General features: G+C 36.3%; 5 protein-coding genes across 10 annotated transcripts in view; 2 read left to right on the top strand and 3 right to left on the bottom strand.

The window, feature by feature from the left end:
* Positions 1 to 15,395: 15,395 nt before the first annotated feature.
* LOC117321550 (heat shock 70 kDa protein-like) lies at positions 15,396 to 34,568 on the bottom strand. Of its 2 annotated transcripts, XM_033875997.1 has the most exons (7): positions 34,289 to 34,568; positions 30,722 to 30,984; positions 27,795 to 27,940; positions 27,455 to 27,607; positions 19,901 to 20,459; positions 18,471 to 18,875; positions 15,396 to 16,373 (listed from the first exon to the last, which is right to left on the bottom strand). In XM_033875997.1, exons 2-7 carry the CDS (start codon positions 30,957 to 30,959, stop codon positions 15,853 to 15,855), a joined length of 2,022 nt encoding a protein of 673 aa, XP_033731888.1. In that variant the 5' UTR covers positions 30,960 to 30,984; positions 34,289 to 34,568; the 3' UTR covers positions 15,396 to 15,852. The 2 variants fall into 2 exon arrangements, with proteins under 2 accessions (XP_033731888.1, XP_033731890.1); XM_033875999.1 differs by lacking the exon at positions 34,289 to 34,568 and having other exon boundaries at positions 27,881 to 27,940; positions 30,722 to 30,776.
* A 554-nt stretch (positions 34,569 to 35,122) lies between these two features.
* LOC117321546 (heat shock cognate 71 kDa protein) lies at positions 35,123 to 47,541 on the top strand. Of its 2 annotated transcripts, XM_033875992.1 has the most exons (8): positions 35,123 to 35,260; positions 36,388 to 36,605; positions 36,958 to 37,163; positions 37,374 to 37,526; positions 37,900 to 38,455; positions 38,683 to 38,784; positions 43,955 to 44,254; positions 46,477 to 47,541. In XM_033875992.1, the coding sequence occupies exons 2-8, from the start codon at positions 36,392 to 36,394 to the stop codon at positions 46,917 to 46,919; spliced, it is 1,974 nt and encodes a 657-aa protein (XP_033731883.1). In that variant the 5' UTR covers positions 35,123 to 35,260; positions 36,388 to 36,391; the 3' UTR covers positions 46,920 to 47,541. The 2 variants fall into 2 exon arrangements, with proteins under 2 accessions (XP_033731883.1, XP_033731882.1); XM_033875991.1 differs by lacking the exons at positions 43,955 to 44,254; positions 46,477 to 47,541 and adding an exon at positions 41,309 to 42,373 and having other exon boundaries at positions 38,683 to 39,084.
* LOC117321547 lies at positions 39,461 to 40,975 on the bottom strand. 2 transcript variants are annotated; one of them, XM_033875994.1, is made up of 3 exons: positions 40,468 to 40,975; positions 40,181 to 40,290; positions 39,461 to 39,987 (listed from the first exon to the last, which is right to left on the bottom strand). In XM_033875994.1, exons 2-3 carry the CDS (start codon positions 40,259 to 40,261, stop codon positions 39,673 to 39,675), a joined length of 396 nt encoding a protein of 131 aa, XP_033731885.1. In that variant the 5' UTR covers positions 40,262 to 40,290; positions 40,468 to 40,975; the 3' UTR covers positions 39,461 to 39,672. The 2 variants fall into 2 exon arrangements, with proteins under 2 accessions (XP_033731885.1, XP_033731884.1); XM_033875993.1 differs by having other exon boundaries at positions 40,472 to 40,975.
* Positions 44,748 to 46,145, bottom strand: LOC117321549. Of its 2 annotated transcripts, none has more exons than XM_033875996.1 (3): positions 45,636 to 46,145; positions 45,349 to 45,458; positions 44,748 to 45,155 (listed from the first exon to the last, which is right to left on the bottom strand). In XM_033875996.1, exons 2-3 carry the CDS (start codon positions 45,427 to 45,429, stop codon positions 44,841 to 44,843), a joined length of 396 nt encoding a protein of 131 aa, XP_033731887.1. In that variant the 5' UTR covers positions 45,430 to 45,458; positions 45,636 to 46,145; the 3' UTR covers positions 44,748 to 44,840. The 2 variants fall into 2 exon arrangements, with proteins under 2 accessions (XP_033731887.1, XP_033731886.1); XM_033875995.1 differs by having other exon boundaries at positions 44,749 to 45,155; positions 45,640 to 46,145.
* A 7,898-nt stretch (positions 47,542 to 55,439) lies between the features above and the next one.
* Positions 55,440 to 72,089, top strand: part of LOC117321545 (zygotic DNA replication licensing factor mcm6-like) — a 22,732-nt gene continuing 6,082 nt past the window's right edge. The window contains exons 1-8 of one of the 2 annotated variants that reach the window (XM_033875990.1): positions 55,440 to 55,587; positions 58,181 to 58,324; positions 58,719 to 58,829; positions 64,970 to 65,132; positions 69,800 to 69,950; positions 70,449 to 70,594; positions 70,833 to 71,078; positions 71,838 to 71,993. In XM_033875990.1, the coding sequence (XP_033731881.1) occupies positions 55,496 to 55,587; positions 58,181 to 58,324; positions 58,719 to 58,829; positions 64,970 to 65,132; positions 69,800 to 69,950; positions 70,449 to 70,594; positions 70,833 to 71,078; positions 71,838 to 71,993 (1,209 nt within the window). In that variant the 5' untranslated portion in view covers positions 55,440 to 55,495. Of the gene's footprint in view, positions 55,588 to 58,180; positions 58,325 to 58,718; positions 58,830 to 64,969; positions 65,133 to 66,646; positions 66,798 to 68,760; positions 68,907 to 69,799; positions 69,951 to 70,448; positions 70,595 to 70,832; positions 71,079 to 71,837; positions 71,994 to 72,089 lie in introns of those variants that run through there. The other variant, XM_033875989.1, reaches the window with a different exon arrangement.

Genomic DNA, 72,089 nt, shown 5'->3' with positions numbered 1-72,089 from the left:
GCACAACACTGTTGCTAGCAGTTTGCAATATGAGATGTTTAGCTTCATTTGTACAGGCCTTTGCATAATGTATATGCCGAAATATATAATTCATAAGTATATCGCTTCAAACTTTTAAAGTGGACATAATAGAACAACGCTGTTTATGGTGGCACAGGTTCGGCCATGTGTTTTATCAAACATAATAAATCCAGGTTATGCCGTTCAGGGTAGACTAATTATTTAAAAATAAAAATAGTAAATATATAAATAATAAATAAATAAATAAATAAATAAATAAATAAATAAATAAATAAATAACAAATTAACAGTAAAGCAATTTCCCTTGGCTTTTTTTTCTGATAAATCAGTGAGCATTCAACTGCTTGGGTTATAAATATATAAAACTGTCTAATCACTCAAACACAAAAGACCATTTTATCACGTTACCAATCGAATCATGTCTTAATAATACTGAGCTGTGCGAACCGAGACTTTCTGATCGGAGGTATTTATACTCGCTGAACTGACCTAAAGGAGAATTGTTTTCTTGGTGATTATATCAATTGTAAATTGTTGCATATTTGTTTTTCTGATTTTAGTATATGCCTATGTGCATAGGGGGCATAAGGTGGGAGGTTTTGGTATAGAAGTAAACAAGTGAAGACTGACTTGTAAACGAATCTGTGATTTGATCTCTATTTGTTACTCGTAGACTACTGTTAAAATTTATGACAAGAAAAATAATAATGCCCTTGTCTGGTATAACCTGGCATCCCCCAAAAACAAAACCTACAGATAGGTGGACATTCGTGTTCAAATCCCTCAGGCAGCCAACTCCTACCACACACGCACGCACGCCCACTTTTTCATATCAGAATGGTTGTGAGTAGGAAGGCTGGCGACCGTGTGATAAGCCCTTCGACGAAATCAACCCCGTATGAAAACAAGAACATGTCGGCCAAGAGAGGGTCACAACTGTTCCCATGAGAATGCCAATAATCTAGAGTTTGCCACCAAACTGGAAATGTCAGCTAGAAATTAAATTACTGCCACGATTTCACAGTAATTTTTTCTTGGCCTCAGTTGTGTCATTCACGAATAACACTCCAGTGTAGGTCACACTCTTGTATATGTCACATTCCAGTATATGTCACACTCCAGTATAGGTCACAATCCAGTATATGTCACACTTTAGTATAGGTCACACTCCAGTATATGTCACACTCCAGTAATGGTCACACTCCAGTATATGTCACACTCCAGTATATGTCACACTTTAGTATAGGTGACAATCCAGTATAGGTCACACTCCAGTATATGTTACACTTTAGTATAGGTCACAATCCAGTATAGGTCACACTCCAGTATATGTCACACTTTAGTATAGGTCACAATCCAGTATAGGTCACACTCCAATAATGGTCACACTCCAGTATATGTCACACTCCAGTAATGGTCACACTCCAGTATAGGTCACACTCCAGTATAGGTCACACTCCGGTATATGTCACACTCCAGTAATGGTCACACTCCAGTATAGGTCACACTCCAGTATAGATCACACTCCAGTATAGGTCACACTCCAGTATAGGTCACACTCCAGTATAGATCACACTCCAGTATAGGTCACACTCCAGTACATGTCACACTCCAGTATATGTCACACTCCAGTACAGTGTATATGTCACATTCCAGTATATGTCACACTCCAGTATAGGTCACAATCCAGTATATGTCACACTCCAGTATAGGTCACACTCCAATAATGGTCACATTCCAGTATAGATCACACTCCAGTATAGGTCAAACTCCAGTACAGGTCACACTCCAGTATAGGTCACACTCCAGTATATGTCACACTCCAGTATAGGTCACACTCCAGTACAGGTCACACTCCAGTATAGGTCAAACTCCAGTACAGGTCACACTCCAGTATGTGTCACACACCAGTATATGTCACACTCCAGTATAGGTCACACTCCAGTAATGGTCACACTCCAGTATATATCACACTCCAGTATAGGTCACACTCCAGTATAGGTCACACTCCAGTAGATGTCACACTGCAGTATAGGTCACACTCCAGTATATGTCACACTCCAGTAATGGTCACACTCCAGTGTAGGTCACACTCCAGTATATGTCACACTCCAGTGTAGGCCACACTCTAGTATAGGTCACACTCCAGTATAGGTCACACTCCAGTATAGGTCACACTCCAGTATATGTCACACTGCAGTATAGGTCACACTCCGGTATATGTCACACTCCAGTAATGGTCACACTCCAGTGTAGGTCACACTCCAGTATATGTCACACCCCAGTATAGGTCACACTCTAGTATAGGTCACACTCCAGTATATGTCACACTCCAGTAATGGTCACACTCCAGTATATGTCACACTGCAGTATATGTCACATTCCAGTTATGGTCACACTCCAGTATATGTCACAATCCAGTAATGGTAACACTCCAGTGTAGGCCACACTCCAGTATAGGTCACAATCCAGTATAGGTCACACTCCAGTATATGTCACACTCCAGTAATGGTCACACTCCAGTATATGTCACACTCCAGTATATGTCACAATCCAGTATATGACACATTCCAGTAATGGTCACACTCCAGTATAGGTCATATTCCAGTAATGGTCACACTCCAGTATAGGTCACACTCCAGTATAGGTCACACTCCAGTACAGTGTATATGTCACACTCCAGTATAGGTCACACTCCAGTATATAACACACACCAGTATAGGTCACACTCCAGTATAGGTCACACTCCAGTATAGGTCACACTCCAGTATAGGTCACACTCCAGTACAGTGTATATGTCATACTCCAGTATAAGTCACACCCCAGTACAGGTCACACTCCAGTATATGTCACACTCCAGTATAGCTCACACTTCAGTATAGGTCACACTCCAGTTTAGGTCACACTCCAGTATATGTCACACACCAGTATAGGTCACACTCCAGTATAGGTCACACTCCAGTATAGGTCACACTCCAGTACAGTGTATATGTCACACTCCAGTATAGGTCACACTCCAGTATATAACACACACCAGTATAGGTCACACTCCAGTATAGGTCACACTCCAGTATAGGTCACACTCCAGTATAGGTCACACTCCAGTACAGTGTATATGTCATACTCCAGTATAAGTCACACCCCAGTACAGGTCACACTCCAGTATATGTCACACTCCAGTATAGCTCACACTTCAGTATAGGTCACACTCCAGTTTAGGTCACACTCCAGTATATGTCACACACCAGTATAGGTCACACTACAGTATAGGTCACACTCCAGTATAGGTCACACTCCAGTATAGGTCACACTCCAGTATAGGTCACACTCCAGTATATGTCACAATCCAGTATAGGTCACACTCCAGTATATGTCACACTCCAATAATGGTCACAATCCAGTATAGGTCACACTCCAGTACAGTGTATATGTCACACTCCAGTATATGTCACACTCCAGTATAGCTCACACTTCAGTATAAGTCACACTCCAGTACAGGTCACACTCCAGTATAGGTCACACTCCAGTATATGTCACACACCAGTATAGGTCACACTCCAGTATAGGTCACACTCCAGTACAGGTCACACTCCAGTATAGGTCAAACTCCAGTACAGGTCACACTCCAGTATAGGTCACACTCCAGTATCGGTCAAACTCCAGTAATGGTCACAATCCAGTATATGTCACACTCCAATAATGGTCACAATCCAGTATATGTCACACTCCAGTAATGGTCACATTCCAGTAATGGTCACAATCCAGTATAGGTCACACTCCAGTAATGGTCACATTCCAGTAATGGTCACAATCCAGTATATGACACACACCAGTATATGACACACTCCAGTATATGTCACACTCCAGTATATGTCACAATCAAGTAATGGTCACACTCCAGTACAGGTCACACTCCAGTATAGGTCACACTCCAGTATATGTCACACTCCAGTATAGGTCACACTCCAGTATAGGTCACACTCCAGTATATGTCACACTCCAGTATATGTCACACTCCAGTATATGTCGCACTCAGGTATATGTCACACTCAAGTAATGGTCACACTCCAGTATAAGTCACACTCCAGTATATGTCACACTCCAGTAAAGATCACCCTCCAGTAAAGGCCACACTTCAGTATAGGTCACACTCCAGTATATGTCACATTCCAGTAATGGTCACACTCCAGTATATGTCACAATCCAGTATAGGTCACACTCCAGTATAGGTCACACTCCAGTATATGTCACACTCCGGTATATGTCACACTCCAGTATAGGTCACACTCCGGTATAGGTCACACTTCAGTAATGGTCACACTCCAGTTTATGTCACACTCCAGTATATGTCACACTCCAGTATATGTCACACTCCAGTAATGGTCACATTCCAGTATAGGTCACACTCCAGTATATAACACACTCCAGTATAGGTCACACTCCAGTATATGTCACACTCCAGTATATGTCACACTCCAGTAATGGTCACATTCCAGTATAGGTCACACTCCAGTATATAACACACTCTAGTATATGTCACACTCCAGTATAGGTCACACTCCAGTATAGGTCACATTTCAGTATAGGTAACACTCCAGTACAGGTCACACTCCAGTATATGTCACACTCCAGTAATGGTCACACTCCAGTAATGGTCACACTCCAGTATATGTCACACTCCAGTAATGGTCACACTCCAGTATATGTCACACTCCAGTAATGGTCACACTCCAGTACATGTCACACTCCAGTAATGGTCACACTCCAGTATATGTCATATTCCAGTATAGATCACACACCAGTATATGTCACACTCCAGTATATGTCACAATCCAGTAATGGTCACACTCCAGTAATGGTCACACTCCAGTAATGGTCACACTCCAGTAATGGTCACACTCCAGTATAGGCCACACTCCAGTATAGGTCACAATCCAGTATATGTCACACTCCAGTATATGTCACACTCCAGTAATGGTCACACTCCAGTATATGTCACAATCCAGTATAGGTCACACTCCAGTATATGTCACACTCCAGTATATGTCACACTTTAGTATAGGTCACAATCCAGTATATGTCACACTCCAGTATAGGTCACAATCCAGTATATGTCACACTCCAGTATAGGTCACACTCCAGTATATGTCACACTCCAGTATATGTCACACTTTAGTATAGGTCACACTCCAGTATATGTCACACTTTAGTATAGGTCACACTCCAGTAATGGTCACACTCCAGTATATGTCACACTCCAGTATAGGTCACACTCAAGTATATGTCACAATCCAGTATATGTCACATTCCAGTATAGGTCACACTCCAGTATATAACACACTCCAGTATATGTCACACTCAAGTAATGGTCACACTCCAGTGTAGATCACACTCTATTATAGATCACACTCCAGTAATGGTCACACTCCAGTAAATGTCACACTGCAGTATAGGTCACACTCAAGTATAGGTCACACTCCAGCATAGGTCACAATCCAGAATAGGTCAAACTCCATTATAGGTCACACTGAAATATAGGTCACATGCCAGTATATGTCACATTCCAGTATAGGTCACATTCCAGTATATGTCACACTCCAGTATTTGTCACATTCCAGTATATGTTACACTCCAGTATAAGTCACACTCCAGTACAAGTCACATTCCAGTATATATCACACTCCAGTATATATCGCACTCCAGTATATGTCACACTCCAGTATATGTCACACTCCAGTATAGGTCACACACCAGTATATGTCACACTCCAGTATTTGTCACACTCCAGTTTATGTCACACTCCAGTACAGGTCACACTCCAGTAAGGTCACACTCAAGAATAGGTCACATATCAGTTTTTATCACACTCCAGTATAGGTCACACTCCAGTATATGTCACACTCCAGTATAGGTCACACTCAAGAATAGGTCACATTTCAGTTTTTATCACACTCCAGTATAGGTCACACTCCAGTGAGGTCACACTCAAGAATAGGTCACATATCAGTTTTTATCACACTCCAGTATAGGTCACACTCCAGTATAGGTCACACTCCAGTATAGGTCAAACTCCAGTATATGTCACAATCCAGTATGTGTCACACACCAGTATAGGTCACACTCCAGTATAGGTCAAACTCCAGTATAGGTCACACTGCAGTATATATCACACTCCAGTATGTGTCACACACCAGTACAAGTCACACTCCAGTATAGGTCACATTCCAGTATATGTCACACTCCAGTATAGGTCACATTCCAGTAATGGTCACACTCCAGTATAGATCACACTCCAGTATAGGTCAAACTCCAGTATATGTCACACACCAGTACAAGTCACACTCCAGTATAGGTCACACTCCAGTATATATCACACTCCAGTATGTGTCACACACCAGTACAAGTCACACTCCAGTATAGGTCACACTCCAGTATATGTCACAATCCAGTATATGTCACATTCCAGTATAGGTCACACTCCAGTATATAACACACTCCAGTATATGTCACACTCAAGTAATGGTCACACTCCAGTGTAGATCACACTCTATTATAGATCACACTCCAGTAATGGTCACACTCCAGTAAATGTCACACTGCAGTATAGGTCACACTCAAGTATAGGTCACACTCCAGCATAGGTCACAATCCAGAATAGGTCAAACTCCATTATAGGTCACACTGAAATATAGGTCACATGCCAGTATATGTCACATTCCAGTATGTGTCACACACCAGTATATGTCACACTCCAGTATTTGTCACACACCAGTATAGGTCACACACCAGTATAGGTCACACTCCAGTATAGGTCAAACTCCAGTATATGTCACACTCCAGTATAGGTCACATTCCAGTATATGTCACACTCCACTATGTGTCACACACCAGTATAGGTCACACACCGGTATAGGTCACACTCCAGTATAGGTCAAACTCCAGTATATGTCACACTCCAGTATGTGTCACACACCAGTACAAGTCACACTCCAGTATATGACACACTCCAGTATGTGTCACACACCAGTATATGTCACACACCGGTATAGGTCACACTCCAGTACAGGTCACACTCCAGTATAGGTCACACTCCAGTATATGTCACAATCCAGTATAGGTCACACTCCAGTATATGTCACACTCCAGTATAGGTCACACTCCAGTATAGGTCACACTCCAGTATATGTCACACTCCAGTATATGTCACACTTTAGTATAGGTCACAATCCAGTATATGTCACACTCCAGTATAGGTCACAATCCAGTATATGTCACACTCCAGTATAGGTCACACTCCAGTATATGTCACACTCCAGTATATGTCACACTTTAGTATAGGTCACACTCCAGTATATGTCACACTTTAGTATAGGTCACACTCCAGTATATGTCACACTCCAGTATATGTCACACTTTAGTATAGGTCACACTCCAGTATATGTCACACTCCAGTAATGGTCACATTCCAGTATAGGTCACACTCCAGTATATAACACACTCCAGTATATGTCACACTCAAGTAATGGTCACACTCCAGTGTAGGTCACACTCTATTATAGATCACACTCCAGTAATGGTCACACTCCAGTAAATGTCACACTGCAGTATAGGTCACACTCAAGTATAGGTCACACTCCAGCATAGGTCACAATCCAGAATAGGTCAAACTCCATTATAGGTCACACTGAAATATAGGTCACATGCCAGTATATGTCACATTCCAGTATAGGTCACATTCCAGTATATGTCACACTCCAGTATTTGTCACATTCCAGTATATGTTACACTCCAGTATAAGTCACACTCCAGTACAAGTCACATTCCAGTATATATCACACTCCAGTATATATCGCACTCCAGTATATGTCACACTCCAGTATATGTCACACTCCAGTATAGGTCACACACCAGTATATGTCACACTCCAGTATTTGTCACACTCCAGTATATGTCACAATCCAGTATAGGTCACACTCCAGTATAGGTCACACTCCAGTATATGTCACACTCCGGTATATGTCACACTCCAGTATAGGTCACACTCCGGTATTGGTCACACTTCAGTAATGGTCACACTCCAGTATATGTCACACTCCAGTATATGTCACACTCCAGTATATGTCACACTCCAGTAATGGTCACATTCCAGTATAGGTCACACTCCAGTATATAACACACTCCAGTATAGGTCACACTCCAGTATATGTCACACTCCAGTATATGTCACACTCCAGTAATGGTCACATTCCAGTATAGGTCACACTCCAGTATATAACACACTCTAGTATATGTCACACTCCAGTATAGGTCACACTCCAGTATAGGTCACATTTCAGTATAGGTAACACGCCAGTACAGGTCACACTCCAGTATATGTCACACTCCAGTAATGGTCACACTCCAGTATATGTCACACTCCAGTAATGGTCACACTCCAGTATAGGTCATATTCCAGTATAGATCACACACCAGTATATGTCACACTCCAGTATATGTCACAATCCAGTAATGGTCACACTCCAGTATAGGTCACACTCCAGTATAGGTCACACTCCAGTATATGTCACACTCCAGTATATGTCACACTCCAGTATAGGTCACACTCCAGTATAGGTCACACTCCAGTACAGGTCACACTCCAGTATATGTCACACTCCAGTAATGGTCACACTCGAGATTAGGTCACACTCCAGTATAATGGTCACAACTCCAGTATAGGGTCAACACTTCAGTATAGGTCACAATCGCCAGGATAGGTCAACACGCCAAGTATAGGGTCACAATCCAGTAGTATGTCAACACTCTCCAGTAAGGTCCACACTCCATATATGTCACACTCCAGTATAATGTCAAACCCGTTAGTATAGGTCACACTCCAGTATATGTCACACTTAGTATAGGTCCACACCCAGTATATTCACACTCCAGTATATGGTCACACTCCAGTAAGGTTCACACTTTCGTATAGGTCACACTCCAGTATAATTTCCACTCCAGTAAATGGTCCCACATTTAGTATAGGTCACACTCCAGTATATGTCAACTCCATATAGGTCACACTCCGAGTATATGTCACACTCCAGTATATGTCACACTCCAGTATATGTCACACTCAGTATAGTCACACTCAGTATAGTCAACTCCAGTATAGTCACACTCAATATGTCAACTCCAGTAGTCACACTCGTAAGTCACATCGTAGTCACATACCAGTATAGTCACATCCAGTAATGGTCACACTCCAGTATTGTCACATCCAGTAAGTCACCAGTAATCCATAAGATGTCACATTCAGTAATTCACACTCATATATGAATTACACTCCAGTTAGTCACATCAGTATAGTACATCAGTTATTATCATGCACACTCCAGTTTAAGTCACACTCCAGTACAGGTCACACTCCAGTAAGGTCACACTGCAGATAGTGTGTCACACTCCAGTAATGTCACCTCCAGTATGGGCACACAGTATAGGTCACACTCCAGTATATTCACATCCAGTGTCACACTCCAGTAAGTCACTCCGTAAGGTCACACTCAGATGTCACATTCAGTTATCACACTCCAGTATAGGTCACACTCCAGTATAGTCACATCCAGATAGTCAACTCCAGTATTGTCAATCCGTATTACACCCAGATAGGTCACACTCCAGTAATCAACTCCAGATAGGTCACATCAGATACACTCCAGTATGTACACCAGAAGTCACACTCCAGTATAGGTCAAACTCATATTCAAACTCCAGTATAGTCACACTCCAGTAATGTCAATCCAGTATAGGTCACCCAGTATGGCACACTCCATATATAACTCCAGTAGGTCACACCGTAAGTCACACTCCAGATGTCACATAGTTATCCATCCAGTAATGTCACCTCCAGTAAGTCACTCCAGATAGTACTCGTTAGGTCAATATAATCACTCGTATTGTCACCCAGTAGTCCTCAGTGGAAATAACGTTAACTCCTTATCCTCACACTCCAATGTAATATTTATCAGTGTTATATTGTATGTGTCACACTCCAGTAATGGTCACACTCCAGTATGTGTCACACTCCAGTATGTGTCACACTCCAGTAATGGTCACACTCCAGTATGTGTCACACTCCAGTATGTGTCACACTCCAGTATGTGTCACACTCCAGTAATGGTCACACTCCAGTATGTGTCACACTCCAGTATGTGTCACACTCCAGTAATGGTCACACTCCAGTATGTGTCACACTCCAGTATGTGTCACACTCCAGTAATGGTCACACTCCAGTATGTGTCACACTCCAGTATGTGTCACACTCCAGTAATGGTCACACTCCAGTATATGTCACACTTGAGATTAGGTCACACTCCAGTATATGTCACACTTGAGATTAGGTCACACTCCAGTATGTGTCACACTCCAGTAATGGTCACACTCCAGTATATGCTTCGCCTCGGGAAATAAACCTGGTCTCGGGACATCAGAAACTTGCTATATCCCTCAATCACATACTTTACCTGTATATTACTTCATCAGTGTGTGTTATATTGTGAATTACTCTCTCAGTGTGTGTTATATTGTGAATTACTCTCTCAGTGTGTTATATTGTGAATTACTCTCTCATTGTGTGTTATATTGTGAATTACTCTCATTGTGTGTTATATTGTGAATTACTCTCTCAATGTGTTATATTGTGAATTACTCTCTCAGTGTGTTATACTGTGAATTACTCTCTCAGTGTGTGTTATATTGTGAATTACTCTCTCAGTGTGTGCTATATTGTGAATTACTCTCATTGTGTGTTATATTGTGAATTACTCTCTCCGTGTGTTATATTGTGAATTACTCTCTCAGTGTGTTATATTGTGAATTACTCTCTCAGTGTGTGTTATATTGTGAATTACTCTCTCAGTGTGTGTTATATTGTGACTTACTCTCTCAGTGTGTGTTATATTGTGAATTACTCTCTCAGTGTGTGTTATATTGTGCATTACTCTCTCTGTGTGTGTTATATTGTGAATTACTCTCTCAGTGTGTGTTATGCTGTGAATTACTCTCTCAGTGTGTGTTATATTGTGAATTACTCTCTCAATGTGTGTTATATTGTGAATTACTCTCTCATTGTGTGTTATACTGTGAATTACTCTCTCAGTGTGTGTTATATTGTGAATTACTCTCTCAGTGTGTGTTATATTGTGACTTACTCTCTCAGTGTGTTATATTGTGAATTACTCTCTCAGTGTGTGTTATATTGTGACTTACTCTCTCAGTGTGTGTTATATTGTGAATTACTCTCTCAGTGTGTGTTATATTGTGCATAACTCTCTCTGTGTGTGTTATATTGTGAATTACTCTCTCAGTGTGTGTTATGCTGTGAATTACTCTCTCAGTGTGTGTTATATTGTGAATTACTTTCTCAGTGTGTGTTATATTGTGAATTACTCTCTCAGTGTGTGTTATATTGTGAATTGCTCTCTCAGTGTGTGCTATATTGTGAATTACTCTCTCAATGTGTGTTATATTGTGAATTACTCTCTCAGTGTGTGTTATATTGTGAATTACTCTCTCAGTGTGTTATATTGTGAATTATTCTCTCAGTGTGTGTTATATTGTAAATTACTCTCTCATAGTATGTTATATTGTGAATTACTCTCTCAGTGTGTTATATTGTGAATTACTCTCTCAGTGTGTTATATTGTGAATTATTCTCTCAGTGTGTGTTATATTGTGAATTATTCTTTCAGTGTGTGTTATATTGTGAATTACTTTCTCAGTGTGTGTTATATTGTGAATTACTCTCTCAGTGTGTGCTATATTGTGAATTACTTTCTCAGTGTGTGTTATATTGTGAATTACTCTCTCAGTGTGTGTTATATTGTGAATTACTCTCTCAGTGTGTTATATTGTGAATTATTCTCTCAGTGTGTGTTATATTGTGAATTACTTTCTCAGTGTGTTATATTGTGAATTACTCTCTCAGTGTGTTTTATATTGTGAATTACTCTCTCAGTGTGTGTTATATTGTGAATTATTCTCTCAGTGTGTGTTGTATTGTGAATTACTCTCTCAGTGTGTTAAATTGTGAATTAGTCTCTCATTGTGTGTTATATTGTGAATTACTCTCTCAGTGTGTGTTATATTGCGAATTACTTTCTCAGTGTGTGTTATATTGTGAATTACTCTCTCAGTGTGTTAAATTGTGAATTAGTCTCTCATTGTGTGTTATATTGTGAATTACTCTCTCAGTGTGTGTTATATTGTGAATTACTCTCTCAGTGTGTGTTATATTGTGCATTACTCTCTCTGTGTTTTATATTGTGAATTACTCTCTCAGTGTTTGTTATATTGTGAATTATTCTCTCAGTGTGTGTTATATTGTGAATTATTCTCTCAGTGTGTGTTATATTGTGAATTACTTTCTCAGTGTGTGTTATATTGTGAATTACTCTCTCAGTGTGTTTTATATTGTGAATTACTCTCTCAGTGTGTGTTATATTGTGAATTATTCTCTCAGTGTGTGTTGTATTGTGAATTACTCTCTCAGTGTGTTAAATTGTGAATTAGTCTCTCATTGTGTGTTATATTGTGAATTACTCTCTCAGTGTGTGTTATATTGCGAATTACTTTCTCAGTGTGTGTTATATTGTGAATTACTCTCTCAGTGTGTTAAATTGTGAATTAGTCTCTCATTGTGTGTTATATTGTGAATTACTCTCTCAGTGTGTGTTATATTGTGAATTACTCTCTCAGTGTGTGTTATATTGTGCATTACTCTCTCTGTGTTTTATATTGTGAATTACTCTCTCAGTGTTTGTTATATTGTGAATTATTCTCTCAGTGTGTGTTATATTGTGAATTATTCTCTCAGTGTTTTAATCTACTTTCCCATATTAATTAATAGTATTTCGTAGAAAATTACAGTGTGTATAACTGACATAACGTGACTTCAGTATAAGATATCATACTCAAATTATGTATTGGTTCAAGTTTGTGTATGGTCTGAATAAAAAACATGTTCATTTACTGATTGACAAACATATTACTTATTGACCTATGTTTAGCTTATATTAGTACAGGTTCAATTATAACATAATGTTGAATGGAGTCATTCAATTTCCTCGTGTTGCCTGCTATCAGCGTGTTCATAGCTTAATAACTAAATTATAATGTTTTCTAAAATTGTTTGCTTACCTTTATGTGTTTTGATTTTGATTTTATTTTAAAATATGCTTTAATGAAATATTGCAAACGTATTCGATATTTTTTTTAGTGTTTGACAGTCTTATTGTTTTCAATTTCCTTCTTCCTTTTTATTGCGGATTACCACCATGACTAAATACACGGCTGTAGCAGTACCATGGCTTTACGACTAAACACACGTGCACATCTATTTTGTGTGTAATTATCACATGAGTATTATAAGTGTTGTACTTAACTTTTTTTGTCGTGACTTAACTCCATACAGGATTTCCCGGTATGACTGTACCAACATATATAAGGATGTCTGGGTTTTCCCCCTTGCTAAGTGAAATCCTCCACTGCAAAATTACTAATAAACATCACGGTAGGATTTGTATTTATAGGACGCACTTACATTTACGAGACCCGACATCATTGACATCATGTATATAAGTGATGTGAATGTAAGTTTTATTCCAAACCATCAAAATGATGGGGTAACATACCATATAGTCCCCGTAATTCTGTCGGACACTTAGATACTGTAAAGTATAGTAACATACCATATAGTCCCCGTAATTCTGTCGGACACTTAGATACTGTAAAGTATAGTAACATACCATATAGTCCCCGTAATTCTGTTGGACACTACGACACTGTAAAGTACAGTAACATACCATATAGTCCCCGTAATTCTGTTGGACACTACGACACTGTAAAGTACAGTAACATACCATATAGTCCCCGTAATTTTGTTGGACACTAAGATACTGTAAAGTACAGTAACATACCATATAGTCCCCATAATTCTGTTGGACACTAAGATACTGTAAAGTACAGTAACATACCATATAGTCCCCGTAATTCTGTCGGACACTAAGATACTGTAAAGTACAGTAACATACCATATAGTCCCCATAATTCTGTTGGACACTACGACACTGTAAAGTACAGTAACATACCATATAGTCCCCGTAATTCTGTTGGACACTACGACACTGTAAAGTACAGTAACATACCATATAGTCCCCATAATTCCGTTGGACACTAAGATACTGTAAAGTACAGTAACATACCATATAGTCCCTGTAATTCTGTTGGACACTAAGATACTGTAAAGTACAGTAACATACCATATAGTCCCCGTAGCTCTGTCGGACACTAGGATACTGTAAAGTACAGTAACATACCATATAGTCCCCATAATTCTGTCGGACACTAAGATACTGTAAAGTACAGTAACATACCATATAGTCCCCATAATTCTGTCGGACACTAAGATACTGTAAAGTACAGTAACATACCATATAGTCCCCGTAATTCTGTCGGACACTAAGATACTGTAAAGTACAGTAACATACCATATAGTCCCCGTAATTCTGTCGGACACTTAGATACTGTAAAGTATAGTAACATACCATATAGTCCCCGTAATTCTGTTGGACACTAAGATACTGTAAAGTACAGTAACATACCATATAGTCCCCATAATTCTGTCGGACACTTAGATACTGTAAAGTATAGTAACATACCATATAGTCCCCATAATTCTGTCGGACACTAAGATACTGTAAAGTACAGTAACATACCATATAGTCCCCATAATTCTGTTGGACACTAAGATACTGTAAAGTACAGTAACATACCATATAGTCCCCGTAATTCTGTTGGACACTTAGATACTGTAAAGTACAGTAACATACCATATAGTCCCCGTAATTCTGTTGGACACTAAGATACTGTAACGTACAGTAACATACCATATAGTCCCCGTAATTCTGTTGGACACTAAGATACTGTAACGTACAGTAACATACCATATAGTCCCCGTAATTCTGTTGGACACTTAGATACTGTAAAGTACAGTAACATACCATATAGTCCCCGTAATTCTGTTGGACACTAAGATACTGTAACGTACAGTAACATACCATATAGTCCCCGTAATTCTGTTGGACACTAAGATACTGTAACGTACAGTAACATACCATATAGTCCCCATAATTCTGTGGACACTAAGATACTGTTACGTACAGTAACATACACGGGACTAGTATTCTCTCTAGTAGGTAATATAAACGTCTATAACATCAAAACAGAACAAGTATCTATATATTTGACTGCCATAGTGATTCTGAACCAAACAAATAAAGAAGCTGATATTATTATTTCGCCGTGGTAATTATATTGAGGTAAAAATCAACAACAATTGATAACTCAACCACTTGTAGTTTTATCTATATGATTTTAAAATTCTGACTACAACACATTCCTACAAGATTGATACCTACATGTACAAAGCATACCAATGCTATTTTAGTTTGGGGGAATACATTGTATGAGTTAATTCCGATATCAGTCCAACTATGATCTACACTAACGTATGACTGACAGATGACATGCTCACTGTACACTATATATTGATAAATTCCTATAGCACGAGTAGACTCCCACGCAATTTCAATAATTAACTACTGGACAGTATACAGGTACAACAATGATAGGTATATCTAGTCCCTATTTCATTTGATTTTATAATGTATATGTACTCGTTGCAACAGTAAAACCATGAATAGCCGGGAGTTTCCAATATGATTGATCAGTTTAGAAGACATCGTTCGGTCCGTATGTTGTGGCGATGATGATCAGAATGGAGACTAAGGATGACGTTTAATCCACCTCCTCTATTGGGAACTCCACGGCTGGAACAGGCCGAGTGGAGGGCACACTGACGACAGGTGTAGATGAGGCGTTTCCCCTCGTCCTCCCCTTGACCCTCCCCTTGCCCCACCCCTTGGCTAGCCCCTGGGATTTTGTAGCGCCATTATTAACAGTTCGACCACTGATAAAGTGTAACGGATGATTTCTACACTGCGTTACTATGTCACGGTTAAGGTTTCTATGGCTACAGATCTCATTCTCTAGTAGGGACAACTTTTCTTCATACATGCTTTGTTCGACAGATTCTTGATTTGCCATCCAGTCTCTCACTTCTCTACATTTTTTCGTTACTGTTTCTTTCACATCAATATTTATATCCGTTTCCCTCTCCTCCATAGCCGACTCCAAGTTGGTTATGAAGCTTAATAGAAGCAGTTTTGACGTTAGCACTAACATCTTCTTTTCATCACTTTCTCGTGTATCGTTTGCAGTTTCAATGATGTCCTCGAGCTCATCCATGTCGTAATAAGCTATAAATATAAAGCAATGCTTTATCAAACTATTAATTTGACCTTGTGAATATAGAATTTTCAAACTCTAAAGGAAAAACCATCCGACAATTTACAGTTTGATTTAACCAAACGGGCGGAGATAAACTACGTAAGAAATATGGTTTATAATAATGTACATATGTGGTATAAAATAATGTACATATGTGGTATAAAATAATGTACATATGTGGTATAAAATAATGTACATATGTGGCAAAAAAATGTAAAACTGTGGTATACAATAATGTAAGAATGTGGTTTAAAATAACGTAAGAATGTGGTTTAAAACAACTAAAAGAAAAAAAACGAATCCTTTTTCATCCATTACTTGACATTTACATGTTATAAATTAATTCAATGGTAGAGCTCCATGTGATAGATTTAATTATACGCAGAAAATATAGGGTGTAAGTCAAAGGGAGATGAATCTCCACAATATCAATCTTCTGTAATATTGCTGACTTTTCTCTTGTTCGTCACTATTTATATTAAAAATCACCTTCCTGTAACATATCATTGCAGTATCGTCAGCTTATACCAATAATTGTCTACTATATCATAACTTATTAGTAGTTCTATAGTTTAACTTACAATCCACTACTTCTTGAAATGCATCTATACTGTACCATTTGACACTGTTTTGTGTTCTATAATGAAAATTATCATATACTGTATATGTATTCTACAAATGTACCACCATATACTGTTTATGTATTCTACAAATGTACTACCATATACTGTATATGTATTCTACAAATGTACCACCATATACTGTATATGTATATGTCTTCTACCAATGTACCACCATATGCTGTATACATGTATGTATTCTACAAATGTACCACCATTAACTGTATATGTATTTTACAAATGTACCACCATATACTCTATATGTATTCTACAAATGTACCACCATATACTGTATATGTATTCTAAAAATGTACCACCATGTATTATACAAATGTACGACCATATACTGTATATATATTCTACAAATGTACCACCATATACTGTATATGTATTCTACAAATGTACCACCATATACTGTATATGTATTATATAGATATACCACCATATACTGTATATGTATTCTACAAATGTACCACCATGTATTATACAAATGTACGACCATTTACTGTATATGTATTCTACAAACGTACCACCATATACTGTATATGTATTCTACAAATGTACCACCATATACTGTATATGTATTCTACAAACGTATCACCATATACTGTATATGTATTCTACAAACATACCACCATATACTGTATATGTATTCTACAAATGTACCACCATATACTGTATTTGTATTCTACAAACGTACCACCATATACGGTATATATATTCTACAAATGTACCACCATATACTGTATATGTTTTCTATAAATGTACCACCATGTATTATACAAATGTACGACCATTTACTGTATATGTATTCTACAAACATACCACCATATACTGTATATGTATTCTACAAATGTACCAACATATACTGTATATGTATTCTACAAACGTACCACCATATACGGTATATATATTCTACAAATGTACCACCATATACTGTATATGTATTCTACAAATGTACCACCATATACTGTATATGCAAATGACTTCAAAACTGATAAAAATGTTGCGTTAAGTATTGTAACAATGATGTATGAAATTGTGTAAAAAGATGACTTTTAAAAACAAATAATGCAACAATGTGGTAAAAGATAATGTAACAATGTGATAAAAAACTAAAGCAACAACGTGATTTAAAACTAAAATAACAATGATGTATGAAAAAATGTAACAATAATGTCTAAAATTATGTTAAAAAAAAAAAGACATTAAAAACAAATAATACAACGATGTGGTATAAGATAATGTTAGAAAGTGGTATAAAACTAATGTTACAATGTTGTATGAAATAATGTAACAATGTGATATAAGATAACATAAACCTGGAATGTGTAACTTTACACAGAACTAAAGCTACATTAAATGCTTGATATTTTAAAATAGATACAAACAAAATAACCGAATAGCATGATAAAATTGAGGCCCAGATAACAATATGAAACTTACATTTGAAATTCGTCAAAGAAAACGACTGCGTCTTCCTGGAAAACCTGTTTACTGTCGTTATAGTAAGTACGCCATTTGCATCAATATCGAACGTAACGTCGATCCGTGCCCGACCTTGAGGCTCAGCCCAAATCCCAGTCATTTCAAACATACCGAGGTCGTTGTTATCAGTGGCGAAACATCGTTCGCCTTCAAACAACCGGAACAGCATTGTGACCTGGTTGTCATGATAAGTTGTAAATGTCATACATTTTTTACAAGGCACTGTTGCGTTTCGAGGTATCATAACCGTCATGACATTTTCTGCAGTTTCCAAACCTAATGACAAGGGTTCTACGTCAAGCAAGAGGAGGTCGGTCAACTGTCCAGGACAAACATTTCCTGCCAGCACCATCGCCTGCATAACTGTCCAAAGAAATAACACGATGATATATGACATGGGAATCAACTATCAAAGATACATGTAAAATAAAGCGTTTGAGTTTAGATGCATTCACACTTACACCCCTTACTATCGGATCAACTCATAAAACAAAGAAATCCGACTTAATAAAAAAACATTATTCAAACTCAAAAAAGATTAAACGAATGCAAAATATGAACAAAAATGTAGATTTGTGAGATGACTCCTTAAAAAGTACAAGGAGAATAAGACCGCGCACTACGGAAGAGTAAGCGTCTTCTGCTTCATCGACTACACCCGCCATAATAGTACAGGTCAAGTTCAAATCCGGGTTAAGTAACAATATTAAATTATTAGGGATATCAATAATCGCCAAACACGGCAGACTTCTTATCGCGTAAGGATAATATAATATTTACAAATAAAATCATGATATCAACCATAAATATTTCCCTTTGTCTTCATCAAGCTGTATTTCTAACCCTGTGTTGTTACTCTTCGTAGTAGATGACATCTGTCACGGAAATTGTAATAATGGGAACAAGCCTATATATATTGAATCAACTAGGACATGTAAACACCGTAGGTATGGGAAGTAGGGATGTTACTGTCTAGAAATGGAAAATATTCATTTTAAAATTTAAATCATCAGGCTGATGATACAGCTTATCTGTAAGATGCCTATGTTACTTATGCTGTTGTAAGTAAAATTCGAGATAAGCTGCTGATGTTGGAGTCGGGAGTGCCCTTGGATTGAAGTTCTACAGGGTTTATCCGGTCGACATGGTCAATAGTTTTTGTTATCTAAAGATAGCCCATCGTCAATATAATTATAGGTGAAATTGAAGGGCTTTTCAATGTATCTGTTACCTGTTCTGATAAGCTCTTCAATATAATGAGCTTCATATAAAATAAGAACAAATCAGTTCACAGGCAGCAAAACGCTGACCGGTAGCTTGGTCTATCTGGTTGAAAACTTTTGAAACTTGCAATTATTTTATTTTAAAGATGACTAACTGACACGTACCACAGCCAAATGAAACAACATCCTCTGGGTCAATGCTACTCGCTAACACACGTCCTTGGAATCTGTCGGTCATCATTTCCACTAACTTTGGTATTTTCGTTGAGCCTCCAACCATCACCACCACATAAATATCTTCTTCACTCAAGTGTGAATTCTTCAATGATCCATCGACCAGTTTAACAGCATTGTGGAAAAGGTCCATATTCAACTCTTCAAATTTTGGTTTTGTTACGCTGGTTTTGTAATCTTTGTCATTTTGCAAGTTTTCGATAAGTATGTTCGTATATGAAGACGACGAAAGACATTCTTTTGCCTTACAGCATGCAGTGCGCATGCGTTGCATGATTCTTGCATCATCCCGCAGGTTAGTCTTGTTTTTCTTGTCGTGTGCGTTGATAAGAAAATCTGCCAAACGTTCGTCAAATTTATTTCCGGAAACATCTGAATGCGCAGCTGTATGGACTACTTCGTATATTCCATCTTCAATGAGTAGAATAGTAAGATTGAAGGTACTTCCGCCCATGTCAATTACCAACGCGTGGATCTCTTTATCTGGAAACTGTATTTAAACAAGTGTTATGTCTTGAATCCGTACGTGATCACTCTTTATTACTTAAAATCTATTTATATAACTTGAGAGCAACATCCAGACAACTTTTGGGCTAAATGTAAGCATCGTGTTTATGAATGGTAACCATGTAATACTTTTTACATATAAATGTTAAAAACATGTCCGGGCCGTTAACATGTATAGTAAGGCTGTTACATCATATCCGGGTCGTTTACATTGAATGTATAGTAAGGCTGTTACATCATATCTGGGTCGTTTACATTGAATGTATAGTAAGGCTGTTACATCATATCTGGGTCGTTTACATTGAATGTATAGTAAGGCTGTTACATCATATCCGGGTTATTTACATTGCATGTATAGTAGGGCTGTTACATCATATCCGGGTCGTTTACATTGAATGTATAGTAAGGCTGTTACATCATACCCGGGTCGTTTACATTGAATGTATAGTAGGGATGTTACATCATACTCAGGTCGTTTACATTGAATGTATAGTAAGGCTGTTACATCATACCCAGGTCGTTTACATTGAATGTATATTAAGGATGTTACATCATATCCGGGTCGTTTACATTGAATGTATAGTAAGGCTGTTACATCATACCCAGGTCGTTTACATTGAATGTATAATAAGGCTGTTACATCATATCCGGGTCGTTTACATTGAATGTATAGTAAGGCTGTTACATCATACCCGGGTCGTTTACATTGAATGTATAGTAGGGATGTTACATCATACTCAGGTCGTTTACATTGAATGTATAGTAAGGCTGTTACATCATACCCAGGTCGTTTACATTGAATGTATATTAAGGATGTTACATCATATCCGGGTCGTTTACATTGAATGTATAGTAAGGCTGTTACATCATACCCAGGTCGTTTACATTGAATGTATAATAAGGCTGTTACATCATATCCGGGTCGTTTACATTGAATGTATAGTAAGGCTGTTACATCATATCTGGGTCGTTTACATTGAATGTATAGTAAGGCTGTTACATCATATCCGGGTTATTTACATTGCATGTATAGTAAGGATGTTACATCATATCCGGGTCGTTTACATTGAATGTATAGTAAGGATGTTACATCATACTCGGGTCGTTTACATTGAATGCATAGTAAGGCTGTTACATCATATCCGGGTCGTTTACATTGAATGTATAGTAAGGATGTTACATCATACTCAGGTCGTTTACATTAAATGTATAGTAAGGCTGTTACATCATATCCGGGTCGTTTACATTGAATGTATAGTAAGGCTGTTACATCATACTCAGGTCGTTTACATTAAACGTATAGTAAGGCTGTTACATCATACTCAGGACATGAGTAGTGTTCAGCCAGGTGTCTACACACATGAAAAATCTGGGAGAGGAAATTTGCTGGTTTTTATCTAAAATGTAGGGTCATTAACATTATAAACTGTTGAAAATGCTGTGTAAGTGCTGGATTAGCATCCTGTTCGGTATTATTCTGGAAAAATTCGGGAATTATCCGGGAAAATGAACTTTTGTTGTGATTTGAAAATCTTACTCTGAGGACTTGAACTCACCAATATGGCTGCACTGGACAATACAGGTATGTCTACATCCAAAGTTTTAGCAGAGTGTAGGGAAACATTATTTAGTGAAACTGATGTCAGTACTGAAACCACAACAATGAAAAACACGATCAATTCTATTTTTGAAATGTTTACTGAAGTGAAATCAAGACTGTCTAAAATTGAGGAAAATACCAGCACTCTCGAGGAGATTAACACAAAACTCAGCAACCTAACTGTGAGGGTAGAAAGATCAGAAACAGATATCAGTTGTATGAAAAATAAGATAAGGGACATGGAAAGTGACATACAGGGTAACAGTGATATCATGGATCGGGTAAAGGCTGCAAATGATACAGTCGGCAGAAACGTTACAAACATGAAGAAAAGCATTGACAAATTGGAAAAAAATGAAAATGAAGTCCTAGATGAAGTTGATGAATTGCACGAAATGATAGAGGAAATGAAAGATAGGGCTACTGATGCACAGTGCAGGAGCATGAAGTATAATCTGATATTTTCAGGTATTCCAGAGAAAATTTGGGACCAAAATCAGAGTCTAGATGATGATGAAATAACATTGAAAAATTTCATTGAAAGTAAACTCAAAATTGTAAACGCCCATGACATTGCTATGGCCAACGTCCATAGAATCGGCCAACGCGACAGGCGTACCGGTACACGGCCAAGATCAATCATAGCAAAGTTTATTTACTACAAGGATTTACTGAGAGTCAAGCGGAGTGCTAAAGAACTAAAAGGGTCACATTTTGGTATAAACGAACAGTTTCCAAAGAAAATTGAAGACAAAAGGAAAATTTTATATCCGGTAGCGAAAGAAGCTAGGAAAAACGGGAAAAAAACTGTGTTGAACAGAGATCAGCTGTACATAGATGGTGTACTATATAAGGGCCCGGATGTTCAGCCCATGGCCAGTCAGCATACGCCCACTCAACAACCGCGCTCGAAACGTAGACGGGTGATTTCAAATCAGCACGAATAGGGACGCGCCGGAGGGCAAAATATAGACACTAGTTTGGTTTCAAACGAGCCGATTAATACATATGGTGGTGGTGGAAAAAGTAACTATAATGCATGTACAATACAAATACTGTCGTTAAATGTTTGTGGCTTAGTGAGAAAAGCTCAATATCCTGAGTTTCGTGAATTTGTAAATAGTTTTGATATTTTATGTCTCTGTGAATCCAAAACTGATGATTTAGATGTCATTGATTTGCCATGTTTTAAAACTGTAATGAAAAATAGGGCAAAGTTTAAAAAAGTGAAGTCGGGTGGTATAGTTATAGCATATAAATATGACTTGGAAGATTATGTCTATGAAGTACAAAGTGATAGTCAATACGTAAGCTGGTTTAGGTTAGATGGCGCGAAGTTACAAAGTGATGATGATTTTTTATTTGGAATGGTTTATGTCCCACCCGAGAATTCTACATACTGTATTGGTGATCCATATTTGGAAATTGAAACTGAATACTTGAGGTTATCAGCTAATTACAAAAATGTGTGTTTGTTAGGAGATTTTAATGCAAGAACTGCGAGCTCTGTAGATTTTATTGATTACAATGAAATAGACGATAGAGATCAATTAACAACTGAAATCCTAAATGAAGCTACATACATGAATGTATTTGAAAATTCCGGTTTTGCTAAGAACAGAAAAAGTCAGGACTTACACAAAAATAATTTTGGGAATCGACTATTGGATTTTTGTAAATATAATGACATTTTTATCTGTAATGGTAGAGTTGGTCGTGATAGAGATATAGGTAAGTGCACCTGTAAAAGTTCTAGCGTTGTCGATTATGTCATATGTTCCTCTGAGCTCCTAAAACGCATACGTGACTTTGATGTTTTAGATTTTAGCCCTCTTATGTCAGATGCACATTGTCCCCTAACTCTTACTATAGGTGGTATGGCCAATACAGTTACCAATGATAACATTAATACACATGATACAACAGATTATACTGAACGTATTAAAAACTGGGAGACTGAGAAAATCCAACATTTTATTGAGAATATAAACGATGACAAAATTCAGAATATTATTGATACAATTAACCAATGCAGTAATACGAACGACCTAGATGTCAATACACTTATGGCAGACTGCAGTGATGTGCTTGTAAGTGCTGCTAAGTCAACTTTTGGTATATACAAATATAACCATACTAATATATGTAAAAAGCCAAAATCAAATTCTAAACCCTGGTTTGACGGTGAATGTAAGGCGGCCAGGAAGTTATTCCGACGCCATAAAGGTATGTACAGACGTCACAAAAATGATTATTTCTTCAATAAATATAAAGAATCAGAAAAATCTTACAAACATACAATGGATAAAAGTATTAATAAATTCAGAAGAGACCTCCGTCGTAAGTTGAAAGATATGAAAAGTAGTAATGCACGGGATTACTGGAAACTACTTAAAAGTTCTAATAGTACACATAAAAACAAAAAAGGTAACATATCGATTGACACGCTTTTTAATTTCTTTAAAACCTTAAATGTTGGAGTAGATGATAACATGTTTGATAATAATGATATTGATATGGGTCCTGTAAATAATGTATTAAATAGTAATATAACCAGAGAGGAGGTGGAACATGCTATTAAGCTACTGAAAAACAATAAGGCTTGCTCGGATGATCTCATCATTAATGAATATATTAAATATTCGTCCTCTAAAATGATTGATCTCTATGTTATATTATTTGATGTTATTTTTAGCACAGGGAAAATCCCTGAAAGCTGGCTTCGAGGCTCTATTGTACCTATTTATAAAAATAAGGGTTCTCCCTCAGACCCTAAAAATTATAGGCCGATTACTATTGTAAGTTGCATCGGCAAACTATTCACAAGTATTTTAAATGCAAGACTATTAAAGTATTCCGACGAAGTTAATCTAATATGTGAAAACCAAGCTGGATTTCGCAAGAAGTATTCAACTATAGATAATATTTTTGTGCTGTATTCCCTAATTAGTCTTACTAATATGATGAAAAAGAAGCTGTACTGTATTTTCATTGATTTTGAAAAGGCCTTTGACAAAGTTTGGAGAAATGGTCTGTGGAACAAAATGTTGTTAAATCATATAAATGGCAAAATGTATACAATTATTTACAATATGTATCAAGGTATTAAATCTAACATATCATTTAATGGTCAGAATTCTGCATTCTTCGCATGCAATAATGGATTGAGGCAAGGGGAAAACTTGTCTCCTTTTTTATTTAGTTTATATTTGAATGACCTTGAGGAGTTTATGACTAGAAATAATGTTACCGGTTTACAGTGCCTGACAAACCAACTTGAAGTTGATTTACATATGTATATTAAACTATTTATTTTGTTGTATGCTGACGATACAATCTTATTTTCTGACACCCCAGAAGACCTGCAAATGCAGCTAAATGTTTTTAGTGAATATTGTAAAATATGGAGACTGAAAGTTAACAGTGAGAAAACAAAATGTATGATATTCAGTAAAGGTCGTCTAAATAACAGATTACAATTCAAATTTGATACTGAAGACATAGAAATTGTCCAAAGTTTTTCATACCTGGGCACTGTTTTTTCACGCACAGGTTCTTTTAATGAAGCTAAAAATTACAATGTTAAAAAAGCAACAATTGCTATGTATGATGTTTTAAAGAAAGGAAGGTTATATAACTTATCTGTTCAGTGTATATATGATCTGTATGATAAAATTGTAAAACCTATATTGTTATACGGATGTGAGATTTGGGGTTTTACAAATCTACAAGTCATTGAGAGAGCGCACTTAAAGTTTTGTAAGTTATTATTAGGGGTCAAACGAAGTACACCAACGTCTATGGTTTATGGTGAACTTGGAGCTTATCCTTTGAATATCTCAGTTAAGACGAGAATGTTGACCTATTGGTCTCAATTGATTAATTCAAAAGAAAACAAACTAAATGTAATAACTTATAAACTGTTATGTCTAAACCAATACCGTAATAATAATGTTCCCTATATACGTTATATACAACAATTATTAGATGAATGTGGTATTAGCTATGTGTGGAATATCCAGTATATCCAGGAATTAGATACTTCTTGGATAAAGTCATATGTAAAACAAACACTCCATGATCAGTTTATACAGCAGTGGGAAAATGATGTATTTAATTCTTCTAAGTTTGGTTGTTACAGAATTTTTAAAAACAAATTTGGTTTTGAATGCTATCTAGACGTTCTTACAGATAAAGAAAGAAATACTTTTTGTAAGTTCAGAACTACAAATCATAGACTGATTATTGAAACTGGAAGGTGGAATAATATTGAACGCCACGAAAGAATATGTACTTTTTGTAATAGTCAACAAATAGGAGATGAATTCCATTATCTGCTAGAATGCCAGTCATTAGCTGCGCATAGAAAATTATATCTAAATAAATATTATTATACAAGGCCGAACATATTAAAATTTAGAGATCTTATGAACTCAAACCACGTAAATACATTGAAAAAACTCTGTAAATTCATTAGTATTATCTTTAGCAATGTGTCCTCCATAGCATGATGTTACACATCATGTTCATCTTGACTTGATCTTTTTTTTTTTTTTTTTTTTTTTTTTTTTTTTGATTTGAAATTATATAAAATGGTATCATGCGTAACGATATGGTTAAATATCAGATGTTTTGATAAACTAATTGATACAGTCTGCGTGTGCATACTTTATACACTGGCTGAACAACTGTATATAACTTTTGTATTGTGTAAATATGTTTTCTCTGTACTGTTATGTATGGTTAAAGAGAAATAAATTGAATTGAATTGAATTGAAGTAAGGCTGTTACATCATACTCAGGTCGTTTACATTAAATGTATAGTAAGGCTGTTACATCCTTCTCGGGTCGTTTACATTGAATGCATAGTAAGGATGTTACATCATATCCGGGTCGTTTACATTGAATGTATAGTAAGGATGTTACATCATATCCGGGTCGTTTACATTGAATGTATAGTAAGGATGTTACATCATATCCGGGTCGTTTACATTGAATGTATAGTAAGGCTGTTACATCATATCCGGGTCGTTTACATTGAATGTATAGTTACATCATATCCGGGTCGTTTACATTGAATGTATAGTAAGGATGTTACATCATATCCGGGTCGTTTACATTGAATGTATAGTAAGGATGTTACATAATACCCGGGTTGTTTACATTACGTTACATGTTGGTCGTAAAAGGCAATTAAAAGTGGGCCTACTTATGAATCGGGGATTTTTTATGTGTCTTCTATTAAGGGGTCATTGAAGACACGGAACACTTGTGATCTTAAATCCTTCCTTTCTTTCCTCATTGCTCTGTCTGCCCTTTGTTCTATTGGTGCAACTTCCAGGGGAGGGGTTACTCAAAATTGCCAATATAATATTTACCTTATTATCAAGTTCGTGAGCAATACACGCACTTGTTGCTTCATTAATGACCCTCAGTATGTTGAGACCCACATCACTACACGCATCTTTGACGGCCTGTCGACCAGCGTCAGACAAATCCACAGGAACGGCCACTACAGTGTCAACAGTGTCCTGTCACAGTAGAATATAATAATACCGTCAAAATGACAAGCCGAAAACAACCATAGTAATAACGGTATAAATACTACCAACATTTATATTTCCTTTCACGCTTTAGTTTTTTAAAGACTTAGCGCCTGTGCCATTTAGATCATCAAACATAATTTAATGGGGATGTATTCAAGGGGAAGTCACTCACTTTGCCAAATTTTTCATGGACAATGTCTGCCACTTTAACCAGTAGATGAGTGAGAATATCCTTTGGTGAGAAAGTCACATCTTTACCATTTTCCTCCACTTTAAGTCGTCTTTCTTCTGGATCTTCTTTCAAGAGGCCTATAATACCTGAACATATGAAATTATGTACACTTATACGTCAGCTAAACAGGACTTGGCACGAATTTCTAATCCACGGTCCACATATAACACATGTAATTATATAGACCGTGGGTTGAAAGTTCATGTCAAGTCCTTATATTTCTCTCAATTTGGAAATTTCCGTGACAAACATCATATATGAACACTTCTGTTTCGACGTCGATGTTTCTGTTGCTCTGTTCGCACTTTAATTCCTGGATATGATTCTATTGACACCTTAATTCCCGGTTATGACTCTATTGACACCTTAATTCCCGGTTATGACTCTATTGACACCTTAATTCCCGGTTATGACTCTATTGACACCTTAATTCCCGGGTATCGCTCTATTGACACCTTAATTCCCGGTTATGACTCTATTGACACCTTAATTCCCGGTTATGATTATATTGACACCTTAATTCCCGGGTATCGCTCTATTGACACCTTAATTCCCGGTTATGACTCTATTGACACCTTAATTCCCGGTTATGATTCTATTGACACCTTAATTCCCGGTTATGATTCTATTGACACCTTAATTCCCGGTTATGATTCTATTGACACCTTAATTCCCGGTTATGACTCTATTGACACCTTAATTCCCGGTTATGACTCTATTGACACCTTAATTCCCGGTTATGACTCTATTGACACCTTAATTCCCGGTTATGACTCTATTGACACCTTAATTCCCGGTTATGACTCTATTAGCACGTTTTAGTCCCGGTATCACTCTATTGGCATCTTGATTCCCCGGTATCACTTTTTGGCAACTTAATTTCAGTGTATGACTCTTTTGGATTCTTTATTCTCGTGTATTACTCTACTGACACCTTAACTCTCGTGTATTACTCTACTGACACCTTAACTCTCGTGTATTACTCTAATGACACATTTAGTCCCGGGTATTACTCTAATGACACCTTTATTTAAGAAATAATTAACGATGATTCGTGTATTGTTGCAGAATATACAACGAGGACGAGGATATTTTGCAATTAAATTAATAACGAAGGCCGCAGGCCTGAGTTATCAATTAAAATTGCAAAATATCCGAGTCCGAGTTGTATATCCTGCAACAATACACGAGTCAAAGTTGATTATTTCTATTCTACCATGTACTGTTTAATTTTGAGATCTACCTCTAAGTCTAATAGAAAAACGGCAAAGAAACCCCGTATTTCTTGAGTATTGCATTATTTGTTGATGAAATATACATTTCTTTACAGGCACTACAGTACGACGATCAAGAACATCTATCATATGGCATTGATTTTGAAATTTAAAAAAAAAAGGGATGAAAAAAACAAAAAAACGGCCTTCGTAGGATTCGAACTCGCGTCGTGATAAAAGTTACAGAAAGACTAACCCATTAGCCCACTCGGCTAAAGTAACAGTATTATTAACGGGTGAATATTAGATACATAAAATTGTAACAGCCGTGACTCACAAACGTGTATTATTGACACGAGCGTGTATAATTGGAAAATAATACATGGTTTTAAACCAATCAAAACTGGCGTTGCATAGCAAACATGGTAGAATCCCGGGTATTACTCTAATGACACCTTTATTCCCGGGTATTACTCTAATGACACCTTTTTTCCCGGGTGTGACTATAATGACACCTTTATTCCCGGTTGTGACTCTAATGACACCTTTATTCCCGGGTGTGACTCTAATGACACCTTTATTCCCGGGTGTGACTCTAATAACACCTGTATTTCCGGGTGTGACTATAATGACACCTTTATTCCCGGGTGTGACTATAATGGCAACTTTATTCCCGGGTATTACTCTAATGACACCTTTATTCCCGGGTGTGACTATAATGACACCTTTATTCCCGGGTATTACTATAATGACACCTTTATTCCCGGGTATTACTCTAATAACACCTTTATTCCCGGGTGTGACTCTAATGACACCTTTATTCCCTGGTGTGACTATAATGACACCTTTATTCCCGGGTGTGACTATAATGACACCTTTATTCCCGGGTATGACTAATGACACCTTTATTCCCGGGTATTACTATAATGACACCTTTATTCCCGGGTATTACTCTAATGACACCTTTATTCCCGGGTATTACTCTAATGACACCTTTATTCCCGGGTGTGACTATAATGACACCTTTATTCCCGGGTATTACTATAATGACACCTTTATTCCCGGGTATTACTCTAATGACACCTTTATTCCCGGGTATTACTCTAATGACACCTTTATTCCCGGGTGTGACTATAATGACACCTTTATTCCCAGGTGTGACTATAATGGCAACTTTATTCCCGGGTATTACTCTAATGACACTTTTATTCCCGGGTGTGACTATAATGACACCTTTATTCCCGGGTATTACTATAATGACACCTTTATTCCCGGGTATTGACTCTAATGACACCTTTATTCCCAGGTGTGACTATAATGACACCTTTATTCCCAGGTGTGACTCTAATGACACCTTTATTCCCGGTTGTGACTCTATATGTGTCTTAATTCCAAGGTATGATGCTAATTGTTTCTTAATTTCCCCTTATATTTCTTTATTTCATCAGCATTTAAATCGTCGTGCTCGATTCCTTATGAAACGAATTGTTGTCAAGGTTTTAGCTTATTCTCATAATAGCAACTGTAGTAACAGTAAAAACAAGTCGAAACAAGTATCCATATTTCGTGTTTGCGATTATCTACTAAATAAGAAACTTATGTTATCAGTTCAAACGGTACCTGAACTTACATCTTACTTGTGTTAAGTTATACCTGTAAAGACGTTGTGAGGATTTTTGGCCAGGATTCCAAGAGCTTCGTGCCCCACTAGCACCCCTGTGTCAGTAACCGCCACAGCAGATGGTATACATCTGTTACCCAACTCGTCCACCACAGTTTCTGGTTTTCCTGATTTAGATGACCATGTGCTTACTCTACAAGTTGTATCACCTATGTCCAGTCCGATAATTCGGGGGGAGGCTGGTTTTCGCCTCGGAGCTTTCTCTTGCATTTTGCGATACTTGAATTACAAATGTCTGAAACAATAAGATTATGTTAACAATACTCAAATGCATTTGTATTATAAACATTTCTCTATCTTAACATATTTACATCCTGTTGATATATCAGGAAAACTTACTTTCACTTAGCTTTACATAAGTTTATTCGTTAAAAAACATGAATGCTTCCTCTCTCCAAACCTTCACGTGTACCTCTCTCTTCTTCACACTAATAGATTTGTCAGTACTCTTCCTATAGTGTCCATGGTGTCGTGTATACAGTGATATCATCACAACACTGACAACCTTTGTTTGTGATTTGCTTTTAAACTGGTTATATCGTACCCACATGCGTATGCATGGTTGTCGAGGGGGAATGTTACTTTTTGTTATATATGTGTATATGGGGCTGTATGAAGCCTTTAATTAAGAAATTAGTTGAGATTATTAAGCATTTTATAAAAATCAAGGAAAAATGTGAGAGGACGATAAATTAATTCGAGAATCAGGTTAAATGGCATTAAATCAATATTAACGAAGACAAAAATTAGTTACAATACAAAAACCTGTCTCGTCTGAATTTCTTTTTTTTTTAATATTTTTTTTTTTATTTTCAAAGACATTTCATTTTGGATTACAAGGCAATAAACATCACATTCACACACTTCACATTCACACACATATATATTGAAGAAAACCAAACTGTCAATTAATGTGTTTTATTTCATTACTGTATTATGGAATAATAAATATATATGAAATTGTCAAAAGTCAACTGATCTATAATATTGAGTATAGTTAATTAATTAAACGGCATAATAGTCACTATATTGCTTAAGAACTTTTAAGTACATATAAGTTGTCCAAAATATTAATGCTATATATAAAGTTATATGTATATCCAAATTGCTATATAATATCAACAGTAACATGTAACATAAACACTGTACGTAATATTACATAATCAAGAAACATACACATCTCTTTCATATATACAGTTTTCCTTTTTTAAATTATAACTTTTTTATGTGTGTGCATATGTACATATCTCACAAACATACATACCTTTACAACCATTCACCATGCATACCAGGATAATACAGCAGACAAACATTGAAGAGATAAAAATTAACTGTATTAAATCTAAATAGTAAGACTAAATATTGTAGGAAACAGAGACACACACAACATAGAAAGAGAGAAAGAGAGAGAGAGAGAGAGAAAGGGTGTAGGTAGGAAAGAAAATGAAGTTAGAGGTCCCATAGCTAAAATATCCGAAATATATTCAAAATTCCTTGTATAATTTGAGTATTAAAACATTACATTTTCGAACAACAGGCAAAAGTCAGAGCATGCGATAGCATTAACAATAAAAAACATGTAAGATGGGCATACAGTATTAATAATATTATTTGTACTACTGTTACATTTCAACAATGGCTTTCCATTTCCTCCAGTTAATTTCAAATTTCCTTTTCATGTGTAACCCTGGTAAAATACTAGCCGCAATACACCGCTCGGCTAGAGAGATCTTCTCTTTAGCTCGATCGGTTGAGCGTAAGACTAGTGAGCCAGAGGTCCCGCATTCCATCCCTAGCGGAGGCAGTGATTTAAATTTAATTTATCATGCGCTCTGTTACACATGTATTAATTTTTGCTGCTGATGATATATTTCTGAACAATGAAGTGGTCTTTAATGACATTGATAAGAGCATTCAGACTCAAAAATTTATGTAGACATCTACTTTTATAGATGTAGTGTTTTATGATTACTAAAATTTCGTTATCAACCATATTTGCTTGAGGTGATAGTATACCAAAAAGAAAAGATTCTTTATTTATAAAAATAGGAATGAGGAAAATGTCACATAAAGTTTCAAATCGCTGTAGTAGTTCCTGCACTTCTGTGCATTCCCATAGACAATGGACAATAGTTTCTCTTTCCATGTTACAGAGTGTACATAAAGGACTAGGGTATATGTTTATTTTAAAAAGAAAAGTGTTAGTTACTAGAATATGATGTAATATTCTAACTTGAAACCATTGCAATTTAGAACTTTTCGTGATAGTAAATGGAAGTTTAAGTATTTTAACCCATTTTTCATGATTAAACTCAAAGTCAAATTCTTCATTCCATTTTCTTACCCCATTTGGTGTTGATGGTGCTGTAATGATGCAGTTATAAAAGTCTTTAAATCCCTTTTTACTCTTATAAAATATTTCTATGTTTGATGGTAAAAATGGTAAGACTGGTCTTTCTATCATAAACTCAAATCTTCTAAGAAAATGCTTTACAGCTGTGACTAGACCATGATATTGTAGAAAATTTGTATTTATTCTATAGTTTTGACGGAATTCATTAAGGGAATAAAAAGTCATATCACAAATATTTTTGACAAGGTCATTTATAGTATAAACAGTGGCTTTAAACCAGTGTGGATAGAAAACAAATTATTCCCTACTTGTATGTCATTATAATACCAAAGTGGTGTTTTTAATATAGAATCTTGGCGTATCACCCTCATATAATTTGAGTTATTCAATCTAACCCAACATTTGAAGATTTCCTTCCAAAATTTATTTTTACAATTAGAAACACATGTACTAATATATTCCTTGCCACAATTTTGTATTTTTTTTTATATCAACAGTCAAATTTAAAAGTACATTCCATGTCCCTGATGACTGAAAAACTCTCCTGACCCAACTTAGCTTAAGAGAATCAATAAATGCATGCAGATCAACCATTTTCAACCCTCCATCTACATAATCTTGAATTACAACATCCTTTTTTTATTTTATGAGGTTTACCACCCCACAAAAAGTTGAATAATATAGAATTCAGTTTAGTAATATATTTTTCAGGTGGACTTGGTAGGGTAATAAATAGATAATTAAATTGAGAGATTAGTAAGGATTTGATTATGTTAATTTTAACAAGAGGTGTTAAGTTCCTCCTACTCCATATATTGATTAGAGATTTAAGTTTCACCAACTTTTTGTCAAAATTCATTCTAGGGATTTCACTAAGATCCACAGAAAAGTCTATTCCTAAAAAAGTGAATTTGTCTTTTCCCCAAATCAGATTCAGTTCGGGTCTCGTCTGAATTTCGATGGCCTCCAATATCGATTGTATACGTATACACGTTGGAAAATATTGAAAGAGAAACGACTCGAGAACATTCACGATCTGAATAAATTAAGGACGATATATATGTTACTGCCTGAAGTAGGCCTATAATCTAGTGATAATTGTTATGGGTGTGTTTGCTGGCGATGCCAGTGTCATGAGTTCAACATTCGAAATGAAAATAGCTATTGTATACCTCATTTTCCTTACCTAATATTACAGACAGATATCCTCTATCTGCAGTGCACATGTGCCTATGATACCATTGTTTGTTTACATGTTGTCAAGTCACTGAATATTGTGGGAGTAGCTTCCCTTCAAACGTACACAGTACACATAATACAGACTACGGTGTCCGACTCATCGTCATGTGACACGGAAACGTTGTCAACAGGCAAAATTTCCAGAAAAATCGCGATTTCTTTGCGTTGGCGTTCGCGCTTTCTTGTTTTATAAATGTTGTATTTTCAAACTGAGTATTGTAAAGCATTCCGTGGACACTTTGTAAGTCTATTCTAAGACAATTAATATTCTTATCGCCATTGAAAATAATTTTAAATCTTTGCACAGATAATTATTTCTTACTAGACTCTACACAGCTGTACATATCTACTATATGAACGAAATTATATTTTGTGTGATACAGAGCATATATATGAGACAGTAACGCAGAAACAGAAAGTATATGATAGTAAATTTTACACATTTTTTGTGCTTTTGTCCATCTGCACTTTCGTGTACATTTTTGAAGTTGGAAACATTTTACATGATATAGCTAGTCTACTCGATCTACTTCCATGAAATGAAATTAACTGAATGCCGATGTAATATTAGAAACTGATTTGTACCATATATATTAGCTTGATCATTTTATCGATACAATATATATATTATATATATATAGGCCTAGAATTCTATATATTAGAGCCGTAAATCACACGCTTGTCTAGAATGTAATAATAATTAGCATATTAGTCACGTGTCTCTTTTCTCTGCTCTGATTGGTGGATATTACTCGTCTTCTGGAATTTTCTAGATTTGACGTCATATCCTCCGGTGTGCATTAAATACGGGTCGCATAACGCCGGGAACCAAGAACTAACCGGAGCGAGGGGTTTTAGCTGAGACAAGAACATTGAAATATCTGGCTCTAATATTCAAGTAAAACACTAAAAACAACAGGTAAGTTTATAGAACGGTTTGAGACGCATCTGTGTTCGATTAATGGGCCATTACTTTCGGGCGATTCTGTAAAATTTGTTGGAATAAATTGTAGGGAGGAGTCCTCGTGCAGACAATGGCCGGCATTTTTCGTCGTTCTAGCTAGCGTTATCGAAAAGTTAAATGGGGATGTTAATAATTTATACTTTTAATTCACGAGTAGTTTTTGGTTTACAAATCTGATTGGAAGTGTGCTTTGTCAAAGTGAAAGTCTGTAGGTAAGGTCTTGGTTTAAATACAATGTATGTTGCCACCAAACACGCACCACGTGCGCTAGTAGATCTAAGGTATTTGGCTAGACGCGGTACACAAAACTGTCTTTCCTTAGTTTCATTGTATTTAAAAAAGAAAGTTTTTACATCACCTGAGAAGAAACTGATCGAAGTAATAAATACTTACAGAATATATGCTTTCGTTTTCTATGGACTTTGAACATGTTGCTCGGCTTCTAGCAAATTCTATTAGCATCCGGGCTTGGTCATGTGGTTCAATTACGCATCGTAGAGGGTGGTCTATAAAAAGAAGCCCATACTTACACTTATATGTATTGTGTAATTCAAACATTGCTGATACTTTTGTTTATTTAAACATGATGCTTAGTTCTTTCAGTGAAACCCACAGATCGTGGACTTTAATGTAAATGAAAATCCATACTCCAACTGGCGAGTTTGCGTATTACAAGTTCGTGGTTTTCTACAACCTGTGTAGACCTGCAATATCTCGTGAAGAATTCATTGTTCAAACACCTTAATCAGGGTCCATGTTTTATTTTAAATCTGCCTCTGGTTGAACAATGTACAAATTGGTTGTGAATTCAAGTTTCTTAACCTAGTTTAAAATGGTGGTATAATACTGGTATTACCCAAAATGAAGGAAATATCACAAATGTCACGAATATATTTATATACGTTTTGCCTGTGCCCGTTCATTATCTTGTACCCCTATTTAAGCAAATCGCCTACCATGGTTTTTTTTAATGAACATTGATCACTGTGCTTATTCATAATACAATTTGAGGTTAAGTCTTTTTAAGATCCTGTTGGCATATTTATTTAACAATTTTTGTTTTATTTGGGTTTTTTTTCCAGCAATATGAGTAAGTCCGGTTCAGCACCATCTGTTGGGATCGATTTGGGAACAACCTATTCCTGTGTTGGAGTGTTCCAGCATGGAAAAGTGGAAATCATTGCCAATGACCAGGGAAACCGAACAACCCCAAGTTATGTAGCATTTACAGAAACAGAGCGTCTTGTAGGAGATGCCGCCAAGAACCAAGTGGCTATGAATCCAACCAACACAATCTTTGGTAATTTCCAATTAGAGCTCAGATTTTCTTTTGTTGACAAGAACAATTGATAGACCACGGGTTATTTGATTTTTGACTTATGTTTAAGCATCTTGTGTTAGTATTAAACATTGATCCCATAATTCGATTAATATAGAGTTGAACTTTTAGTGTTTTAGAATATTAAATGCTATAATTGAAAATATATACACTATATAGTTTTAAAAAGCTTTAAAGCTTTTTTACCGAGAGTTTTAGATTGGAATTCTATCACGGCATACATTATACAATTAAATGAAAATATGTTTGTTGCTGTGGGATGGAATGTGATGGTCTTTTTGATAGTGTTTTTATGTTACTTTATACTTTTCAGATGCCAAACGTCTCATCGGCAGAAAATTTGAAGACCAATGTGTGCAATCTGATATGAAGCATTGGCCTTTTGAAGTGGTCACTGATGGTGGTAAACCAAAAATGACAGTAGAGTACAAGAACGAAAAAAAGAGCTTCTTCCCTGAAGAAATATCCTCTATGGTTCTTAACAAAATGAAGGAAACCGCAGAAGCCTATCTTGGAAAGGTAACATTTCTAGCTTTGTGACATTGTAAGCTACCTGGATGAAAATGATTGAAACAATACATACTTTAGTACTTAAGTCGCACACTTTAACATTTTTTGAGCTGTAGTTGACATTTGTGTATTGCATTTTATTTTTTCATTTATTGCTTAAGGTTAAAGAAAAATATAGTTGCATAAGGCACTTATTGATTGATACATGTGTTATTTTAGACTGTGACAAATGCTGTAGTAACAGTCCCAGCCTACTTCAATGACTCGCAAAGACAGGCAACAAAAGACGCAGGAACAATTTCAGGACTGAATGTGCTCCGTATCATCAATGAGCCCACAGCAGCCGCAATTGCATATGGTCTCGACAAAAAGGTAACATTTCTATATGATCACCTATGTTATTATTGTTAATCTTGTCCTTAGCCATTGTCAACAACAGAACTTTCTGTTTCTTATTACATTACTGTCCACAATTGATGTGGATTGTTTTCAGTATTTGGAGAAAAGTTATGTTACTTGTACTTAAAATAACACAGGGATTGATTCTGTTTCGCAATAGGAATTAATGACATTTTAAAATTCATAAAGATGACCAGTCAATAGCATAATAAATAATTTTGTACAGTGAGTGATTTTTATCACTAGTATGGCTTTTTGTTATATGTTTCAAGTTTCATTTTCGATATTGTAAACTGAATTTTTATCCCACCATGAAATAAAAATGTGATATTTGTTTATTTTCCAGGTTGGAACAGAAAGAAATGTACTTATCTTTGATTTAGGTGGTGGTACTTTTGATGTATCCATTCTGACAATTGAAGACGGAATCTTTGAAGTGAAATCCACATCTGGGGACACCCACTTGGGTGGTGAGGACTTTGATAATCGTATGGTGAACCACTTTGTTCAGGAATTCAAGCGTAAACACAAGAAGGACATAACCGACAACAAAAGGTCCCTTCGGCGTCTGAGAACAGCATGTGAGCGAGCAAAGAGAACCTTGTCATCAAGTGCTCAGGCCAGCATCGAGATCGACTCCCTCTATGAAGGAGCCGATTTCTACACAAGTATCACAAGGGCCCGTTTTGAGGAGTTGAATGCAGATCTATTTAGAGGAACCTTGGAACCTGTAGAAAAATCTCTACGTGATGCCAAGCTAGACAAAGGTGCAATTCATGATATTGTACTGGTTGGTGGGTCCACTCGTATTCCAAAGATTCAGAAACTTCTTCAGGACTACTTCAATGGAAAAGAACTGAACAAATCCATTAATCCTGATGAGGCTGTTGCCTATGGTGCAGGTTTGTGTTTTATTTTTCTTCCGATGCATAATCCAGCTAAGAAAAGTTAAAATGTGTTGACCCTCATTTCAACTATTTTGACTGTTCCCAGTTGATAATTGTTTTTCTAAAAGACATTGATGTATATATATAAATGGTTTTACTACATGTTAAAATACATGATATTTGATCTGTCGGATAAATTGTTAAGAGTTTCTATTTTAAGTTCAATCTGTTATGTTTTTCAGCTGTACAGGCAGCTATCCTGTCTGGAGACAAGTCTGAGGAGGTCCAAGATCTACTGTTGTTGGATGTAGCTCCTTTGTCCTTGGGTATTGAGACCGCTGGAGGAGTGATGACCTCTCTCATCAAACGTAACACAACTGTTCCCACCAAGCAGACCCAAACATTCACCACCTACTCTGACAATCAGCCAGGTGTGTTGATCCAGGTTTACGAGGGAGAACGAGCAATGACCAAGGACAACAATCTGCTTGGAAAGTTTGAGCTGACTGGGATTCCACCAGCACCGAGAGGTGTTCCTCAAATTGAGGTCACATTTGACGTTGACGCCAATGGTATCTTGAATGTGTCTGCTGTTGACAAGAGTACAGGCAAGGAGAACAAAATCACCATCACCAATGACAAAGGTAAGATGAAAAAAAGTACTTGTATATAGTCTTGTATTGTTGAGGGCTGTTCCAGTGTTCGAAGGTACTTATTAGTGTTGGGGAATCAATAAGTCATAGTGGTGAAATGACTAATCATCGCTAAATAAATACAACACTTGCACTTATTTTATTTTTAACTTTACACCAATATAGATTTTTTTTTTTTAAATCAATAATAGGATTTGATACTGGTACTGTATGGTATTTGCAAGAAGAAATACATTAAAATCTGATGTAAAAAAAACTCCACAAAAACTTATTTTGTTCAATAAATTTTGATTAAGACATTGTTTTCATGTTAATGTTTGAATACAGTTCGAGTCATTATATCAGAAATCTTGAGTGGTTTGTTCTACAGCAGTGTCTGAAAGTAACTCTGAATTCTCCATAGACAATAGGTCTACAGAAAACTGAAATTCCATAGCCCAAGTAATTTTTCCATAGACCCATTTTTTACAACATGCTTTTTAGTAGCAGAGTGATAGTCGTTAAACTTATTGTGAAATAAGTGCAATGTCGTTAATGAAATAAAAAAATGAGAATCAATTGTAATTGTTAATAAGATTTTTATTTGCGATTGTTAATCAGTTCTTTTTTAAATTTTACTTCTTTGACCGTTTCGTGCTCAAGCTCAACCGCAGCCGCTTCCTTTAACACTTTGGTGAATGTGTCACCCATATTATCAAAGCCTGGCTCAAAATCCCCCTCAACATCTGAATCAACATCCTCTGAATCGGACTCCATCTGATGATCTATTTCAGCTTCTGCTTGTCCATCTCCTTCTATCACAGCTTCACCCTCTATTTCCTTTGAAGTTGATGCTGCCTTTAGTGCAGACCTCTCAAATTCTGGTCTCCTCATCCCTCCAGATGGTGTTTTCATCTGTTTAATGCAAACTTGCAGTGTTGGTTAAAATAATATTAATTAGTTAATAATAAGCCTTCTGAAGTTATCTTGAGAGGCTGATATGAACTAGTATGCTATAATGCACTATGCATAATTAATGTTATTGTTTTAAAGGACTTTGAAACACTTTCAATTGAAGTGACTTTAAACTAAAAGGTATTAAACTAACCAAAAACCTGTTAATGGCATCTTCTGGGTCAAATTGTTCAACAGAAGAAGTGAGCGACTTTACGATCATTACGTCAGTCATTGCCTCAATGGTAAGTCTGCACCTTTTGTCTAACAGATAAATGATAGGATAAATAATACATGAATCACAGAGTATGTAGACATTTCTCAAATTCTGACAAGAAACTCCAAATCATGGTTTAATATTCATTCATCAGATAATAATCAAATTAAAGCATAAAATATCTACAAGAAATAATCAAGTTCAAAATCAAATCACAACAGTACCTACATTTCATCACGTTGTCCTCGACCTCGTAACATAACCAGTCTCTTCCAACAGAACAAGCCAGTGGCATTGAAAAGTCCTTTCTCTGGTGTTGTCGTCATATGCCTTTCGTTTAGCATGTAACTGTGTCGCCGAGGAATAAGCAGAGGAATGTTTTCGCTTCGTATTTGGTTTAGCACCTTCATAATACTTTAACATGTGCGCCATGTTGTTTTGAATAACTGCGTCATGCAAACGCTTGCATCGTTCGGTGTCAAATCACTCAGACGCTTGAAGCAAATACACCCTGCTGACGCGCTTTTCTCGGAAGATTTACTTTTATTTTGAGCTCATTTATTACTGGATCATTAGTCAAAAGACAAGGAAAGATTTTGTTATGTGTCATGAGGAAAATTTAATATCAAGACTGAAAAATTGCATAGCCAATCGGTCCAACACAATGAATTTTTACATAGACCGATCAGATTTTCTGTGGCCTCGGGCCATCGGACCACCTTTACTTTCGAACACTGCTACAGTATTGTCTTTATTCATAAGCTATACTAAGTAATCCATGCAAAGGTTATTTTTCGCATTTAAATCAAACTATTACAGCTATAATGATTCATCACTCCAAAAAGTATCGGTATCGTAGCATTGTTTCGTTGGTATCTTAGACTTATTGTTTTGTTCTTACCGGTATCCAACCCTAGTCAATAATGAGGAAACAGATTGAATGAAATGACCACTTGTGTAATTGTAGTTTCCCAATGACAGCAACTTAAACAATTTTTGACTTAAATGAGATCGGCAAAGTCGAATTGAATAGTTTGAGTAAATGTTGTCTTCTTTACCATTCAGGTCGTTTGTCAAAGGATGAGATCGAAAGGATGGTGAATGATGCTGAGAAATACAAGGCAGAAGATGATGTACAACGTAACCGTGTTTCTTCCAAGAATGCCTTGGAGAGCTATGCCTTCCAGATGAAATCCACAGTTGAGGACGACAACCTCAAGAGCAAGATCAGTGAAGACGATAAGAAGACCATCGTTGACAAGTGTACAGAGGTTATCTCTTGGCTAGATGCCAACCAATTGGCCGAAAAGGAAGAGTTCGAGCACAAACAGAAGGAGTTAGAGGGTGTTTGTAATCCAATCATCACCAAGCTGTACCAAGGAGCTGGTGGAGCACCTGGAGGTATGCCCGGAGGTATGCCCGGAGGCATGCCAGGCGGTATGCCGGGTGGTGCTGATGGAGCATCCACTGGTGGAAGTGGTGGCCCAACCATCGAGGAAGTCGATTAAATACAGGACAAATTCTGGACCAAGATCAAGCTTACAAAATTCAAAACTAATTTATTTTTTGTTTCAATTACAAGCCATCATAATTAGAACACTGTTAAGATAGAGACTTGAAAATCTACCCAACTGATCATGGTAATACAAAAACTAGTCCAATGTGAAGATTCTGTGTCCATCAAAACAAAGACCAATGGAAAACATGCTTATTTTGATAAATGTTTGCTGCACATGCTTAATGCTTTGAAACAAACTGCAGTGTAGGAAGATGGACAAATAAGTTTTGAATGCTCAATTGCCAATTACATAACTGTTACAAAGAAATTTCAGTTCAGTTTAGTTTCATTTATTTCCATCGAGTTAACTCTTTATCTTATCACGAAAGGTTAAAATGTGGTTTTCTTTACCATTTGACCATTTCCATCATTCCATTGTATCGGATGTGATAACTGATCATATTAATGTCAAGCTTTGCAACAACCCCTAGTAATGTGCAAATGTGACAAGTCGCATACACAAATATATGCTTTTTCAAAAGATGAAAAGTATTCAACGTGCAAGAAGAAGAAAAAAAAGAGAAAAAAGAAATGTTAAAAAATTGAATAAAAGAGCCAGAGCAAAAAAAAAATTACTGCCTCTTGTCGTTCTTTCTAAATTGGCTATTATGAAGGGCAATAATAGTCTTGTATCTGAAATAATGCTAGCGCTAAAGGAACTTGCTTGTTTGTTGGTTTCTGTTTGACCAATTGCTCTCCTGACTTTAATCCAGTGCTTCTTAAAAATAAAAAAATTGTTTCTGGATAGCTTAATACTCTGAAAAGTAGATGTGCAATGCATGCTGAAATCGTCCTTGCAAGTCCAGGCTAGCTTGAGACAATACTACAGGTCCTTAATAGTACAGACTGAAGTTAAACCAAATTTTGTAATGAAATCTTCAGAAATTCTGGAGGACTGTCGAGGTCGCTGTTGCTTTAAAAAGCCCGAGAGATAGAAAAATGTTGGGGTTTTTATTGGCAGTCTTCTCGTTCAGGGGTTTTTATATCCCCACTTTAGTAAATTGTTTGTAAGGGGAGGGGGGTGAACGTTACTTAGCGAGTTTGTCCATCCTTAACAATTTTGTGTATACCATGAACCCCAGGCAATTCATATTCATGCCATAGCATCGTGTCATAAGTTTTACATTTATGATTTAGGTTGTCTTGGGTGAAAGTCGAAAGGTCAAAATTGATAGGTCTTGTTTGCACGTACCAGGTATCTCTTAAACCCCTGGAGGTCTGTTTCACCTGAACCAAGTCCCTGAAGAAAATGTATTTCTTGGGTTTGTAGCTATTTCCTGAGTAAATAACACACGCAATGGGTACTTTCTATATACGAGAATAAAAAGTAGGGTATTGTGGTTTTAAAAATCAAAAATATACACTCCTGGTGTAAATAGAAAGATGTAGGAATCAAGGTGTAAAAAGGCGGGAATTCCCCAGGTCGGGGTTCCCCTGTGCATTGCAAATACCAGGGTTACTGTCTTCCAAGTACAGATGTGCTCTTATATGCTATTAAACCTATCCAATAACATCATTTTTCTGGTAGGGAAATCTTCAAACTTTAATTTGATATAAATTTCACAACATTTGAACTTGAAACGAGCGATTGAGGGGATTGAGTCATTGGTAATAAATTACAGTGAAATAATAAGTTGTGCGAGACCTGGACAGATTTATATCATTTTCACAACATAGCGCAAATATCGTGTACCTAGGATGAATTTACTTCATATTCAGATCCTCGATGTCTACACCTCGCCCTGATTACAATATACAGTCAAACTTCGATGTTTCGAAGTTCAAGGGACTAACAGAAAAACTTCGAAACAGCGGGACTTCGAATTATTCATGGTTGGCAATAGATCGATGTTTTCTTGATAATGACCATATCTGTTAACGTTACATGTCCTCTAGTGTCTTCGTGTTGATCGTCGCCTGTCAGGCTCACATCGAAACGTTTAGTTAATTTATACCTCAAACACAACAAAATATAAAATTCTTTTCGTTTATTATACCTAAGCATTTTATTAATAAAACAAAATATGTATCGGTTACAAAACACTTATATCGCGTTTAACAGATAAAGCAAAAGAAGTACAATGCACACTTACGTAAGTCGTTAGGCTTTTCTGCTAAAGACACGTGCGTTTACGTTATTGAGACCGCTGGAGGAGTGATGACCTCTCTCATCAAACGTAACACAACTGTTCCCACCAAGCAGACCCAAACATTCACCACCTACTCTGACAATCAGCCAGGTGTGTTGATCCAGGTTTACGAGGGAGAACGAGCAATGACCAAGGACAACAATCTGCTTGGAAAGTTTGAGCTGACTGGGATTCCACCAGCACCGAGAGGTGTTCCTCAAATTGAGGTCACATTTGACGTTGACGCCAATGGTATCTTGAATGTGTCTGCTGTTGACAAGAGTACAGGCAAGGAGAACAAAATCACCATCACCAATGACAAAGGTAAGATGAAAAAAAGTACTTGTATATAGTCTTGTATTGTTGAGAGCTGTTCCAGTGTTCGAAGGTACTTATTAGTGTTGGGGAATCAATAAGTCATAGTGGTGAAATGACTAATCATCGCTAAATAAATACAACACTTGCACTTATTTTATTTTAACTTTACACCAATTTAGATTTTTTTTTTTTAAATCAATAATAGGATTTGATACTGGTACTGTATGGTATTTGCAAGAAGAAATACATTAAAATCTGATGTAAAAAAAACTCCACAAAAACTTATTTTGTTCAATAAATTTTGATTAAGACATTGTTTTCATGTTAATGTTTGAATACAGTTCGAGTCATTATATCAGAAATCTTGAGTGGTTTGTTCTACAGCAGTGTCTGAAAGTAACTCTGAATTCTCCATAGACAATAGGTCTACAGAAAACTGAAATTCCATAGCCCAAGTAATTTTTCCATAGACCCATTTTTACAACATGCTTTTTAGTAGCAGAGTGATAGTCGTTAAACTTATTGTGAAATAAGTGCAATGTCGTTAATGAAATAAAAAAATGAGAATCAATTGTAATTGTTAATAAGATTTTTATTTGCGATTGTTAATCAGTTCTTTTTTAAATTTTACTTCTTTGACCGTTTCGTGCTCAAGCTCAACCGCAGCCGCTTCCTTTAACACTTTGGTGAATGTGTCACCCATATTATCAAAGCCTGGCTCAAAATCCCCCTCAACATCTGAATCAACATCCTCTGAATCGGACTCCATCTGATGATCTATTTCAGCTTCTGCTTGTCCATCTCCTTCTATCACAGCTTCACCCTCTATTTCCTTTGAAGTTGATGCTGCCTTTAGTGCAGACCTCTCAAATTCTGGTCTCCTCATCCCTCCAGATGGTGTTTTCATCTGTTTAATGCAAACTTGCAGTGTTGGTTAAAATAATATTAATTAGTTAATAATAAGCCTTCTGAAGTTATCTTGAGAGGCTGATATGAACTAGTATGCTATAATGCACTATGCATAATTAATGTTATTGTTTTAAAGGACTTTGAAACACTTTCAATTGAAGTGACTTTAAACTAAAAGGTATTAAACTAACCAAAAACCTGTTAATGGCATCTTCTGGGTCAAATTGTTCAACAGAAGAAGTGAGCGACTTTACGATCATTACGTCAGTCATTGCCTCAATGGTAAGTCTGCACCTTTTGTCTAACAGATAAATGATAGGATAAATAATACATGAATCACAGAGTATGTAGACATTTCTCAAATTCTGACAAGAAACTCCAAATCATGGTTTAATATTCATTCATCAGATAATAATCAAATTAAAGCATAAAATATCTACAAGAAATAATCAAGTTCAAAATCAAATCACAACAGTACCTACATTTCATCACGTTGTCCTCGACCTCGTAACATAACCAGTCTCTTCCAACAGAACAAGCCAGTGGCATTGAAAAGTCCTTTCTCTGGTGTTGTCGTCATATGCCTTTCGTTTAGCATGTAACTGTGTCGCCGAGGAATAAGCAGAGGAATGTTTTCGCTTCGTATTTGGTTTAGCACCTTCATAATACTTTAACATGTGCGCCATGTTGTTTTGAATAACTGCGTCATGCAAACGCTTGCATCGTTCGGTGTCAAATCACTCAGACGCTTGAAGCAAATACACCCTGCTGACGCGCTTTTCTCGGAAGATTTACTTTTATTTTGAGCTCATTTATTACTGGATCATTAGTCAAAAGACAAGGAAAGATTTTGTTATGTGTCATGAGGAAAATTTAATATCAAGACTGAAAAATTGCATAGCCAATCGGTCCAACACAATGAATTTTTACATAGACCGATCAGATTTTCTGTGGCCTCGGGCCATCGGACCACCTTTACTTTCGAACACTGCTACAGTATTGTCTTTATTCATAAGCTATACTAAGTAATCCATGCAAAGGTTATTTTTCGCATTTAAATCAAACTATTACAGCTATAATGATTCATCACTCCAAAAAGTATCGGTATCGTAGCATTGTTTCGTTGGTATCTTAGACTTATTGTTTTGTTCTTACCGGTATCCAACCCTAGTCAATAATGAGGAAACAGATTGAATGAAATGACCACTTGTGTAATTGTAGTTTCCCAATGACAGCAACTTAAACAATTTTTGACTTAAATGAGATCGGCAAAGTCGAATTGAATAGTTTGAGTAAATGTTGTCTTCTTTACCATTCAGGTCGTTTGTCAAAGGATGAGATCGAAAGGATGGTGAATGATGCTGAGAAATACAAGGCAGAAGATGATGTACAACGTAACCGTGTTTCTTCCAAGAATGCCTTGGAGAGCTATGCCTTCCAGATGAAATCCACAGTTGAGGACGACAACCTCAAGAGCAAGATCAGTGAAGACGATAAGAAGACCATCGTTGACAAGTGTACAGAGGTTATCTCTTGGCTAGATGCCAACCAATTGGCCGAAAAGGAAGAGTTCGAGCACAAACAGAAGGAGTTAGAGGGTGTTTGTAATCCAATCATCACCAAGCTGTACCAAGGAGCTGGTGGAGCACCTGGAGGTATGCCCGGAGGTATGCCCGGAGGCATGCCAGGCGGTATGCCGGGTGGTGCTGATGGAGCATCCACTGGTGGAAGTGGTGGCCCAACCATCGAGGAAGTCGATTAAATACAGGACAAATTCTGGACCAAGATCAAGCTTACAAAATTCAAAACTAATTTATTTTTTGTTTCAATTACAAGCCATCATAATTAGAACACTGTTAAGATAGAGACTTGAAAATCTACCCAACTGATCATGGTAATACAAAAACTAGTCCAATGTGAAGATTCTGTGTCCATCAAAACAAAGACCAATGGAAAACATGCTTATTTTGATAAATGTTTGCTGCACATGCTTAATGCTTTGAAACAAACTGCAGTGTAGGAAGATGGACAAATAAGTTTTGAATGCTCAATTGCCAATTACATAACTGTTACAAAGAAATTTCAGTTCAGTTTAGTTTCATTTATTTCCATCGAGTTAACTCTTTATCTTATCACGAAAGGTTAAAATGTGGTTTTCTTTACCATTTGACCATTTCCATCATTCCATTGTATCGGATGTGATAACTGATCATATTAATGTCAAGCTTTGCAACAACCCCTAGTAATGTGCAAATGTGACAAGTCGCATACACAAATATATGCTTTTTCAAAAGATGAAAAGTATTCAACGTGCAAGAAGAAGAAAAAAAAGAGAAAAAAGAAATGTTAAAAAATTGAATAAAAGAGCCAGAGCAAAAAAAAAATTACTGCCTCTTGTCGTTCTTTCTAAATTGGCTATTATGAAGGGCAATAATAGTCTTGTATCTGAAATAATGCTAGCGCTAAAGGAACTTGCTTGTTTGTTGGTTTCTGTTTGACCAATTGCTCTCCTGACTTTAATCCAGTGCTTCTTAAAAATAAAAAAATTGTTTCTGGATAGCTTAATACTCTGAAAAGTAGATGTGCAATGCATGCTGAAATCGTCCTTGCAAGTCCAGGCTAGCTTGAGACAATACTACAGGTCCTTAATAGTACAGACTGAAGTTAAACCAAATTTTGTAATGAAATCTTCAGAAATTCTGGAGGACTGTCGAGGTCGCTGTTGCTTTAAAAAGCCCGAGAGATAGAAAAATGTTGGGGTTTTTATTGGCAGTCTTCTCGTTCAGGGGTTTTTATATCCCCACTTTAGTAAATTGTTTGTAAGGGGAGGGGGGTGAACGTTACTTAGCGAGTTTGTCCATCCTTAACAATTTTGTGTATACCATGAACCCCAGGCAATTCATATTCATGCCATAGCATCGTGTCATAAGTTTTACATTTATGATTTAGGTTGTCTTGGGTGAAAGTCGAAAGGTCAAAATTGATAGGTCTTGTTTGCACGTACCAGGTATCTCTTAAACCCCTGGAGGTCTGTTTCACCTGAACCAAGTCCCTGAAGAAAATGTATTTCTTGGGTTTGTAGCTATTTCCTGAGTAAATAACACACGCAATGGGTACTTTCTATATACGAGAATAAAAAGTAGGGTATTGTGGTTTTAAAAATCAAAAATATACACTCCTGGTGTAAATAGAAAGATGTAGGAATCAAGGTGTAAAAAGGCGGGAATTCCCCAGGTCGGGGTTCCCCTGTGCATTGCAAATACCAGGGTTACTGTCTTCCAAGTACAGATGTGCTCTTATATGCTATTAAACCTATCCAATAACATCATTTTTCTGGTAGGGAAATCTTCAAACTTTAATTTGATATAAATTTCACAACATTTGAACTTGAAACGAGCGATTGAGGGGATTGAGTCATTGGTAATAAATTACAGTGAAATAATAAGTTGTGCGAGACCTGGACAGATTTATATCATTTTCACAACATAGCGCAAATATCGTGTACCTAGGATGAATTTACTTCATATTCAGATCCTCGATGTCTACACCTCGCCCTGATTACAATATACAGTCAAACTTCGATGTTTCGAAGTTCAAGGGACTAACAGAAAAACTTCGAAACAGCGGGACTTCGAATTATTCATGGTTGGCAATAGATCGATGTTTTCTTGATAATGACCATATCTGTTAACGTTACATGTCCTCTAGTGTCTTCGTGTTGATCGTCGCCTGTCAGGCTCACATCGAAACGTTTAGTTAATTTATACCTCAAACACAACAAAATATAAAATTCTTTTCGTTTATTATACCTAAGCATTTTATTAATAAAACAAAATATGTATCGGTTACAAAACACTTATATCGCGTTTAACAGATAAAGCAAAAGAAGTACAATGCACACTTACGTAAGTCGTTAGGCTTTTCTGCTAAAGACACGTGCGTTTACGTTATGTGCATATAAAATACGGAATGCCGATCGGTTGGAAAATGCATGATTGAATGACAAATAATCGATATACTTGAATATTTATGTATAAGTTTGAAACGTGACACTTTGAATATGAGTGAAGCCATCGCTAATTGTTTGTGTTTAAAATTGGTCCGGTTGTTTTACAGTTCCGTAAAATTTACTCACCGACCGCTGATTTCAATGGCGGCGGAGATTATCAGAGACGACTAGAATCTACCGAAATGTTTTACCGGAGTGATTAAATGTCATGGCTTCTACATACACCTTTTATCTATCAATTTGGTCTGATTATTAATTAACCCCATGAACGGGAGTGACAACACACGCTATCGTTATCCCTATTGTCAGTCAGGGCATTTGGGGGAGAGGTGTGAAATCTTGCCGCAGGGGTCACGACAAACACCTGTCCAGTGGTCAGTACAGGTAAATTTTTTGTTCGAATCATGAGATGTCAATTACCTATAATATCATAGCTAACGGGTCATGAAAAAAGTTCGATACATCGAAAACTTCGATTTATAAAAATTCGAATCATACATAGTTTCGTTAGTAGTGTTATATAGTGAGAAAATTCGGGACCAAGCAAAAAGTTCGATACAGCGAGAAATTCGAATCAACGAAGTTCGAATCATCGAGGTTTGACTGTATATCATGAATGTACATCCACTTATTCGTAGCATATACGGCAGTAGTAATTACAGAAACATACTAATGCATGTTTCTGGTAATTATAAGTAATGTGTAGCACATGTAATCGGTTTAGAGACGCACAACAAATAGCCTCGGGTCAATAAAAAAATGATCTTCGTTCTCGCTACCCTATTTCTTAAATTGCTGAAGCTCGATTTTCATAATATATAGCTTCCCCTTGGTCCCTTCAGTTGTGCCCACAGAAAAAAATTACCGACACTTACCATAGGTGCTTAGCACGTTTATTGGTCTATAATCGGTCTTGGGCTTATAAACGTGCTAAGCACCTATGCACTAACGGTGGCAAGCTATCTTGGATTTTGACGACGGATATTTGTTGAGACGTAGTGGTGGTACTGGATACTGTATTTCTCAAACTTGATGTACATGTATAGGTCTCCCCAGATCCCTATAGTTGTACCCATTCAATTTTGAGAAATGAAGATGATCGTGAAACCAAAATGGCCGACAGGCATCCATCTTGAATTTGGACAGTTGAAATTTGTAACGTAATTGTTATTTCTTGTACTGGAAGGATTGTGCACTTCTCAAACTTGGATGTGTTGGCTCTCCTTGATCGCTAGTTGCGACCAACCAATTTTGGTTGTGATTGGGAAAACCAAATTGCCGACAGGCGGTCGTCTTTTTTTTTTACATCTCTATATCGCCATTTGAGACGTAATGGAATTAAGGAGATTTCTCAATCTCCATATATGTAGGTTCCCCTTCGTCCTTTTTGTGGCCATTCAATTTCGAATATGATGGGGTAAACAAAATGGCTGACAGGCAGCCATCTTTGATTTTGACAGTTGTGAGACCTTAATTGAAATAATTTTGCCCTCTACGACTTTTTTTTTTACAATATCAGCAAACCACTTTTGATTAAACTATTATTGAGCTTAGTCGTTCCAACCCAACTGGTCACTTTTATGGATGACCATGTATATATGTCAACGCCAGATCATCGATCGCTGATCACTCGTATACATGACCACCGGGGATGTTATTTTTGCCAAATTTTAGTAAGAGTTTTTATTAACATTTGATTTGATAATATTTTATATTTATAAACTAAAAACACGACCTTTCGTTTAGTTTACACAGAGACCAAATTTTAGTCTAGCCCCCCCCCCCCCAAAAAAAACCCGTCTCGAAATGTGATATATACACACTAGGGGAGGTGCAAATACATGTAGACTGTAACTAATTCCCAAGTCCCTGTGATGTGCAGGTCAAAAAGTCTTTCCGCACATTCTAATTTTGCTATAATTTTATCATCTAAACATTTTTTGCAAATAATTTTCTTGGATTTGTTAATGAGCTGATTTTAACGTAAGAGTTTTTATTAACATTTGATTTGATAATATTTTATATTTATAAACTAAAAACACGACCTTTCGTTTAGTTTACACAGAGACCTGATAAGCTCATATATGCTTATATATGAAAGCAGGGCAAGTGATTGAAAAAAGTTGAAAATACAAAGAAATTATAGCAGAAATAGGTTGTGCGGAAAGACTTTTTGTGACCCGAAATTGTAGTACAGTATTTGGATTTGAAAGAAGAATTATACTGACTCGTGTAAACTCGAGACTTGTATATATATCAAGTCTCTGTGTAAACTAAACCAGGGACGTATAATAAGTATAGTTTATAGTAAAGTCTATATATGTCCCTGACTAAACCAGAGACGTATATAACAGAGATTCGAAGGATAGGTAAATCTCGCAACATCACGCATGTCCCTTTTGTTATCTGGAGCGGAAGCTTTATGTCGCGAGATTTGGCTGTGCGCCTGCGCCTAACACTGAACCTAGTGTTAGATCAAGGCTCAGATCGTCCAGTGACACAGTGACGGACCGTAAATAATATCAATTACTACTGTTTTGTTCAGATAAATTTTACCTAAAATCGCCGGGTGTAACAAAACAAAAAAATCAAAGTTTTGACTGTCATAGTTTGAGACGTTAAAACAGTTTCCGGACAGATACTATTTTTACTATGACAAAGTTTAGAGGATTTTTTAGTGTCTTATCACAGATATGTACATAAATTAACCGAACGTAATATCTTTCTCCTTATATTTTTTTTCTATGCATATTATTCCTGGTTTTGATTTTTTGAAAAGTTTGACATTTTATGTTCCTTAATGATTATTTGAAAAAGGGACATATAAGATATGTATGTCCCTGCTTGATAATACTGCTGATAAAATAGCGTTTTATACCTCCTGAAATTGGCAACAGACAATTATACAACTATCAAATTATTAGGAACATGTGTGAATTTGCTTGTGTACTCATCACCGTTCGTCAACATGTCACCCGATCACAGCCAGGTAATTAGTTTTGAATTTAATCACAGGTAAGTTGCAAGGTTCCTTTGAACTGCAGCCAGAGAACTTTAGATGGTTCATTCTCACTTAGCCAACATGCTGAAATTTACCTGTATTACCTGGCCAACATGTCAAATTTTACACCTGAGTGAATTTCAGCTATAGTCTGTTCTTTCTTTCCATGAAAGAACTATGAAAATGACAAGTTGAATAAGACTTATATAATAAAGATTTAAGTGAATTTATGAAGGGTACTCATCATAATAAATCTTAGATGTTTGCGGTAAATACTTAAACTATACTCAATTTCTTTTAATCACAGTACTACCTGTACCGGCATTGAAGATACATGTATAAGCTGTAGGTAAAACCCAGAGACATATATATGTCTCTGCCCTGATATACAAGTCTCTGACTAAACGAAAGGTCGTGTTTTAAGTTTATAAATATAAACTATTTTAATTCTGGCCGCTTGTACCATTTTTAATAAAAAATGAATATATATACAGTACAGAAAAGCACACCACAAGTAATAGACATCTCCAGTTATAGACGTACGCGGACTACGTGCACGGAGACAGGCAGATTTCGGTGGTCGTATCAAAAGTGAAGAACACTTTCCTCGACGTCCACTTATTAATAGGGATTTGTTAGGATTAAAACGCATTCTGAATTTCAATGTAATATGTGATATTTGTATAGAAAAAAGTTTCACTAGTAGCAGCTTGTTTGCTTGTGTTTAATATCATATTAGCAGCCTATTGAAAATTCGATGTTCATTATCTACTCCGTATCGGCGTATGGACATCTAAAAACATCCCATACGGGTCATGTCAGGATGAACATTTCTTCACTAAGAAGACGAAATTGTGTTTGACAATGTCACACATATTAAGTTGTTTTGTAAACACTTGCAGATAACTGCATATGCCACTTGGAAAGACTTAACAAATTTGATTCATATTGTCTATGCAATTCATTTCGCCAGACCAAATAAGCCGGAGGACCCCCCCCCCCCCCCCCCCCCCCCCCCCCCCCCCCGAAAAAAAACCGATCTCCGCAACAGTCCCACGTGGTAAATAGTGGTGTAGCTAAGTTTGAAAAGATCGAACATTATGATTCTAAACAGATTAAGAATAAAATACACATTTTTTTTTTTATAAACTCCCGAGTCCTGATGTGAAATCGTCGGAGACTTGCATATGCGTAGGAGGTCTAGACAAAGACATATTTTGTCTCCGCGAAATAGAATTATAGTATTCATGTTGTGGCTTCGGTCTTATCCTTGTTATGCTGTTTTGTCATTATTGTTTGATGTTTCTCCTGCGACAATCGGGTGTGAACTAGATGAACTGTGTCCTATCATGCACAATACATACGTAAATGCTAACAGGTGGCCATCGGTAGCAGAGTGGAGAGATGCTCGGGGAATCTGGCAGAAAATTCCTGATGCAGTGGCTGCCATCGACATCACATCATATCTATAGACCCCAAAATGAACCACAACAAGTTTACTATAGTGGCCATAGACATCAACATTGCATGCACACTATAATCATCATAGACAATACAAATTAATACATTGCGATATGTACATAGTGGCTTTCTTGGACACCAAACCGATGCCCAAATATTTAATTCCTTACCAAACATTGCCCCTAATGAACTGCTTCCGTTTCCTAATGAATGTACTATACTTGGTGACAAGATTTTTCCCGAACCGATACCCTTTGATGACGAGTGTAGGACAAAAGCCCCCCCCCCCCCCCCCCCCCCCCCCCCCCTTGATGACGAGTGTAGGACAAAAGCCCCCCCCCCCCCCCCCGGACATTAGCCCCTAGGACAAAAGCCCCTCCGGACGAAAGCCCCCCTGGACCCTGGACATTAGCCCCCCCCCCCCTTCTTTATAAATTTAGCTGGTATACTTTATATAAATCTGTACTTTTGAAAAACAGAAACTGTTTATTTATATATTGTTATTTTATCTCTGAAATTTAGAGAATGATTGTGTGGAAAATGAAAGTCCTTGGTTCAATGTCAGTGTAGCATTATATGTCTGTGGTTAAACATCATAATTTATTTTTTTCAAACTTTATATTATCAAGTAAGCTGAAAATTTCAGGAAAGTTCTCCAGGATAAACAAATTGTTACTGATTACACATAGTTTCTGACCTCCTAATATATTACAAATATTGATAATCAAAGAAATGCCTACAAAAGCAATAAACATTTCATACCTATTTGCAGTGTCTCAAATTATAATATAATACTTGTACCTAACCAAACATGTTGCACTGTGTTGTAATAATTTTAATTTTAGGAATGATTTTTTGTCCGTACCTCTTTGATGACACCAGACCAGAAATAGCCCGGCAACCTGCACATCACCAACAATTATCCCGGAAATTTAATCAAATCCATAGTACCTATAGAGTAACAGTTGAACATGTAATACGTGAAGTAAAATTGTATAGAGCGATAGGGACACTTTGGCGCCATCCACGTTATAAAATTCGACAAACTGTAGACATCTGTGCAGCTATGGCATACAGACGAAAAAAACTGTTTTCGTAAAAGAAAACCCAAGCTTGGCACCAACGTTCTGTCGTAGATCCATATGGTTTAGTGCACGTGATAGTTACCGATTGATCAGACACTACAGTACAATTATGTTACCGTGCACGCTCCGAGTCTATATATGTCTCTGGTCTAAGTGACAATTTGCTGTTATTATACTGTCAACTTTATTGACATAATTCTCCTTATACATAGAAAATATAAAAGACATTTGTTACCAATATAACGTAAAGGAGGACAATTTATTTATTTATTTATTTTTTTAAACACTATCACTTCTTATTTCAGAAAATCATTATGTATCATAATATAGCCAAAGACTGTAGTATCCAGGCATACATGATAATTATTCGTATGTGTGTCTCGGATATACACATTTACTAATGTAATTTAGGAAAACCTCCTTTTATACTTTGTGTTAATTGACTTATATGTATTGTAATGTGGAAATATTCTATTCTGACAAACACCACGTGTTTGTTTACTTTTTATTTTGATACGACCCCCAGAAACTACCTAGTACGTCTCCGTCTCCGCGCACGTAGTCCGCGTACGTCTATAACTGGAGATGTCTATTTACCGCTGATTGTCCGTTAAAAGGCTAACAATAATGAACCTTTGTGAAACGAAAGAGAGCACAACATGTTCGGGCGACCTCATATCGCAATAGTGAATTAGAAATCTTCCGAACGAACAGTCACGTGACAAATCTGGCGGGAAAGAGCTCATTGTGTACACTGTAAACACGTTGCTGTATTTTTCGCCATGGATGTTGCCGAACAAGCTGTCAGGACTAACCAAGTGAAGGATCAAGTCGGCGAAAGATGCCAGAAACTATTTCAAGATTTTTTGGAAGAGTAAGCAATATAGTTTGATTACTTTGTTATTTAGTTCGAAAAAAATATGATGCACCATTCACCAACCACCATGAGCCAGCTGTACGTATACGTACCAGGCAAAGTTTTTACATTTTGAAGCATCAAGTTGGTTTTCATATACTACCTTACTATCAAGTGATAGTATTAGTTCGAAATCTAAAATTAACAAGCATGTTGCTACAATCGAAATACCGGAACGGCCAAATTTAACCCAACCGATACAGAAGGACTAGTAAACAGTGCTAACTAGAACGTGTGGAGCATTCGTAGAACGAATATTCATACCATGCCTAACTGCTCTTCGGCAGGGTATGAAGTCCCTCCTATTGCCGATAATGTAGCAAACCCCGATGTAATTCACATCGGGCAGTATACATTAGTTATTATAATGTTCTCGGATGAAAAACATGCCCTAAGTTGATGATTCTGGTATAGGCCTACGTATCTATTATCAATATTCAATCCACAAACCTGCACAAATACATCATTTCTTTGACAATAAATGATAAAATCCAAAACCAGCAAGACACGCACGGAGATATCAGTTCAAACATACCACCATCTTTGATACAAATGTAAGGTCAATTTTCTTATATAAGGAAATCAAAATAAATTGATTCTAATAAGATTTCTCGCAATATTTCGACAGATAAACAGATTCAGAGTTATATACCTCGGTGAACAAGGTCAAACATTCTGAAATTGAATAATGCACTTTCTTCATAACCCTTACAAAAAAAGTGAAAAAAACCTTGTTAAATGTCTCTGATAATGTTTTTTTTATCGTAGTAGCTTCATCCACATGGTCATGCATATCAACCTGAACCATATTTGAATTAGCATCCTCACAAGATCTAGAGTTCTCCGCAAAGTATGGCGGATACGGAAACTCCGAGTAGTCTATTGAAATGTGCAAATTAAAGATTTTCAGAAGTGACAGTAGGCTATTACATTGCCGTCCAGAGGTACATTATTGCAACTAAGGGACTCATTTCTATTGATGTATTGTGTCTGATGTTTTACCTTCATGTACTACTGTTTTGGTGCGTTGTAAAAGTCTGTGATCCATCCATGCATGTTTCCTGTTATGCCATAATATACACGTTTGTACTACAGGCATTTATGTAGGACTTTGTCGAAAGCTTTGGCGAGGTCCATGGTGATAATGTCTGTCTGTTTGTTATTGTTGTTATGTTGTGTGAGGTCGTGTGTAAATGTGCCGAGCTGAGTTTCACATGACCTGGATGATCTAAAGTCATGTTGAAGGTTGTATTATAGTATATTGTTGTTCTCCAGGAGTGTCATTGTGGCGCTAGTGATCATATGTTCCATGAGTTTACATGTGAATGAGTCTGTAGTTGGTGGGGTAGTATCTGTCGCTTTTTTGTACAAAAGGTTTATGTTGGCATGTTTTCAGTCTGTTGGCGGGGTACCTGATGTAAGTGATGTTATGTCTCGTAGTTCTATGAGTATTTTGCCGTGTATACGTCTTCCAGGCCCTGTTGCTTTGTGTGGGTTTATGTTGCTGAGGAGTTTTTCTACTCTTTGTTGTGTGATGTGAATTTCTGGCATGATGATATGGTATGAGGTGAAGGTCCTTTGTTTGGTATATATATTATATGGGTCAGTCTTGTTCAGTTGTGAAGGCAGATTTGAATTGTTGGTTTAACTATGTTTGCCTTACATGTTGTGTCTGTCATTAGTTGTCGGTCTTTAACCTGAATTAATGTGGATTTTAACTCTGGTTGCATTGATAACCAGATACAAGCACAGGGGTCGACATTAAGGCTTGTCCGCTTGTCCGGTACCAGACTAAATTGTTGTCGGACAAGTGAATGTATCAAAACACTTGTCCGATGGGACAAGTAACAAATGTTGTCTTCGTGTTGTTTATTTATATTCTAAAATCAACATTCACAAGACTTCACCTTATACATATGATAAAAAAGAAACGAAAATTCGGAACACTATGCAGATAACTAAACTTTCCATGTTTTTCGAAAATATTCAATCAGCCCCATTGGTGTCTTTGAATTGAATATGCATATTGGGGAATATGAATAAAAGAGTAGAGGGAAATTGTAAGTGAATATGAAGGACTAAAGTGGCGACAGATGCTGATACTATCAGGCTCGCTATTTATTGTAAGATTTAGCAAATATAGTATTTCAGATATTTATGCACTATTGCATTTCTACAATTATGTTCATGTTTTAGTCAGTTTATTTCTATTCTTATAAGACTAGTTTAGTTTCTGTAAATCGAAAATAGGCAGTCAGTAGCATTTTTTTTTCTTCATTATGTAACTTGGACAAAACACCAATAAATATCAGTAATATAGTTGTCATTGCACTGTTATCGTTTTAATGCATGACACACAATCATTGAAAAAACATCATTAAACTTAATTGAAAATGTTCAAGTGGGACAAGTGATAATTCCATTCGCACAAGTGAATATAAATGTTACTTGGACAAGTGCAGAAAAAAGTTGATGTTGACCCCTGTAAGCACCAGTGGTTGTCACAAATAGATGGGTGTTTTTACCTTAATAATATATTTTTTTTACAAAGATTTTCAGTGGACGGCGAACAGAAATACTTGTCGGAAGTGCAGGAATTAATTAGACCAGAAAGAAACACACTCACAGTCAGCTTCGAAGATGTCGAAAAGTTCAACCAACAGCTGTCTACTACAGTTCTGGAGGAATACTACAGGTTTGATATAGATTGTGTTCAAAACTAAGACTAATGCTTTCATTTGATATAATGTGCTGTAAACATCCAAGTGTTAAGTGCTACAGTGCTAACTCGATCCATTAACTGTAATATCCTCTGTAATGTAATCATAAAAATTCAGTTTTGATGAAATGATCATAATTTTCATATAATTTTGATTACGTATATATGATAAATTTATGAAAAGAACTCTACATTATTACCTAAAATGGTTTTGTCAATATGTATGTAAAATATTCTCCTTGTGCACAAATGTAAACATGAAATTGCAGTGATTAAGTAATTAGAGGTAGTTAAATTTTATTGAAATCATATTACAACAAAAAAGTCTTTATTCTGCAAATTTTATTGAAAATTATATCTTGTTTTTCAGAATATATCCATTTCTCTGTCGTGCCGTCCGAAATTATGCAAAAGATTGGGGTCAGATACCCCCTGCAAAGGAGTTCTATGTCAGTTTCACAGATGTCCCAACCAGACTGAAGTAAGTTTCAGGCAATGCTTTTATCATATTTTTACAGTAAGTCAAGCAGGCAAAGGAGTATTCTTAGGGTAGGGATCCACTGTTCTGGACAGAAAGCACAGTAAAACGACAATGGAATGCAGTAGAACAAAACAACTACTTTAAAACATGTTCCAAGCAACTGTGCCTTCTGGAATTAAGTGTTAACCCTTTACCACATGTAAGCGTCTCGGGACGCCTTTACTCCCTTGTCACATTTAAGCACTTTTGGGCGCCCCCGCACCATTCCCATGTAAGCGCTTCTGGACGGCTCGACACGACCTCGGTGCAAGCGACTACGCCATTTTGACTTATTTTTGCTGCTGCATATATTGCATGACTAACCAATCAACCAATGAAAAATCTGCATACGGTCACTATAAATAGTTTTTGTAACATTTTCCGGGAGATTTTCAAGTAACAAATCATTAAACGACCTGACAACCAAATTGATATTTACAATGAAAAATGGAAACTGACTATTATATTATAGGCATTAAGAATGTTCTTGTTGGAGTGTGTAATTTATAGATTTCTGTTACAAGCTATTTCATAGTCAGTTTTATTATCAGAAACATTATTTTACAGCAAAATGTCAATATTTTCTGTGAAATAATTGACAAAGGTAGTAGAATATTGTGTTCATTTCAACATTTGAGGAACTACAATCAAAAGCATGATTTTTGAAGTTATATTAAAAGTTTTTACTTTGAATAGAATTCCACCATTTTAAAGTTGGACTTGCTCTGAAAAAAGTCTTTTGCAACAGCATTAACGAGTGCATATTGTTTTAAAATTGACTTGAAAAACAATTATCAGTCACAACATAATATTGAAAAAGTGCCAAAAACATTGTCTACATTGAAGTAGAGTGCTGTTATCTATTTGTGGCAAAGTGTTAATAGCAGAATGTTAACAGGGTCATCATATCCATCCATCATTTCTGAGCAGAACCTTTATGTTTAGTACTGTAGTTAGCTATGGAATATATCTAGAGGATATTGAATGGTTTCCTGTTGAAAAAAAAAATCACGAGAATGACAGAATATCAATATTTTAATGAACTCGTGTGAAGCATGAGTGAAAGATATCAAAATATTCTGTCATGCGAGTGAAATATATGTTTTATTCAATGGGAAACCATTCCATTTTTGACACAAACGTAAGTTTGAGTCTATGTCAGCGCTTTTGAGGTGTAGCTGACAAAATCTACGATGCCCTCTGGCGGATACTGCCTTGGCCAATCTAAACGTTGCTTTACAGTAACTCCGTAATGTTATGCAGTAAATATTTGTTTAACTTCACGATAAAAAATGACATACAGTGAAGTTCAGCTATTAAAAAAAATCACCTTTTGTTTTGTTGTATTTAAAAAGCTGACAGGACAATGTGTTTTTTTTTGGCATTTTCGTTCGCTCTGACACAACTTCCACTGCCACTTCACAATCATATTCTATCGCAAAAAAAAAAATAGTCCCGTGACTTACGGAGTCAAATGCAACACTGCAGTTTCGTTAGATATATGACAAAACAACAGAACCTCACAAATAGATAGTTTTCAAAGTATTTAATTTAAGTATGTTCTGTCGATGATACGTAAGAATATTTTTCCGCGTTGAACGCATTAGATTTCACGCGGAATGATACAATCGACTTTTCGCTGGCGCCATATTGCTGCTTACCTGTGACCCGGAAGAAAAATCTACTAACATCACGCTGAATTTTCATCATCGACATCTATGTGTTTTTTTTCTTTGGTGGCATGTTACTGAATGGGTTATAATATTGATAAAGTTTCGTCGGAATATCGTTGTTATTTTGTACATTGAAAAATCACTCATCCAGCATCCGATTTTGTCCGCCATCTTTCAGTAATGTAAACAATAATAAAAGAAAGAGTAGGTGATCAAACCCAACTTTGAATGTCATTTTCTCACTGAAATATTAACTTGCATGTGATTGATGTAGTCTGCAGATGGTTAGATTATATAGATGTTTTTTTACGAAAGAAAAAAAGTTGTCTATTCATCATGACAATATCACAACAACGGCAGTCGAGTACCATACGCATGTTTGCAAATAAAAAGTTAAATAAATTCTCACTGAATAGGGTTTCGAAATGTCAAATGGACTTGTGAATATTAATATTGACTTCGGATCTATTGATTATATCCTACGTAATGCACATGAAGTTTTTCGTTTACAGAACGCGTACCGCATTAACGTGGCTGTCTGCATGCAGATGTAGACGTCACTGAAAATTTCATCTCCAATTATAGCGACTGATTCTTTTTTTCTAATATTCGTGATGGTTTAAAAAAAAAAATAGAAAATGATCTATCATCATCATTTGAAATATGACATAACAGTCGAAGCATATTATAAAAAAGAAAGGGGTCTACAATGTACATCTACATAGACCTTTATTATGTTTGGTGGAGTTTTGAACGCTTCAGGGACGGTTAAAGGGCAGTAACTCTTTAGAAAACACCATTTTTCATGGAAATGTACTGATTGCTAAATTTAACCAGAGATATTTAAAGGCAGTGGAAATGTTATATTCCTACATCTGCGGTTTTTTCTGTCTTAAATCATTTCAGCTTCTGAATTAAATTAACCTTTAAACTAATGCACAGTAAATTATTGATAAATCAATGCAAATAATTTATTATCACTTAGATTTATTATTATTATTTAATCTTTTTTTCTTTACAACACTAGTACATATTATTTGAGAAGAACAGCAAAAATTACTAAGTTCATTATTCTTCTAAACAACAAAAATTTGTAAAACTTTTTTGTGTTGTGCATATATCCTATTGTGAAATAACTTGGCATGACTAAAGATAATAGTATTGTCTTGATGACTGTTACATACTATATCATAGGTTGAGTTAAATAATTATTTTCTTCTTGTCAATTATGGTAAATGGTGAAAACACATTTTTTTCATTTAAATTGTTAAGTCGGTTTAATGTTCAAATTCAGATTAATTTAATTAAAGCAACTATTAATAATGTATATATGTGTTAACTTTTCTGACAAAGTCTTCAAGTAACCTGATTATATTTGACAGAGAATCAAAATAAGTAATTTTGTTGTTAAGAATAGTGGGCTTAGCCATTTACAACTGTTTAGATTCTACTTAATAAGGTTTGATTTTTAACATTTTGGCAAATTTATCTTATCAATATCCAATTTAGTTTTAAAGATAAGCAGTACTTCCATTTTTATGAAAATAAAAATTACTTCAGTGTTCTAATAATTTAAACACATGAACAATTGAAAGAAATACATTTGTATGAAAAGCATTCATAATGGACTTTGAAGAATGCTACTACATGTACAGTTCATCCAGTTTGGGCATTCGAACTACATTTTCATCTGACAGATGCTGCAGATTAAAAAAAAACTCTGATTTTGAAATCGATGATATCAATACATATAGCTACATTCACATCTCACTAACATTAATTAACATGATATATATACCATACATACATATATATATGTATCATGCAGTTACAGTTATGTATATGGTACATATACTATTGCGGAGAATATTTGATGCAATGTACATAAGTGAAAAACAAAATTCCACTTCAAATTGATTTGAACTGTACATGTGAATGAATGTGTTTTTGTTGTATAGATGATTTGTAGCTACACAGTATGGAGTGTAAACATATAACGTAGAGTGCTATATGAAAATCATGTTCACTCTTAAGAAACTGTCTCAAGTCTGAGCTGATATGAGCATGTAATTCTAAGTTTTGAATATAGTGCTTAGTTTAATGTGCCCGTCGTGATGGTATACCCTGCCCTGTCTACATCCGCATTCTACGCTTCCAGAGTCTGTTTATCAGACCCAGGTGTTTTTAACCCACCATCATCAGATGGTGGGCTATTCAAATCGCCCTGCGTCAGTGGTCCGTCCGTCCCTCCATCCGTAAACAATTCTTGTTATCGCTATTTCTCAAAGTACTGAAGGGATCTTCTAAAATTTCATAGGTTTCTCTTGGTTTCTAGTTATGCATATTGCATTTTGAGACCAATCGGAAAACAATATGGCCGACAGGCAGCCATCTTAGGTTTTGACAATTGAAGTTTGTTATTGCTATTTCTCAGAAAGCACTGAATTGATCTTTCTCAAATTTCATATGTAGGTTCCTCTTGGTGCTAACATTAGTTATGCATATTGCATTTTGAGACGAATCGGAAAACAATAAGGCCGATAGGCAGCCATCTTTGATTTTGTCAATTGAAGTTTGTTATCACTATTTCTCAGAAAGTGTTGACGGGATCTTTTTCAAATTTCATAAGTAGGTTCCCCTCGGTGCCTAGTTATGCATATTGCGTTTTGAGACTAATCGGAAAACAACATGGCCGACAGGCAGCCATCTTGGATTTGGACAATTGAAGTTTGTTATCGCAATTTCTCAAAAAGTGCTGAAGGGATCTTTCTAAAATTTGATATGTAGGTTTCCCTTGGTGGGTGGTTATGCATAATGCATTTTGAGACCAATCGGAAAACAATATGGCCGACAGGCAGCCATCTTAGGTTTTGACAATTGAAGTTTGTTATTGCTATTTCTCAGAAAGCACTGAATTGATCTTTCTCAAATTTCATATGTAGGTTCCTCTTGGTGCTTACATTAATTATGCATATTGCATTTTGAGACCAATCGGAAAACAATATGGCCGACAGGCAGCCATCTTGGATTTGGACAATTGAAGTTTGTTATCACTATTTCTCAGAAAGTGCTGAAGGGATCTTTCTCAAATTTTATATGTAGGTTCCCCTCGGTGCCTAGTTATGGATATTGCATTTTGAGACTAATCGGAAAACAACATGGCCGACAGGCAGCCATATTGTATTTTGACAATTGAAGTTTGTTATCGCTATTTTACAGAAGGCACTGAAGGGATAGAACAATCTGCCACAAAATATCATTCAAAACCTTGACATAACATCATTCAAACCAGGGCTCGCACACACGATAAAATCCTAAAACAATCACACAAATGTTTTTAACCTGAGCTCTCTCTTATCTAAAAGCTGGTAGCTAGATGGGGCGCTACATCAAATGTATAAATATTTTTTCAAATGCTAATGATAATGATAATTTGTGAAGCGCTTATAGGCATGGGATCCTCAAAAGTTTGAAAAGAAAGGCCTCATTAATTTTACAGGTAATCTAGGACCTTCATATTACATCTACAACTACGTATACATTAACCCATTGAAGATGTCAAATAAGATTACCCGAGTACCTATTCTGAAAATTAGCTGCCAAGACGCACTTGCAATCAAAAGTAGATATGAATTTCTTTTCTTGCCAATATTTTGTCCTAGTCCTAATCAGGTATTGGTGATGTTCCATACAAAGTTGACCATGTCCCCACTAAACAAAAGCAGTTAAAATAATTTGTTTTCGTTTGTGTCTTCAGTACTTTCAGTACTTTGATCTTTTTATTGCATTTCATTTACTTAAAAACATTGAAAAATTTATAGTGTCAAAAAGTACGGTAATCAATAACATGATTCATGACTGCGCCATTTTGAAAGGACTGATCAACACAATTAAAGGGTGTTCTGCTATTATCGGATAATCTGTGCTTGAAAAGCTAATGTCAAGTATTTTTGTCAAAAGCTAGCTGAATATTTCAGAAATACAGCAAAATAACCCATTTAACTATCGTCAATTCGATTGGAAAAATCAGCAAGTTTCAATGAGGTGAATACAAAGGTTCGCTCCGATTGGGCAAAAAACGAAAACAATTATATTTTCACTGCAAAACTTATTTTTTCATTGCAAAATCTTATATTTTCACTGCTCATCGCTGCAGTGAAAATATAAGTTTTATTTGTTTGATAAATTTCTATATTTCACTGGCAAAATTGCAATAAACTGGTTTATTGAATTTTACGAATTATCATTAACAGTTTTGGGGCTGTCAATTAAAAAATGAATCGGCTATCTAGGTTCCTTGATTCGATTTGTTGGGATCAGCGAGAATTCCCAAGTCAAATCTATTACAGTTGGCTAAATTATCAGGCAATGCATGTGTTTATTGCTCGATAAAAAGGTATACTGACTGAAAATTTTGCACTTTTTTAGGGTCCGTGAGATGACTACAGCGAAAGTTGGTACATTGCTAAGAATTATTGGTCAAGTTGTGCGGACACATCCTGTCCATCCCGAGCTGGTCAGTGGTACATTCATGTGTCTGGATTGTAGAACAGTGATTAAGGATGTGGAGCAACAGTTTAAGTATACACAGGTAATTAATACACAAACTATCAGTGTTTTCCCTGTAATTGTTATTACGCATGTTCCCAGGGACTCTTCAGCTGTAAAAATTGGGAGTCCCATTTTGAAATGCAGGCATTCCATGCATGACATTTTGTAATTAAATCATTGTAAAGCCGTTCCAGCATCCAAGTTGGTCATCAGGTATAACAATGTTGCCTTAAGTAATAAAATACAAACACAGTAAAATATTAGAGTCAATTTAAATCCACAGTTATTTCTTCGATGTATGGCAGATTTTAGAAACAAAATGCATCCCAAGGATGCACAGATATTTAGTTTACAAGTCCTTTGTGTTTTTTCTGTGTCTAATTATAAGATGCAGGCTACCTGCATCGGGGAAAACCCTGAACTATTCTTTGTAGAGTTTTGTATACTCTCTGAAATATTGTCAATTTGGCACAGAGTGCTGAAGTGTTATAACCTGCATGTGGCAAAGGGTTTTCGAAACTGACTAAATTTGGTGCTTCAACTACATTTTCTGGTAAAGAGTTCCAACTGTCTACAATTCTTTGAGTGAACGAATACTTTCTCATGTCCAACCTGCTTCGTGTTTTATCAATGCTGAGTGAATGTCCCCGGGTCCTTCTCTCTTTCTTAATTGGCAGAAGTCCGTGTGATGCTGTTGTCTCATAGCCTCCTCTATATAGTAACAATTAACATTTCTGACTTCTCCAAAATCTCTGAACCAAATTCAATGAAATTTGGTTGGAAGCTTCCATGGCCAAACGTCCACCAGAATTGTGGTTAGTATGGTCCCCACCCCTAGGGGCCTGACAGGCAGAGCCAAAAGGGGTCAAATTGACTGAAATTTCAAAAATCTTCTTCGCAACTCCCAAGATATATAATATTTGCCCCTCGGGAGGGAGTAAACTTGACTATAGTTTATATAGGGAAATCACATTTTTGACTAACATTTGTTAGATTTCTATTGGAATTCATTCCAACTTTGTTAACATTATCAGCATGGGATGATAGCTTAATGGTATGCACATGTTGGCCCTGGCTTAATGGTATGCATATGTTGACCCTGACCTGACAGACCCCCTGGGCTGATGGGCGGGGCCAATTAGAGTCTAATTAACTAAAATATTTCAAAACTCTGGTGACGATAAGGCCCATAGGCCTCTTGTTACAGTAGTGACCAGTGGACGTGCTCACAGCGTATGAATTGAACAGTACATACTCCTCTCAGCTGTGTAGTGACCAGTGCTCCTCACAGCATGGTTATTTATTTTAAGTGTAGTCTTTTGAGCATTTTACTTAAACAACAGAATTCGAATGGTCTTTTGTGATTTTAACTTAAAGATAAAAAATACCCCAGCTCCCTTCGAGTTTAGAAAATATCTGGAAAATTGAAAAAAAGTGCTTGGAAAATGCTTAACATTTAGTTATTAAAAGTCCATATGAATCATTAATCACTTAAGTCACTAAGAAACCTTGTTTAAAATTTTCTAAACAGGTTGAGAATAAATCAACGAATGTTTGTAGATTTAGTACATGTGTGTTATTGTGTTGATCAGTGTGGAAGTTATACTTCGAGCGGAGGCTGTGGAGACTGCTCAGGCAGGAGATAAGTGTGACTTCACAGGTACTCTGATAGTTGTACCAGATGTGGGCACCATTTCCACACCAGGTGAGTAATGATCATACTATCAATATTTACATTCTAAGTTTAATAATTCTGACATCTTGTTACTGCATGACAAAATTTGTGCGAAATTTGATAGTGAATTAGTGATAAATTTGTGAGTTGTGTAATCTTGCTGGCTTTGAGATTATATTATGAAGATAAATAAAGAGCCCATTTGAAGTTGGCAGATTAGCTCACTAAATAACCCTTTTATCACATAACATGTCATGTTATCTATTAAGGAGGAAGCACAAAGTAAGTGAAGTACAGTCAAATCTATATTAAGTGACAACTTAAGCTAAGTTGAAAGCCAGTCCCTTAATTAATGGAGAGTGGTCTCTTAATAGAGATGGTATCTTAGATCTTGATGGATGATCATATTAAAGCTATTTATTCATTTTATAAAATGGCAATAATATAAAAAAAAAATTAATTTTTGTGTGATTCTTTTAGTATATAGCAAAACACTTTAATACAATTTTTATTGGTTAATCTAATTACTTTCCAAATCCTGTATACCATTTATTAGGTCACCTGAGACAAAGTCTCAAGTGACTTATTCTAATCGCCTTTTGTCCGTCGTCGTCCGTCCGTAAACAATTGGGGCCAAAAAGGGTCAAATTGATTTAAATTTCAGAAATCTTCTTTTCTACTCTCAGATATGGCAGAATCAAATACTCTTCATAGATGGAAGGGTCTTAAGGTGCTTTACCAAAATTGTGAACTTCATGACCCTGGGGTCTCAAGTTTGCCCCTGGGGAGGGGGTAAACTTTACTATAGTTTATATAGGGAAATCACATTTTTGACTATTATTTGTTGAATTTTTATTGGAATTCATTCATTCATTCAGCCAAAAGGGGTCAAATTGACTGAAATTTCAAAAATCTTCTTCGCAACTCCCAAGATATATAATATTTGCTCCTCTATCATTTGTTAGATTTCTATTGGAATTCATTCCAACTTTGTTAACATTAACAGCTTGGGATGACAGTTTGATGGTATGTACATGTTGGCCCTGACTGACCCCCAGGGGCTGATGGGCGGGGCCAAAAAGGGTCAAATTAACTGAAAATTTAAAAATCTTCTTCTTACAACCCAAATAAGGTAGAATTAAATACTCTTCACAGATGAAAGGGTCTTCAGGTGCTTTACCATAATTGTTAATTTCCTAGCCCTGGGGTCTCACGTTTGCCCCATGGGAGGGGTTAAACTTTACTATAGTTATAGGGAAATCACATTTTTAACTGTCATTTGTTTTATTTGTTTTGAAATTCATTCTAAATTTGTTAACATTATCAGCATGGGATGACTGCTTAATGGTATGCACATGTTGGCCCTGACTAATCCCTTAGACTGATGGGTCAAGCCAAAAAGTGTCAATCAAATTTACTGAAATATTTCAAAAATCAGGTGACCGTTAAGGCCCATGGGCCTCTTGTTTATGTATGTTTTTTTAAATTCCTGAATTTTATTAGTTAACGTTACTGCATTTCCTACGTTAAAACAACCACTTTTTCACTGGCAAATATCTGATCTAATGTTTCTAAAAGATATAACAAAGCATGATTTAACAGTAAGTTAAAGTGTTTTGCAATCCTTGTTAAAATTCTCATGCAACGCAGTAAGTTAACTGTTTATGCATTCCTTGTTATAATTCTCAAATTTATGTGTTTTTATCAGTCAAAATGTGTGAAAAAAGTAAAACTATTATTGTTATCAAGATGTAAATGGTAATGGAAGGCATTTTGGAGACTTCTGGTTGCTTATTAAGAGTTAAATTTCTATCACTGGAAAAAATGCAGTCATTGTTGGTGTTAACATATGGTTGTTTGATAGAGTTGAAATATAAAGCAAACTGCATAAGGGGGAATTGAAATGGTCGCTTAGAACAGACGGCCACCTAAAAGAGATGAATGGTCATTTGGACAGATTTGACTATATACCCAAACTATGTTCAATGATTAGGAGCAAGATCAGAGACGTCTTCTAGGGTGCGTGGAAATGAAGGTTATGAGACAGAAGGTGTGCGAGGCCTCAAGGCTCTAGGAGTGCGGGATCTGACCTACAGACTGGCTTTCTTGGCCTGTACAGTTTCCTCCAGTAACCCAAGGGTAGGTAAAGTCAAACCTGTCATATGTGACCTTCCAAGGGAGTCGATAAAAAAGGTTACATATGACAGGTGGTCTCTAAATCCAGGTTCAAAGAAAATGACCCGAAAAGGAAAGTTCATAATCATTCTGCCACACATAAGATTTATCAGCTACAAGTATCAGTACAAATATGAAAAGGATTTTCCTCACTCATCAATTAAGATTGTCAATGCAAGATATGTAATGTATATATTCTTTTTAATATGACTCAAAAACTCAAGAGTTAGTTATATCACTTTAATTTAATCTCCTGACATAACTTTAAACCAGTGCCAATCTATGGCTAAGGAAATTCCTTAGCCTGTCTAAGCACCCCAAACTATGGCAACCAGCTGGTTGATGTTTCTTAAATACTGTGGTCATGAGTGTGAATTCTTGTAATCTCGCATGTGATCCGACTTGAGATATGCAATATATGTAATATATATTCAGCCTCTATGTAAGTTAAATCCTGAGGTAGTTGTGTCACTTTTAACGAGTCCCATATTATCTTTATCACTCGGAAATGTAAACTACCTGTAGTGCAGGTTGTGTTTTGTGTAATTGTTTAAATGGTAGTGGATTAATCTACACTGGGTTGTCTATCTTTTTGTTATTGTACCCATGTAGCTACATGGCTTTTTCTGAGGGCATGTTGGGGCCATTAATGGGCCCCATTCCAAATGGAAATTATTTCATATTTAAGCCAAATTCCAAAAATTTGGGAGTTTACCTCTGAAAAAATATCTCTCCCAATTCACCAATTTTCTTCCCAAATGAGACAAAAATGTCCCATCCCAAACCATTGAGAAAAAGCCCTGAGCTAATACTTACTTTATTGTTTTATTTCATTGTAATGTTAACACATTATTTAGTTTGGGGGCAGAGATATGAAAGATGAGGAGATAACAGCAGAGACGATAAAAAAACAGATGACCGATGATGAGTGGCAGAAGGTGTATGATATGAGCATGGACAAAAATCTTTACTACAATATGTGTTCCAGTCTTTTCCCAACCATACATGGTAAGTTACAGGGATATTTCTAGATTGTGTTACTAGGTAGGGAGCAATGGATCATTCCCCCTGTGTGCTGGAGGGGCAGGGCCTAAAAGGGATAATAGAGTAGAGGGAAAGGGTCCAAAAAAGTTAAAAAATTGATTTATAATACTTAATACTTTTCAACTTAATTTGCTTTGAATCTTCTTGGGGATTAGAAAGCAACTGTTAGTCAAAAGGAAAGTGTTGACAATGATGATATTGAGAGACCAAAATGGGACAAGTATATATAATTAATAATGTAACAACTTGGGAGTGTTTGTCATAATCACTGAAATATTGAGGTGAGCAATGCAGGTCCCATGAGCCTCTTGGCTTTATAGCAAAATCAAACCTGTTATTAACACTATATATTCAAGGCACTTTCAATTCAGTTGGATTGATAAGGGAAAAAAACAGCATATATTACAGAAAGAGGAACCATTATTGTGTGTTAATATCGGTGTCAATAAAATGTTTTACTAGGAAGTGAAGAAATCAAGAGAGGTGTGCTTCTCATGTTGTTTGGTGGTGTTCCCAAGGTTACCACAGAAAAGACCAATCTCCGTGGTGATATCAACATTTGTATTGTTGGTGATCCAAGCACAGCCAAAAGTCAATTCTTAAAACAGGTAAGCTCATTTCTTTTATGTCTTGTTAATTGAATAACTTTGTATCCACTTCTTCAGTTTGTTATACAGGTAGAGGAGTTCTGCCCTAATATACTGGTACACTAGTATTATTGTTGTCTCTGTTTTGTAGGTAGAGGAGTTCAGCCCCAGTATACACTAATATTGATGTCTCTATGTTTTGTAGGTAGAGGAGTTCAGCCCCAGTATACACTAATATTGGTATCTGTATGTTTTGTAGGTAGAGGAGTTCAGCCCCAGGGCAGTATACACTAGTGGCAAGGCGAGTACTGCGGCAGGTTTAACTGCTGCTGTTGTCAAGGACGAAGAATCCCACGAGTTTGTTATCGAGGCAGGTGCTCTGATGTTGGCGGACAATGGTGTTTGCTGTATAGATGAGTTTGACAAGATGGATCCTAAGGATCAGGTCGCAATCCACGAGGCCATGGAACAACAGACCATCTCGATCACAAAGGCTGGTGTCAGGGTAAGTACTTCTACAGTGGCTGTTGTCACTGTTGAACAGCCAGGATCATTTCGAGGTGAGGGGTGGGATGTCCTTAAAGTTGGTAACTACCTCACTGAATAACATATGGGAGGTCTGTCTCATGCCATCCAGAGCAATTAGGGTAGAGTGTCTTAACCAAGAACAAAATCATGACAGCACAACCAGCTGAATTTGATTTAGATGGAAAAAAAATGTCATACTGAAGCAAAGATGGAACTGATCCCTCAGCAGATGTGATATATTTTTCAGGAATACTAGTTCAATATCTTAAAGATATAAATGTATAAAACTTTGTTCTTGACATGAATTATCCTCAGCTAAACAAACCTGAGTGAAACAAAAGAAATTAACAATCTGCTCCATGAACTCTTATAAAGTTAGATTGTTGTTTGTCAAAAGAAATTGAGAATCTTTAGAAACAGGCTGCTTTTAGAAGGATTTAAGTACAGAAAATAACTCTGAATTTCAGAATAATCATAAGATAACATTAAGAGGGACATTGTTTCGAAGGTCAGGTTTAGCTTGGTTTTACTGCAATTATTGAGTTGAAAATCAGTTCTGAGTAGAAATACTGAAAGAGCAGTCCATCTGTGTATTTACCAAAATCTGTTTCCCAAATGAAATGTATTTTGCTACCTTTTCTCCTTGCATTTCGGAATATTTAAAATCTGCATTAAGAGAGTTGATTCTGGAATTTATGTTTTGTATACATGCGGGACTCTTTTAAATTTTTGTTAGGCCACGCTGAATGCCAGAACATCAATATTGGCCGCTGCCAACCCCATTGGTGGACGATATGACAGAACAAAGTCACTGAAACAGAACATTACTCTAACTGCTCCCATCATGTCACGTTTTGACCTGTTCTTCATTCTGGTGGATGAATGTAATGAGGTAAAAAAATTAATGTAAATGAAATGTGACCATTCGTTTTATTTAGTGAAGATCAGTTTCCAAAAAGTGTTATTTAGTGAAGATCAGTTTTCAAAA

The sequence above is a fragment of the Pecten maximus genome, chromosome 2 (assembly GCF_902652985.1).
Source record: "Pecten maximus chromosome 2, xPecMax1.1, whole genome shotgun sequence".
NCBI lineage: Eukaryota > Metazoa > Mollusca > Bivalvia > Pectinida > Pectinidae > Pecten > Pecten maximus.
This window is presented reverse-complemented; position numbering and strand designations above follow the sequence as displayed.

Bases quoted from the DNA above. Each gene is read 5' to 3' on its own strand.
- LOC117321550 (XM_033875997.1), bottom strand. From the start codon at position 30,959: ATGCAAGAGAAAGCTCCGAGGCGAAAACCAGCCTCCCCCCGAATTATC. The intron at 27,608-27,794 runs GTGAGTGACTTC...CTACTGTGACAG, and splicing joins TCCATGAAAAATTTGGCAAA to GACACTGTTGACACTGTAGT. The intron at 16,374-18,470 runs GTAAGTTTCATA...TTATATTTATAG, and splicing joins TTCTTTGACGAATTTCAAAT to CTTATTACGACATGGATGAG.
- LOC117321546 (XM_033875992.1), top strand. From the start codon at position 36,392: ATGAGTAAGTCCGGTTCAGCACCATCTGTTGGGATCGATTTGGGAACA. The intron at 38,456-38,682 runs GTTTGTGTTTTA...TATGTTTTTCAG, and splicing joins GGCTGTTGCCTATGGTGCAG to CTGTACAGGCAGCTATCCTG. The intron at 38,785-43,954 runs GAGTGATGACCT...AGACCGCTGGAG, and splicing joins GGGTATTGAGACCGCTGGAG to GAGTGATGACCTCTCTCATC.
- LOC117321547 (XM_033875993.1), bottom strand. From the start codon at position 40,538: ATGCCACTGGCTTGTTCTGTTGGAAGAGACTGGTTATGTTACGAGGTC. The intron at 40,291-40,471 runs GTAGGTACTGTT...TTTATCTGTTAG, and splicing joins CGAGGACAACGTGATGAAAT to ACAAAAGGTGCAGACTTACC. The intron at 39,988-40,180 runs GTTAGTTTAATA...TGCATTAAACAG, and splicing joins ATGCCATTAACAGGTTTTTG to ATGAAAACACCATCTGGAGG.
- LOC117321549 (XM_033875995.1), bottom strand. From the start codon at position 45,706: ATGCCACTGGCTTGTTCTGTTGGAAGAGACTGGTTATGTTACGAGGTC. The intron at 45,459-45,639 runs GTAGGTACTGTT...TTTATCTGTTAG, and splicing joins CGAGGACAACGTGATGAAAT to ACAAAAGGTGCAGACTTACC. The intron at 45,156-45,348 runs GTTAGTTTAATA...TGCATTAAACAG, and splicing joins ATGCCATTAACAGGTTTTTG to ATGAAAACACCATCTGGAGG.